The sequence below is a fragment of the Rutilus rutilus genome, assembly GCF_951802725.1.
Source record: "Rutilus rutilus genome assembly, chromosome: 8".
Taxonomy (NCBI): Eukaryota; Metazoa; Chordata; class Actinopteri; order Cypriniformes; family Leuciscidae; genus Rutilus; species Rutilus rutilus.
Window position 1 is genome coordinate 21,256,685 of NC_140222.1, and position 68,114 is coordinate 21,324,798.

The following is a 68,114-nucleotide window of genomic DNA, read 5'->3' on the forward strand; positions in this document are numbered from 1 at the left end:
TTTTCGGCTTAAATGATGGTGGATAAGCTGTAGTTTTTTTAATGTTTTTTATGCTTACTTTATTGGTTCTGTAATATGATATATTTTTATTTGACGTTTTTGCCTGTTATGTTTACTTTATTGGTTCTGTAATAAAATATATTTGTATCAATTTTTTTTGCCTGTTATGTTTACTTTATTGGGCAATAAAGACAGATTTTTGTTAACAAAGAAAGTGTTTCTGAACATCAGTGACATTCAAAACAGTGATAACTGAAACATATACAAAACACCATGCAGTGTGTATAAAAAATATTTATTGCAAACAGACAAAATTACACAGATCAGAACATCATATCCAACACCAAAGTGAACAAAAGTATAAAATATATAAATGCATATGACACTGTTGTCATGTTCAACAACTGCAGGAAGTGAAAAGCAAGAAACAGCTTCAAACAGATACAGATTTAGAAAGAACAATATTTTTCAACCGTAACAGTTTTATCATTTTACAATAATGTTTTGGTAAGAACAGTTTTTGACACAAAAGGATTTGCAAAAAAAAACATGGGAATGAACCCTAATGTTCAGGCTTGCACATTGCCTGAAACTAGGACAGCCAGTCTGTTTCGTGTGTCATTCCCAGAGGTTTCGTTGTTTGCCATGGGTTCACGAGGTGGTTGGGGGTCATGCCTATCACTTAAGATGTCTTCATCTGGAACCAGTGTGTCACCATTGTCCATACACACATTGTGCAAAAAGGCACATGAAGCAATGACCTGGGGTGCAAACGTGGGCTTCACCTCCAAAGCTCTGAAGAGTGTTGACCTCCACCTGGTCTTCATCATGCCGAACGCCCTTTCGATTATGCTGCGCCCCCTTGACTGAAAGTAGTTAAAGCGTTGCTGTACTCTTCCATGCACTGGCTCCTTGAATGGGGTGATGAGGCAAATTGGCGTTTCCAAACAAGGATACCCACCATCACCCAGAAGGATGTAGCCTGTTGGTGGATACCGTTTTGCAGTATAAAAACTGCTGTTCTTCATTATGCGCGTGTCATGGACAGATCCCGGGTACCCCACATAAATGTCCAGAAACCTGCCATTTGAGTCACAGATTGCCTGCATGCTGAGTAAAATCCTTTATAATTCAGATAGTCCAATCTGTGACACTGTGGTGGTTTTATTCAGATGTGGCTGCCATCAATTGCTCCAACCACATTGTGGAATGCAGGGGTTCCTGAAACGTTGACGAATCCCTGACCAACTGCAGGCAGGTCCACTGTTAAAGGGAAGCAGATTGCTCTCCTCAGATTGTCCCATATATTCTGGGCCACTCTGTGGATGATGCGGTGAACTGTAGCCTTTGGGACATTAAAGACACTGGACACCACCCGATAAGAGAGTCCATGTGCCAGCCAGTAGGTATATATGAGTACCTCAAGCTCATTACCCCAGCCATGGTCCTACTCCCTTTGCAAAAGCCTTTGTAAGCTTTGCATTGCTGTTCTGGTGAGACGGAAATCCTGCCTCAGCTCAGTTTCAGCATCGAACCACATGCGCAGTATAGGCATGTTGGGGTTTATGGCACAGTATCTAGTTGCAGTACCAGTCTGGAAAAAAAACCCATTTCACACCATTAATGAGCTTGGGGTAATGAGCTTGTGGAACCCACTTTTCAACAGGCACAAAAAAAAAACTTTTACTATATTCGAATTTTGTCAAGAATTATAAAAAATCCGCAATAAGCTCATAATTTGTGCTAAAATGTTTAGTTTTAAAAACAATTTAAAAAATCTGGTTATGTCTATGTCTATTTTGATGTTTCTGCGCAAGTTCAGCAGACAGAGGTTCGGTATGGGTTTGTTCCGATCAGATCATGTGAGCGGAGAGCGCATTTCTGAATATTCCGCTCCGCACTCAAGCGCACGACCGCACGCATCTAAGCTTGCCACAAAGAACTGGTTAAAGTAATTTGGGGTCAGTAAGATTTTTTTAAGAAATTAAGAAAAGTAATAGGCAAGGATACATTCAATTGATCAAAAGTGACAGTTTAGACATTTATAACGTTACAAAAGCTTTCTATTTCAGAAAACTCTGAAACTTTATTCAGCAAAGAATAAAAAAAAACAGTTTTCTACATTGATAATAATCAGAAATGTTTATTGAGCAGTAAATCAGCGTATTATTCCCTCAGGTAGGTTGCATGTTTTCTTGCGTGGGTGGATTTTGGAATCAATAATCACGTTGTTTGCATTCACCAGAAACTGATTTGCCGAAATCAAAATGCTGACATTGACATTGAAAGTCCCGCTCGGAGCGGTAAATCAAACAATGATTTGTCCTTAATATTATTGATAGGATGATAACAGGTGTCATGATCATTCTCACGTTTCGTGATCAGTACTGCTGCTGTATCAGTCAGTGGTTAGATCAGCTTTCCAGTCAAAACAATAGGACAAGGGAAATATACGTAACCAAGTGGCGTCTCATTTCATAGGGGTATGTTTTCACCCCTAGCGCTTACCACTCGGTTTCGAGGGACAAGGGCTAGGGGTAAGACGAAGGGGTAGGGGTAGGGGAAGGGGTAAGACAGAGAATTGGGATTCAGTGTACCTTCTGTAAGTCATACGTTCGTAAGGTTGGTCTGGAGCGCTCTTAGCTATACCTTATCGCTGCTGACGGTTCATACCGCTAGTGGCCACCACTACGCAAAAAGCTTTTTTACATCGCAGTTTAATTACACATAGAAAATTTTATATGAACATTTAATATAAAATCTGATTTAGTATTAAAATTACATTTTTACTTTACTTTAAAATTTTACACATAAAATACTTAAGTTGTTATAGCACACCCAGTGTATGGAAGTGTTTTCATTAATAAAGTTTCCATACACTAATGGTTGTTAGCTTTTTTAATTACTATCCTAAGGCACATCAGCTGGCGAACCATTTGACAGAAAAGGCTTTGGAGTCTATATAAAGAAAGATGAGTTTACACAAATTTATAGCTATATGGCAGCGAGACAGCGACCCAGCTGGCACACAACATCATATGACGTTGATATTCGGTTGAATTTTGGTTGCGACGTCGGATGAATAGAATCCAACATCACCTCAACGTCTAATGTCAACGTTAAGCTGACGTCCAATACCGACGTCAGCTGAAGTTGATATTTTGTTGTTTTTAGGTTGTGTTGTAAAGTTACCAAAATCCAACGTCTCTATGACGTCACAATGGTAACGTCCACACAACGTCAAAGTCTAACATCATTAGACGTAGAAGTTGTGTTGGTTTTAGGTTGTGGTATTTACTAACCAAAATACTACGTTAGCCAACGTCTCCTGACAACGTCATATTTCCGTCAAACACTGACATTTAGTCTGAGGTATGGTGACCAAACCCCAACGTCATCTTAACGTCGTAATGGCAACGTCCACACAACATCACATTCTAACACCATTAGACGTTGATATTTTGTTGGTTTTAGGTTGTGGTATTAACTAACCAAAATACAACGTCAAGCCAACGTCTCCTGACAACGTCATATTTCCGTCAAACACTGACATTCAGTCTGAGGTATGGTGACCAAACCCCAACGTCATCTTAACGTCGTAATGGCAACGTCCAGACAACATCAAATTCTAACATCATTAGACGTTGATATTTTGTTGGTTTTAGGTTGTGGTATTAACTAACCAAAATACTACGTCAAGCCAACGTCTCCTGACAACGTCAGATTTGCGTCAAACACTGACATTCAGTCTGAGGTATGGTGACCAAACCCCAACGTCATCTTAACGTCATAATGGCAACGTCCACACAACATCACATTCTAACATCATTAGACGTTGATATTTTGTTGGTTTTAGGTTGTGGTATTAACTAACCAAAATACTACGTCAAGCCAACGTCTCCTGACAACGTCATATTTCCGTCAAACACTGACATTGAGTCGTGAGGTATGGTGACCAAACCCCAACGTCATCTTAACGTCGTAATGGCAACGTCCAGACAACATCAAATTCTAACATCATTAGACGTTGATATTTTGTTGGTTTTAGGTTGTGGTATTAACTAACCAAAATACTACGTCAAGCCAACGTCTCCTGACAACGTCATATTTCCGTCAAACACTGACATTGAGTCTGAGGTATGGTGACCAAACCCCAACGTCATCTTAACGTCGTAATGGCAACGTCCAGACAACATCAAATTCTAACATCATTAGACGTTGATATTTTGTTGGTTTTAGGTTGTGGTATTAACTAACCAAAATACTACGTCAAGCCAACATCTCCTGACAACGTCATATTTCCGTCAAACACTGACATTGAGTCGTGAGGTATGGTGACCAAACCCCAACGCCATCTTAACGTCGTAATGGCAACGTCCAGACAACATCACATTCTAACATCATTAGACGTTGATATTTTGTTGGTTTTAAGTTGTGGTATTAACTTACCAAAATACTACGTCAAGCCAACGTCTCCTGACAACGTCAGATTTCCGTCAAACACTGACATTCAGTCATGAGGTATGGTGACCAAACCCCAACGTCATCTTAACGTCGTAATGGCAACGTCCAGACAACATCACATTCTAACATCATTAGACGTTGATATTTTGTTGGTTTTAGGTTGTGGTATTAACTAACCAAAATACTACGTCAAGCCAACATCTCCTGACAACGTCATATTTCCGTCAAACACTGACATTGAGTCGTGAGGTATGGTGACCAAACCCCAACGTCATCTTAACGTCGTAATGGCAACGTCCAGACAACATCACATTCTAACATCATTAGACGTTGATATTTTGTTGGTTTTAGGTTGTGGTATTAACTAACCAAAATACAACGTCAAGCCAACGTCTCCTGACAACGTCATATTTCCGTCAAACACTGACATTGAGTCGTGAGGTATGGTGACCAAACCCCAACGTCATCTTAACGTCGTAATGGCAACGTCCAGACAACATCACATTCTAACATCATTAGACATTGATATTTTGTTGGTTTTAGGTTGTGGTATTAACTAACCAAAATACAACGTCAAGCCAACGTCTCCTGACAATGTCATATTTCCGTCAAACACTGACATTCAGTCATGAGGTATGGTGACCAAACCCCAACGTCATCTTAACGTCGTAATGGCAACGTCCAGACAACATCACATTCTAACATCATTAGACGTTGATATTTTGTTGGTTTTAGGTTGTGGTATTAACTAACCAAAATACAACGTCAAGCCAACGTCTCCTGACAATGTCATATTTCCGTCAAACACTGACATTCAGTCATGAGGTATGGTGACCAAACCCCAACGTCATCTTAACGTCGTAATGGCAACGTCCAGACAACATCACATTCTAACATCATTAGACGTTGATATTTTGTTGGTTTTAGGTTGTGGTATTAACTAACCAAAATTCAACGTCAAGCCAACGTCTCCTGACAACGTCATATTTCCGTCAAACACTGACATTTAGTCGTGAGGTATGGTGACCAAACCCCAACGTCATCTTAACGTCGTAATGGCAACGTCCACACAACATTAAATTCTAACATCATTAGACGTTGATATTTTGTTGGTTTTAGTTTGTGGTATGAACTAACCAAAATACAACGTCAAGCCAACGTCTCCTGACAACGTCATATTTCCATCAAACACTGACATTGAGTCGTGAGGTATGGTGACCAAACCCCAACGTCATCTTAATGTCGTAATGGCAACGTCCACACAACATCAAATTTTAACATCATTAGACGTTGATATTTTGTTGGTTTTAGTTTGTGGTATGAACTAACCAAAATACAACGTCAAGCCAACGTCTCCTGACAACGTCATATTTCCGTCAAACACTGACATTCAGTCATGAGGTATGGTGACCAAACCCCAACGTCACATTGACGTCATAATGTTGACGTCCGCACAACGTCAAATTCTAACATCAATAGACGTTGATATTTTGTTGATTTTAGGTTGGGGGATTTTCTAACCAAAATTCAACGTCAAGCCAATTGTTCCAAGACAACGTCAGATTGACGTAAAAAACACTGGAATTTAGTTGTGAGGTTTGGTGTAGAGGTCTTCTTGGATCCTAAAATCTGTACCCGACCCAAATCACTTCTTACCCGAACCTGACGTGCATAAATAATTTTATTTATTATTTGGCCAGCATCCTGGCCAAATTTGCCCCTTGGCCCCTGTCCATCATGGCCTCCTAATCATCCCCATATACTGATTGGCTTCATCACTGTCTCCTCTCCACCAGTAAGCTGGTGTGTGGTGGGCGTTCTGGCGCAATATGGCTGCCGTCGCATCATCCAAGTGGATGCTGCACATTGGTGGTGGTTGAGGAGATTCCCCCCTTCTATGTAAAGCGCTTTGAGGTCTCAGAAAAAGCACTATAAAAATGTAACGAATTATTATTATTATTATTATTATTATTTAAAGAAAAACACAACCTGAGTCAGATCCGAGTCCGACCCAACCCGACAGCATTTCTTTCCTAACCTGACTGGACCCAAACATAAATGGCACTGACGTGTACACAGCAAAGTCTGTCAAGAAGAATCCCAGTGTCTTGCTGACTTATTTGGCCGCTGCTCCATTATTCATATATTTATTTGAATCCCTACATGAACACGCAGTGTAATGAAGCGAGTGCCTTTGCCTGATGGATCTCATAGTTACAATGGATTTCTGTGTTCAAGGTTACAAACATTTGTTCCTTTTCTATACACATTTCTCAAAATTGCACTTGACATGAACGCACAAGTACGTGCAAAGTGCTGAAATGTCAATTATTCATCACTGTAACTTCAGTACATCCTATAACTTAATTGTATCTTATACCTGACCTTATGATGATCGTTGGAACGGTAGGCAAAAAAGTGGAGCAACGTCTAAATGCGCAAGCAACCTTACGTAGAGTCCATTGCATGTAGAAGTGCGGATTCAGAACTTAATAACGCTGTAATAGAATTGTTTTAAATAGCTAATAAAGTTTTGTTAAATGCCTGACAGTTTAAAAGGATTCGGGTCTTCTCAGGTCCATATTGAAAAAGCACATTTAGATGCCAGAGACCCGAGGCCACTAATACCGAACCCGACCTGTGTCCAAGGCACTCGTTTAAGTTTTAGACCCAAACTCGAGTTTTCGAATCAAAGTGCACCCGTGAAGACCTCTAGCATGGTAACCAAAACCCAACGTCTCCTTAACGTTGTAATGGTAATGTCCACACAAGGTCAAATTCGAACATCATTAGACGTTGAAGTTTTGTTGGTTTTAGGTTGTGATATTAACTAATCAAAATCCAACAGATATCCAAAATCCTCAAGATAACGTCCTACTGACGTCAAAAACTGACAGTTAGTCATGAGGTATATGATGACCAAAACCCAAGGTCTCCTTAACATCATATTGACATCAAATACTGACATGTAGTCGTAAGGTATGTTGACCAAACCGCGACGCCTTCTTGATGTCATTATGGTAACATCCACACAGCATCAAATTCTAACATTATTAGATGTGACATTTTACAATTTACTTGTGACATTAACTTACCAAAATCAAACGTCAAGCCAACGTCATATTCACATCAAACACTGAAATTTCGTCATGAGGTATGGTGACCAAAACCCAACGTCACCTAAACAACAATGTTAACATCCACACAACATGAAATTCTGACATCATTAGACACTGATATTTTTGGGGTTTTTAAGTTGTGTTGTAAAGTAACATATATTCAACATCTTTCCAACATCAACATCTGCTACATACACCTAGATATTTTCTTGGTTTTAAGTTGTGTTGTAAAATACAACACAGTGCCAACGTCTCAAGCTAACGTCATATTTATGTCAAACACTAAATGTGAATGAATGTGTTGTTGGGTCACAATCTCACTTCTAAATTGTTGTGAGGTGTGGTGGTCTAAACCCAGCTATGTCACAATGTTAACATCTAGACAAACAACATTCCATTATTATATGTTGTTGTTTTGTTGACTGCACATCATGGTTACTAACCAAAACAAAAACGTCAGCATGCTAATGTATATACATCTAAAATAGGATACAGGCAACATTAGACATATTTGATATGATTTCAGTTGTGGTGTTGGGTAAGATAAATCTCATACTTATGTATAATACAGACTGAAGTCTTTGTGACCTAGTAAACGTCAAACTTCCTGTAAGCATGGCTCTTTATTTTATTTAAGGTGATAGTTCAGATTATCCATAGATTTTCTGGTCCATGCAAGTGTAATAGATCAAGTTGACCCAGTGTGTTCCCTGTCAGAAGAACAAGCTCGACTTCACCAGGAGTGTGCTGATCTAAAACGAATCAACTATCTGCAAGCAAGCAACTAAAAGACTGTTGTGCGCACAACAACACACATTTGGGTTTTATTAATGGTTTATACTTATTTCTACAATTATTTAATGAATCCTAAACCACCTTGGTTGTTTTGCATTTTTTTAATATAAATATATCAGCTGGGTTGCTGCTCAAAATTATGTTGTTTCCAGGTGTATATTCATTTTGGAGCAGCACATTCCCAGTAAGGTGTTCTCACAAGAGAAAATACTTTATGGTTCAAATTGGGATGATCTACATTATGGAACAGCAAAAACATTGTGTGGGTGAAATGTGAACTACCTCTTGTGCCTTTGGGTAATGATCAAAATCTCCTAAGTCACAATACAGCAGTTTGTCAGCGACTAATGAATAGTGACAGCATAACAGTAATCAACATCAGCACATTGATGTTAGAATTGTATATGCTTCATAACAGTGCAGCTGTCAGACAAACGCAGTAATTATTATTAGTATACAATAATGATGATAATATGAACAACAATAATAATAAAATCAATTTAGCCTAGTGACCTGTGTAAAAAAAAATTGCAGGCAACCCAAGAAATTTGAAATGAATTCCTAACCAATCACAGTTAGGCATCAATTTGAAATTAATTCCTAACCAATCACAGTTATAGGCATCAATTTGAAATTAATTCCTAACCAATCACAGTTAGGCATCAAACCTCACGTTTCCTCTCCAGCTGTTGTACTGCGCGGGCTGGGCAGTGGGCACTGCATAGTGCACACATTTCAACATCCTGACACACCTTCTGTGGACGATGAGTGAACACAGGTAAGGAAAATATAAATAGATTGGTGTTTATTAGTTTTTTGTTGATTTTTTTCTCGTTTTTTTTTTCTTTCTGTTGGGCAGCAATGGATTTTTGTGAACTGGCACGATTTTCCACCTAGCCTACTATTTAACTACCAGAGTACCTTTAATAATGTAGTTAAAAGTGACTTAAATATAATAACTATATAGTACAAGTAGTGAGGAATGTCGCCTCAGCGCACATTTTTTCTGACTGAACTGCACGTGTGCCGGCTGTCCGGTTAGGCCGCTGTTGTTGGGGGAGTCGGGGAAACGTGACTAGCACGTGAAATAAATGCATTCATTTATATCAATTTTACGGAGCCCTCCACATGACACGCATAATAGTGGCCATACGTGTCCTTTGCCGTGGATTCTAGATCACTTTATTGTGTAAAATGTGCTAGTCACTAGTGGGTCAATTTAAAGGGTCAAAAGATTTTCGACATGCCAATTTTAAAATACAAAAAATAATAATATCTATTACAATTGTTCTAACATTAAGACTGTTGTGTACATATAAATACTGAGTGTTTATTCATATAGATGAATTGGTCCTTAAAAATGTCATGTGGTGCGAACGTGATAATCTTATTTTATTTCCTTAACATGTTTAATAATTTATTTTTTTACAAGTTCTGGTAACACTTTACAATACGGGTGCACTAAGAGGCATTAATTCATTCTTAACTAATGCACAGATAATCATGAGTTAATGTATGACACAATTATTAGTGCATCAGCAACTAATAGTCTAAATAATTAATAGATGAATTAATATAATAGTAATTAATTAAAACTGGCATAATGTATTCATTCCATAATAATATATTTGATTAACTAATAGTGTCAATTAATGTGTTCATTACCACAGGTCAAAGCTAATGATTTGCAAAGATATCATTATGTGTCCATTAACTAATTGTTAAGCAATATGGCATAGTAAAATCCATAGTGTGGATGTCAAAACCAAAATGACATATTACAATTAGTTAATCATTTGTCTTAAGCTGTAAATTTACTCTCTGATTCTTGTAGCCCCCCGGCAAATTCAGGAGCTCATCTCAGAAAAGCAGACCAGACCACCTTCTCAGGGAGGACCATCTCTCCAAACAAAACAAAGTCGAAGATCAGGTTCACCTGTTGATCAGCAATCTACGCAAAGTCAACCAACACATGGGAAACATTCCCCGTACCCAATCCCAGAAGCAAGTAAGTATATAGTAGTAGTTGTGTGTGTGTGTGTGTGTGTGTGTGTGTGTGTGTGTAGAAATGTCAAATCATTTGAATGGGTTAGTGTTAAAAACTTAGACCCACTTAAGGGCCCATGTCATCCTCAGTTATAAAATAAGGGAAAAATATGATTTGTGCATTTTACTTTTGCTTTCAAATTGGCAGCAATTGCTTGAATGGTGGGTTCATTATTGATCTTAATGTAAAACAAAACAATACAGTACAATGAAAAACTTGCTTAAATAGGCACTTTTACATTTCGTTTTCAAACCTAGATCTTCCGCCATCATCTCGTCAGTCAGCTCCTCACTAACGCTGCATTGAGCAGACAATTTCAGGTTTTAAGTGTAGCGTCTGTTCTCTAACTTTTTCAACCTTTTAGGACCCACTCTAAAACGTTGTGTTTTTGCTCACCCCCGAAAGTGTCAATTTTAACATGTTATAAAACCAGTGTGACATCAAGATATGACAAACCTACTAAACTATAACAACCGCTTCATAATGTGTTGTATATAATTAATTATTTGGACATTTAAATCCTCTTTCTTTTGTATCCACAGGATGATGACAAATGAGGTAATGGCCAGTTTCAATATGAAGTGTGGGAAGGGGAAGCTTGCCTTCACCAAGCTCCATCTTTACAATGTTATCACAGGTAAAAAAAAACAAAAACAGTAACCTCATAGTACCTTTATGTTTGATATGTTTAATTTTTCAGAACTCTAATGTAGGGGTGGGCAATCTGACAATTTTATATCGTGATCGATCTTGAAGTCGTCCACGTTCTACTTTTCAAGCGAGTCTTAGAGATCGCAAACTTGTCCTCATAACAGCAGGACTTTTATTTTGACGATAATGTGTCCCCAGTGAAGCTGACATTTATTTTTACGGGCAACCCTGAGCACACAGCGCTCCTATTCTTCGTCTTCATTAGTTTATGGTCTCTGTTTAACAGTTTTGTCTAATACTTGGACCCCAGGAAGACTAGCTGTCGTCTCGGCGTCAGCTAATGGGGATCCTTTTAAATAAACAAATAAGCGTTACTGGATAGAACCTGTTGTTGGATAGAACAAAAAGTAAACTGTATACGAAAAAGTATTATAGTGTATGCTTTTATATTATTTGTAACAGAAATGCAAACACTATTAATACTTTCTCATTTACCATGAGCATTCAGCAAATATACGCATTTATATCATTTAAACAAATCTTTGAATATTTAAAAAACATTTAATTTCACAATCCTTGCAGACTTAGTCGAATCCAGCTGTCAAATATTCTGAAGTGTGCATAGACGGTCAGTCCGTGTGAATTAGTTCAGCTTCACTGGGGACTCATGATCGACAAACTTTAAACCCTTGATTTCAAACTATGCTGGGGCTATATTCAGTTTCCCTCTGTCATATTCATGTCATTTACACTGTGTGCTAAATATAAAATGAGTGTCACCATGTCTTTATTTGAAAAAATATGATTCCTAGTGCGCACAAACTTACTTGAGTGCCCAGTTAAAGGACAAGTTCGGTATTTTACACTTAAAGCCCTGTTTTCAGATCGTTTCTGATGAAATAGAACGGTTAGGATTGAAATTTGGACACATACTGCTGGCCCGAGAATTTTCGGTGTCTGTGGTAGCACACCCCCACCTCCACAATGGCTGCATAGGTGCACTGGAACAATCCTTCCTAAAATGCATTAAACCTTCGTTTACAAAGATGTGAAACTCACCGAGTGGTCAGGGGTGTTCACTGATATGCTCACACAAAAATCGCTGCAAAAGATGCTTTCCAACAGGTTTTATAGTAGTTTTTGTCCAACTCCATTGACTTGTTTTGGATGTGCTGTGAGGTACGGTATTACTCCACTGGGCTGGAGTGTCTATTAGTCAAGCTCTCAACGGAAGAATGTACGGGTATGAGGCGTTTGGAAAAATAGGTCCACAGCTTTACAACGAATGGTAAAACACCTGTTGGAAAGCATCTTTTGTAGCGATTTTTGTGTGAGCATATCAGTGAACACCCCTGACCACTCGGTGAGTTTCACGTCTTTGTAAATTAAAGTTTAATGCGTTTTAGGAAGGATTGTTCTGTGCACCTATGCAGCCATTGTGTGTGTGTGGGGTGGGGGGGGGGGCTACCACAGAAACCGAAAATTCTTGGGCCAGCAGCATGTGTCCAAATTTCAATCTTAGTCGTTCTATTTCATCAGAAACGATCTGAAAACAGAACTTGTCCTTTAATTACACTCTTTATTCACATTTTTTTAAAGCAATTTCTTTTATATGTGAAAAATTCGGTAATAGCCTATAATTACAGAATCAAGAATTATGATCATTGATTATGATCATGGATCGTGATTGTTTCTTATAAGATCGTGATATGAAATTTTTGTAAGATCCCCCACCCCTACTCTAACTGCTGTTTTTACTTTCCTTCTGATGTTCATTCAGCTTAAGACACTCTGCAAAAACACTTAGGCTTTGCACCTGTGCATTCACATCTTTCTGTGAACAGCATCAAAAGTTAAAATTTCTCTCTTTTGATGAGTTACAGCATGAATGCAAGAATGTTACATGTGTATGGCCCTTAAAGCTAGGGTATATATATATAGGATGTCCTACCGTTTGTCAATATATACATTTGCATACCTCTACGCAACTTGTTTGCAAAAACAAACATGTCATCAGCGTGTTCATTGTGCAGAGAAAGTGAGAATAGATGCCAAATTCATTTTCATTATTCACATTCATTATTATTGTTATGTCTCACCAGTGAATAAGACATGAGGTAATCTAAAAGCGTTTATTCCTCCACCAACTCTGTCTCTCCTCCTGGCTCTTTGCAGAGGAGGCATGGCTTTGGAGACACTCTGAAGGGAGGGTGGGATCGTATGCTTTCAAAGCTAGCTTGCTATTGCTAGCCTCTGTGAAATTTCCCACCCTAGCTTTAAGACTGTTTGCAATATTTATTGTTTTAATGCTTACTGTAGTGCATCATATCCTATATTCCCCATACATTTTATTTTTCTAATATTTCTTACAGAGAGTGTCCAGAGGACTTCAAAGGAGATGGAGGCAAACATTGGAGCGGTTGTCGCCTTATGTTTAAAATATGCCCCAGACAGGGTGGGCGGAGGAGGCAGGAAAAATAATTGGACGATTTTAGAAGGATAATGTTAAATATAAATGGTTATTGTTGAAATCCTGTTAAAATAATGTAAATAAAATAAAATAAAAGGTTATTTTATAATCCATTTAATTTCTTTGTCATTTATCTAATAAACAACATTTGTGGATTCCAGTTTCACTACGATTTTTAAGTTACTTTTCTGTTTGCTCTTGTCTTAAGATAAATACTTTTGGGTTGTCTTGACCTTAAAAATCTTGACCTCTGTTCGATCTTGTTGTTACATCGAAGTTTCTTTGTATGTTGATTTTTATTTTACAACGAAAACCTGGCTTTGCTAAAAGTTCGATGTCATGCCAACAAAATAACCATATATTTCTTTAAGTTGGAATTTGACAGCTGATGTTGTGTTTTGAATGATATCTGGCCCAACATGTGAGTTTGGATGTCTAGCTTAACATTGGGTTCTGACGTCAAACTGATTTCCATTTTCAACCAAAATGCAACATCCAACATGGGAGGTTTACCCAACATTGAGTTGACGTTATAATCCAACGTCAGACTGACGTTTACTTTCAATGTTGGACAGACATTGCATTTTGGTTGAAAATGATAATCGGCTTGACATCATAACCCAACGTTAGATTGACGTCTACATCAAACGTTGGATAGACGTTGCATTTTGGTTGAAAATGATAATCGGCTTGACATCATAACCCAACGTTAGATTGACGTCTAAATCAAACGTTGGACAGACGTTGCATTTTGGTTGAAAATGAAAATCGGGTTGACGTCATAACCAAACGTCAGAATGACGTCAATATCCAATATAGGATAGACGTTGCATTTTAGTTGGATATGAAAATCGGGTTGACGTCGTAACCAAACGTCAGAATGACGTCAATATCCAACGTAGGAAAGACGTTGCATTTTAGTTGGATATGAAAATCGGGTTGACGTCATAACCAAACGTCAGAATGACGTCAATATCCAACGTAGGAAAGACGTTGCATTTTAGTTGGATATGAAAATCGGGTTGACGTCATAACCAAACGTCAGAATGACGTCAATATCCAATATAGGATAGACGTTGCATTTTAGTTGGATATGAAAATCGGGTTGACGTCGTAACCAAACGTCAGAATGACGTCAATATCCAACGTAGGAAAGACGTTGCATTTTAGTTGGATATGAAAATCGGGTTGACGTCATAACCAAACGTCAGAATGACGTCAATATCCAACGTAGGAAAGACGTTGCATTTTAGTTGGATATGAAAATCGGGTTGACGTCATAACCAAACGTCAGAATGACGTCAATATCCAACGTAGGAAAGACGTTGCATTTTAGTTGGATATGAAAATCGGGTTGACGTCGTAACCAAACGTCAGAATGACGTCAACTTCCAACGTTGGACAGATGTTGGATATTGACTTTAGACTGACGTTGGGTTTTGACGTCAACCCGATTTTCATATCCAACTAAAATCAAACGTCTGTCCAACGTTGGAGTCCAACGTCAAAATGATGTTGAACTGACGTCCGGTGCCAGCTGGGGAGTAGGCCTAGGCTACTTGTTTTAAATCAAAGACGGCGCCGTCCGCGGAGCCAGTTAGTGTATGTCAACTACTTTATAAGAGAACACTTTAGTCCACTGACTACCATGTCAGAAGAGACCATTGTAAAAAAAATTACTCAGCATACGTTGTGGAGAACATTAACACACTTATGGCCGTGAGGGTTTGGGATTGCACACTTGCTAAATTATAAAAACATACTCATATTTATTTCTGCATGTACATATTTCAATGAGCCCCCCAGTAGCAGTTAAAGAACATTGTTTTCTCAATACTTTACCTATACCGCTGTGAAGGAAAGAGCGCACAATCGATCATCGAGGCATCGATATCAACCTATTCAGCACCTCCACCATGGACAGCACCTGCTAAGGTCGAACTTAAGAAGGTTTACCTTAAGCAACATCCTAAGGTATAGTTCGGAGAACACACGTAGGAAATGTATACCTGTAGTTAAGGTGTACCTTTTGAGTCTTCGTAGCGCGCTAAGAGACAACGTTATCGGAGAACGCAGCCCTGGAAATTTGCCAGGGACAATACAATGGAATTTCTGATTAAAGGGATAGTTCACCCAAAAATGAAAATTCTGTCATCATTTACTCACCCTCAAGTTGTTCCAAACCTGTATGAGTTTCTTTGTTCTGCTGAACACAAAGGAAGATATTTGGAAGAACGTTTGTAATCAACAGATCTCGGTCCCCATTGACTTCCATAGTAGGAAAAAAAATATACTATGGTAGTCAATGGGGACCGAGATCTATTTGGTTACAAACATTCTTCCAAATATCTTCCTTTGTGTTCAGCAGAACAAAGAAACTCATACAGGTTTGGAACAACTTGAGGGTGAGTAAATGATGACAGAATTTTGGCTGAACTATCCCTTTAAAGGCAACACAGGTTCGTTCACAGCAAAGTGGCAGGAGACGTGGATCCAAAAATATATACATTTTATTAAAGATAAATACTTTATATAAAAAAAACACAATTAATAGACACCACAATATCACTATTCAACAAGACACACACACACAGCGACCTGAGAAGTCAGCGAAAAAGGAGCCGAGGCAGAGCAGGGGATAAAGGGCACATCAACTAAGACATCAATAGTGATTCTTCTGAATGTCCTTCATCATCATCATAGCTGCCAACTTTTGATGGAAAAAACAGCAAGGGTCAGCTTCAAGAGAGAGACAAAGACATCTATTATGTAGCTTATCACATACGAGTTTAAAACATTTAAATAAACATAAGTAGTAATGAATGTATGTGAATCTTAGTTGATTATTATAGGCTATTCACTAGTTCACACTTACAAATAAGTCAGATAGAATAAATGCGTATTTGGCGTGCTGTCCGAGGAGAGGGCTCCGGGCTCGGTATTCGGCCCGAACCCAGAGTACTCCCCCCGTATTCCTGGCTGTGAAAGAACAAGCCAAGGGTGAGGAGTCGGGGTGGTGGAGGGATGCTGAAACTGTCAAGGAAGTTAGGTGAGTTGACAGAGTGAATATATATATATATATGCTTCCTCTCATGCTGATAGGGTAGACATGGTAATTGTTTGATGAGATGATTGATAGATTGGTTGATTGATTGATTATTTGAACGTGCTCCTCCCGAACTTTGTTTATAAAACATCATTTAGAGCTGGTTTGGTTGCTGAGAGACGGAGACGCGCAGAGACGGCAATACGCGCTGTTTGATCTGTGATCGTGCTGTGCTTATTCCATTCATTCGAGTATCATATTGTTTAATATACGATAGGCCTACAATCACAATACGATATCATATCGTAGAACATGTATATAATGTAGTAGCCTATATCATATTTCTTCTGACGCCCATGAGTCACTTGCTCGTGTGTTATAATGAAACAAACAGCTGTCACACCTCACATCACACATAGGTATGTGTATGTGAAATACCGTATGTGTTAAAGCTTTTACATTTTACTCATTCCACCAAACAGCCTTTACAAGAAATGCACCTTTTCCGAGCACAACGAATCTTAAAGGGTCACAACTCTTTTTCATTCATTTTGTGTTTACTACTTGTAACAAATGGTAAGTAGTTTATTTTTTTATATTTCGGACAGTTTTCATTTTGTGTTTTAGTAAAGCAGGTTTTGCATTTGTTAATATTTTCTGGTGTTTATTTTCATATAGCCAACAAATATCTTTTTTTCCTTTTTACGGTTTCATCTTAAAGATATGCTGCAGTAGGCTAGTAACGATAGCCAGGCCTATTTAGATTTATTAGAGTTTCGTTATATTGATATATTACATTGCCGCCCTCGTTTTTCACATGATGCCACCATCATCAGTTTAGTAGGCATATATTTATGCACCTGATAGACGATTTTATACAAATTATAAAGCATTCAGGGTCAATGCAGTAGAAGATTTTGAAGGTATGCTGCGATTTGGTTGTAGTCTATCATGAATATTTATTTTCCATGGAGAATGTCTTTTTGTATGACTGGAGAATCTTTCAGTATAGGCTATCAGAGACTGGATCATCATGTGCATAATGCAGTTGCGCGGTTATTATAGACAGGACATTTTTTAATGATTATTATTGAGCTCCTGAAAATAATATTATCGCTAATGGATACACTATTAGAATACAACATTCTGGCCCAAGGTGACAGATACTTCTTACCATCCGATTATTATTTCAGATCACTCGCCTTTAACCTTGGAAATTCAGTTCTCCTCTGAATCTCGTTACTCCACCCACTGGAGATTTAGCATATCTCTTTTGTCTGATGATAAATTTCATAAATTTATCATAAGTACAATTGAGGATTTTATCTCTCTCAACCAATCTGAATCAGAACCCATTTCTAATACGCTCCTGTGGGAATCTTTAAAGGCCTATTTAAGGGGACAGGGCCCGGTTTCCCAAAGCGTTCTTATCTCTAAGTAGTTCTTAACCTAGTACTTAAGTTCTTTCTTAACCTTAATGCACGGTTCCCGACATGTTCGTACGCTAAGTATATCTTCTGTAAGTCACACTTTCGTAAGGTTGGTCCAGACCATTCGTAAGCTCTCTCTTAGCGTTGTTTGCAAGTCAAACTATGGTATGTTGACAATGTTGTGGCTCAACAATGATTTTATGCTATATATAATGATATATATACTAATAAAAAAAATGTCCGCAATGGATACAGGACTATTTATGAAGTTGACTTTATTTGTTATTAGAACTAAAATGGTGCTAATTAGCCTTGGCTATTTTCTAATGTCATTAAAGCATTAATGAATGTCAATCTATAATTGGCATTCACTTTTGATAATTATAATCTGGCAAACAATTTGCCTCTAATTGCTACACTACTACACTATAACACTACACTACACTACATTACACTACATTACACTACACTACACTACATTACACTACACTACACTACATTACACCACATTACACTACATTACACTACACTACATTACACTACATTACACTACATTACACTACACTACATTACACTACACTACACTACATTACACTACATTACACTACAAGTTAAAGAAAAACCTTTATCCTATTCAATATCTGTAGAGAACAGGCCTCAAAACATAAGAATATCTGTGAGTGATCAGCCCTGTTAAATACCCTTATATGGGCAATGTATCCCCCAGGATACAGACATTCAATGCCTGATAATCAAAGTTGTGAGAAGATTATTTAAAAAATATCCACAAGAACATGTAAAACTATCCTTAAAAAACTATTTTCTAAAACAAAATCACTCTAAAATATCATAATCGTGAAAAATATAAAAACACTTCCCTCATAGCCAGTGTCTTTGTCCACGTATGCTGCCATTTTGGATTTTGATACAAATATTTGGAATGTTGGCATAAAGTCACATGACCTGATTACATGACAACCCATCAGTGTTTCTCATCAACTGCAACCACATAATGCCCCTCCCCCCATGGTCCTTCCCCCCACAGCCTGTTAAATGACTGTATCCCCCAAGATACAGAAACTCTTTAAGGGTTAATGTTGACAAAGGAGCGTACACGTTAGAATTTCTGCATCAAAAATTGACATATGCCCAAATGACCACGTCTCATAGCTGATTCATCTTCTTTCATTTATAGGGCATTGAACGCAGGTCACATGGTTGTCAGAGGATTCCCTTTCCACTGCTTTGCCTCATGCATAGCTTTACGTCAAACACACAGATAATGTACATTACAAACTAATGTCTTTACGCAGCCTCTTCAAATTAGACTTTATATCTGAATGTGCACTTAGAATGACACTGTTTAATTTCCTTCTGGATAAATAAGGTATCTCATAGATAGAGCATAATTACATAATTTTTAGAAGTCGTTAAACCCATGTAAAGAAGCTGCACAAGTGGCACAACGGGATAAGGAGGGTGGATGATTAGCGAGGGATACCCAGTTCGTCTACCCGTCACAACATATTGTGTGAACATATTACTGACAATTTAACCATTTACAGTTTTTCTCGATTGTTTACACACATTTTCTGAAAGCATGCCTCATATTCTCAGAACTCTACACACAAATCCAAAAACACACACACAATGGGCAAAACCCCTCAATTCTCCTGCAAAATGAAACTTTACATTCAAAACAATGTTATTTCTTCTCAAAATGGTATTTTGTTTTCAAATGACACACACAAACCATCATATGAATAGACATTTATAAGAACCAGTTGAACACTGATGTGCTCAATGTAAAACACTGTGATGAATGGAAAACACTTCTCCATTCATCATAATGACTTAGGCCTTTTTTTGTTCAGTGTTACACTTACTACAGACAGTACATACATAAGTGTGTTGTAAAATATTTGAGAATATTGTTTTTATACTCAGAACACACAAATACACGGTAACAAATATATTTTATTTTTCCCACAAAAACAATGTACACAGTGTACATCCCAACCAACACAAAGTTGTACATACAGTGAGGAAAATAAGTATTTGAACACCCTGCTATTTTGCAAGTTCTCCCACTTAGAAATCATGGAGGGGTCTGAAATTGTCATCGTAGGTGCATGTCCACTGTGAGAGACATAATCAAAAAAAAAAATCCAGAAATCACAATGTATGATTTTTTTAACTATTTACAGTATTTGTATGATACAGCTGCAAATAAGTATTTGAACACCTGAGAAAATCAATGTTAATATTTGGTACAGTAGCCTTTGTTTGCAATTACAGAGGTCAAACGTTTCCTGTAGTTTTTCACCAGGTTTGCACACACTGCAGGAGGGATTTTGGCCCACTCCTCCACACAGATCTTCTCTAGATCAGTCAGGTTTCTGGGCTGTCGCTGAGAAACACGGAGTTTGAGCTCCCTCCAAAGATTCTCTATTGGGTTTAGATCTGGAGACTGGCTAGGCCACGCCAGAACCTTGATATGCTTCTTACAGAGCCACTCCTTGGTTATCCTGGCTGTGTGCTTCGGGTCATTGTCATGTTGGAAGACCCAGCCTCGACCCATCTTCAATGCTCTAACTGAGGGAAGGAGGTTGTTCCCCAAAATCTCGCAATACATGGCCCCGGTCATCCTCTCCTTAATACAGTGCAGTCGCCCTGTCCCATGTGCAGAAAAACACCCCCAAAGCATGATGCTACCACCCCCATGCTTCACAGTAGGGATAGTGTTCTTGGGATGGTACTCATCATTCTTCTTCCTCCAAACACGTTTAGTGGAATTATGACCAAAAAGTTCTATTTTGGTCTCATCTGACCACATGACTTTCTCCCATGACTCCTCTGGATCATCCAAATGGTCATTGGCAAACTTAAGACGGGCCTTGACATGTGCTGGTTTAAGCAGGGGAACCTTCCGTGCCATGCATGATTTCAAACCATGACGTCTTAGTGTATTACCAACAGTAACCTTGGAAACGGTGGTCCCAGCTCTTTTCAGGTCATTGACCAGCTCCTCCCGTGTAGTTCTGGGCTGATTTCTCACCTTTCTTAGGATCATTGAGACCCCACGAGGTGAGATCTTGCATGGAGCCCCAGTCCAAGGAAGATTGACAGTCATGTTTAGCTTCTTCCATTTTCTAATGATTGCTCCAACAGTGGACCTTTTTTCACCAAGCTGCTTGGCAATTTCCCCGTAGCCCTTTCCAGCCTTGTGGAGGTGTACAATTTTGTCTCTAGTGTCTTTGGACAGCTCTTTGGTCTTGGCCATGTTAGTAGTTGGATTCTTACTGATTGTATGGGCAGGTGTCTTTATGCAGCTAACGACCTCAAACAGGTGCATCTAATTTAGGATAATACAGTTTTTCTCGATTGTTTACACACATTTTCTGAAAGCATGCCTCATATTCTCAGAACTCTACACACAAATCCAAAAACACACACACAATGGGCAAAACCCCTCAATTCTCCTGCAAAATGAAACTTTACATTCAAAACAATGTTATTTCTTCTCAAAATGGTATTTTGTTTTCAAATGACACACACAAACCATCATATGAATAGACATTTATAAGAACCAGTTGAACACTGATGTGCTCAATGTAAAACACTATGATGAATGCAAAACACTTCTTCTCCATTCATCATAATGACTTAGGCCTTTTTTTGTTCATTGTTACACTTTCTACAGACAGTACATACATAAGTGTGTTGTAAAATATTTGAGAATATTGTTTTTATACTCAGAACACACAATACAAAGTAGGCTAACAAATATATTTTATTTTTCCCACAAAATAATGTACACTGTGTTGGTTGGGAGGTACACTAAGTTGTACATACAGTGGTCTACATACAAAACAACAGAAGAATTGACTGTATACAGTTACAGTAAAAAAAAAAAAAAAAAATCCAATGTTGGCATCCATTGCTCCATTGAAGAGCTCACCTGTTGCCCTTTTATGCTAAAGCTCTGATTGCTAATTGTAAAACTGTGTGACGGGTGTTTGCCCATGTGATGAGTCAGTGTGCATATCTGAATGGCAGTGTGTTCCTTGTGAAAACAAGAGATTTACTGCATGAAAATTGTGGCAAAAGCAGAGAATTGTGTGTAGTGTTTTGAAAAAAGTGTGTTTTAGAACTGCAGTTTGAGTGTAAAGCAGGAATTGTGCTTGTAGTTTAGCAGAATTGGTTCAGGGGGTTGGTGAATGAGTTACATGTTGTGGTCATTGTGTCTCAAGTACCAGAAATTGTGTGTAAACAATCGAGAAAAACTGTAAATGGAGTGGAGGTGGACATTTTAAAGGCAGACTAACAGGTCTTTGAGGGTCAGAATTCTAGCTGATAGACAGGTGTTCAAATACTTATTTGCAGCTGTATCATACAAATAAATAGTTAAAAAATCATATATTGTGATTTCTGGATTTTTTTTTTTAGATTATGTCTCTCACAGTGGACATGCACCTACGATGACAATTTCAGACCCCTCCATGATTTCCAAGTGGGAGAACTTGCAAAATAGCAGGGTGTTCAAATACTTATTTTCCTCACTGTATACAGTGGTCTACATACAAAACAACAGAAGAATTTACTGCATACAGTTACAGTAAAAAAAAAAAAAAAATCCAATGTTGGCATCCATTGCTCCATTGAAGAGCTCACCTGTTGCTCTTTTATGCTAAAGCTCTGATTGCTGATTGTAAAACTGTGTGACAGGTGTTTGCCCATGTGATGAGTCAGTGTGCATATCTGAATGGCAGTGTGTTCCTTGTGAAAACAAGAGATTTTCTGCATGAAAATTGTGCCAAAAGCAGAGAATTGTGTGTAGTGTTTTGAAAAAGGTGTGTTTTAGAACTGCAATTTGAGTGTAAAGCAGGAATTGTGCTTGTAGTTTAGCAGAATTGGTTCAGGGGGTTGGTGAATGAGTTACATGTTGTGGTCATTGTGTCTCAAGTACCAGAAAATGTGTGTAAACAATCGAGAAAAACTGTAATTAATAGGCTATATTTTACTGATAACTTACACTATGTTAAAATAAAAGTTACTGGAATAATTTGAGGAATGTTTCATTTGGATAGAACGTGTTGTCTTTCTTAACGCTGTAATGCACCGTGTGAAGTGTAAAATCGATTCCTGAGCAATCGATGCCAACTAATTCAGCACCTTCACTTGGGACAGCGCCTTTGTTAAGTTGACCTTAAGCGGCAGCGATTTAAGAAGCTTCCAAGAGACACTTCGGGGAACACACTTAAAAACATAAACTACTTTGGTAAGATATATCTTTCGAGTCTTCTTAGCAGGCTAAGAGTGAGCGTTATCGGGAAACCGGGCCCAGATTATTTCATATTCCGCTCACTTGAAGAAATTAAGAACATCAACCATTAAAAAATTATCAGCCGATCTGGAATCTGTGGATCAACAGCTTGCCACATCCACGTCTCCTGATTTATTAAGGCGGCGTGTGGTATTAAAAACTGAATTAGACTTGATCACAACTAATGAAGCAGAGCGATTACTTCTACATTCTCGGGCCAAATACTACGAGTATGGAGACAAATCTGGAAGATTGCTAGCTCACCGACTGCGTCGACAAGCAGCCTCACGTTTAATACCCCGTGTCAGAGATGAATCTGGCATGTTGGTAGAGGAACCTGACCTTATAAATTCAGTATTTTCATCCTTTTATAAATCTTTGTTCAGAATTTCCATCGGACTTGAGTGATATGGATACGTTTTTGCAAGACCTAGATTTTCCGGATATGAACATAGATGCAATTGATAAGTTGGACTCTTCACTGACTATGCAAGAACTTACATTGGCTCTACAAAATATGCAAAATAATAAGTCTCCTGGGCCAGACGGGTTCCCGGTTGAATTTTTCAAGGCATTCCATAATCAATTCATTCCGCTATTACATTCTGTTTATGTAGAATCTCTGTCAAATGGCTCTCTCCCTTTCACTTTGAGACAGGCTTCTATTAGCGTTCTTCTGAAAAAGGGCAAGGATCCCGAACTCTGTACTTCTTATCGACCTATCTTTTTGATGAATGTCGATACAAAAGTTCTTGCAAAAGCTTTGGCATGTCGTGTATCTCAGGAGAAGACTGGCTTCATAAAAGGACGTCAGCTTTTTTATAATGTCCGTACCTTATTAAATGTTATCTATTCGAAGGGAACCGCTGCCATTCCAGAAGTTGTAATTTCTGTTGACGCAGAAAAGGCGTTTGACAGAATGGAGTTACTTGTTTTGACGAAATTTGGTTTTGGTAATGTTTTTATATCATGGATACGCCTTCTTTATACATCACCTTGCGTCAGTATCACAACTAATAACGTTCAATCTAGTTATTTTCCCTTAAATCGTGGCTGTAGACAAGGTCCTCTGTCTCCCCTCCTCTTTGCTCTTGCAATAGAACCTCTGTCCATTTATTTGAGGCCTTTCCCCATTTTTAACGGCATTACGCGTTCCCGGGTCGAATTCAAACTTTCTTTATACGCTGACGATCTGTTATTGTATATCACAAATCCTGTAGGGGCGTGCCCTGTTATTCTTTCTTTTTTTCATAGATTTGGTTCGTTTTCGGGGTACAAGATCAATGTCTCAAAGAAAGAGTGAATGTTACCCGGTCAATGACCCAGCAATGCAGCTCTCTCAATCTGATATTCCCTTCAAACTGAGTCCTTCGGGATTTAAGTATCTGGGGGTTCATGTGGCCAGGTCCTACAAAACTCTTTATGATGTAAACTTTTCTCCCCTATTAACTGAGATTAAGGCTGATTTCCAAACATGGGGTTCCCTCCCCCTTTCCCTGATTGGTAGAATTAATGTGGTTAAAATGAATGTCCTCCCAAAATTCTTGTTTCTGTTCCAGTGCCTACCTATATTTTTATCTAAAAGTTTTTTCAAAAATATTGATTCAGTTATATCTAATTTTCTGTGGAATGGTAAGACACCTAGAGTTAGGCTAAAATTTCTTCAGAATTGCAAATTTGATGGTGGCCTCTCTCTACCAAATTTCTAAGTTTATTATTGGGCTACGAATAACTAAAACTTTATTTTGGCTAAAATTGGTCAATATACCTTGGTGTCAGTTGGAAATACAATCATGTCCCTCATCCTCTTTACTGGCTATACTGTCTGGTGTGGCTTCAGTCAACCCATCTGGCTTTACTAGCAACCCAGTGGTCATTTCCACATTAAAGATATGGTTTAAATTTAGAAAGCATTTTAAATTTCTTACTCCCACCATATCAAGTCCACTGTTGAGGAATTATGCATTCAAACCTGCATTTACTGATTCCATTTTCACTTTATGGCATGATAAGGGTCTGAAATGTTTTCACATCTTTTTAGGTATTTTCAAATTAGGAACTGTGTAAAATGTTTATTTCCTAATTTTCCGCAAATTCCTCCTGAGCAGACATGGGACAGTCTTTTACAGTTGAATTTTTCACAAAGATCTTTAATTTCTAAAGTCTATGGTACTATCCAGTCCTATGATGATCATTTAATCACTAGGACGAAGGAGGCTTGGGAGAAAGAGTTGGGTTTAGCCTTTGATGTTGACTGGTGGGACTCTGTTTTAAACGGTATTCATAAAGCCTCAATCTGTGCCCGCTTGACCTTAATACAATTTAAAGTAGTGTTCAGATGTCACTATTCTAAAACCCGACTATCGCAAATTTTCCCTAATACAATTGATGTCTGTGACAGATGCTCTGGTTCGCCCTGTAATCTTGCACATATGTTTTTCTTTTGCCCAACCCTAGGAAATATTTGGCAAACTTATTTTGACACCATGTAGACATGTAAGTGTCTTACACTAAAGTACTCCTCAAGACCATTGATATTTCTCCGCATGTAGCCATTTTTGGTACTCCTCAAGAATACCACTGTTTTTCATCAGCGCAGTTAGAGGTCCTGGCTTTCACTTCCTTGATAGTGAGATGCCATCTTCTTCTTAATTGGAAAGCAACAAATGCCCCATCCAGTACACTTTGGACGACTGATGTCATGTCTTTTCTAAGACTGGAAAAAATAAGATATTCTAAGAAGGGTAGTCTCGCCAAATTTTATAATAAGTGGCAACCATTTATGCAATTTTTCCAGGCTAACTAGGCCTAACTCTAACACGCACTCCCCCTTTTATTTTATTTTATTTTATTTTTTTATTTTTTTTTATTGTAATAAATGAATAAATATATTTAGTATTTTTTATTTTATTTATTTTTTATTTAAAAAAAAAGACAATTTGAAAAAAAAAAGTTGTATACAAATATGTTTGTTATTGTTATCCAAGTGCCTTTACTTTGTTTTTGTGTGCAAATCAATAAATATATGAAACAGAGAATACAACATTCTGAGTCCTATATAGTTAGTTATTAACTGTCGACGTTTTAGTCAAGGATCTCTAAAAGCTCCCCCAGATAGCATGTAATCATTGAATCAATGTTGAGTCAGTGTTGATGCGTCAAGGTCATTTTGAATGTTTGAATGTTTACTTTACAACTCTCATGCCCCTCCACCACTACCGCCACCACTACCACCGCGCACCCTCCCATCAAGTTCCCATCAAGTTCGTGCTCGTGCTCGAAGTCGACATATCATGTAGACTGTAGCACATATAGCCCATCACATATAATTCAATGCGCACACTACATTTGTATTGCAATTATGAATGACTGTTTCTCTGTCTTAAGGTGTATTTGATGCTGTGACTGATGAAGTGAAGTCAGTGTCAGTGATGGAGGGAGATTCTGTCACTCTAAACACTGATGTTACTGAACTACAGAGAGATGATTTGATACTGTGGATGTTTAAACTTAACAATTCAGACACTTGTATTGCTGAAATCCACAAACTCATCATTTCTATATTTGATAATGATGGGAGATTCAGAGACAGACTCCAGATGGACAATCAAACTGGATCTCTGACCATCAGAAACATCAGATCTGAACACACTGGACTTTATAAAGTACAGGTCAGAGTCAGAGGAGGGGTCACATACAGGAGTTTCACTGTTAGTGTTCATGGTGAGTAAAAATGAGTAAATCATGCCATTGTAATCTCATCAGTCTGTGAATGAAAATCTTCACATTCACAGATCTTTTTATTTTTGCATTTTCTCTCTTTTTTGGGTCTCTTTTCTTAGCTCATCTACCGATTCCTATAATCAATAGTGATTCTTCTGAATGTCCTTCATCATCATCATCATCATCATCATCATCAGAGTCAAATTGTTCACTGGTGTGTTCAGTGTTGAATGTGAGTGATGTGACTCTCTCCTGGTACAAAGGAATCAGTGTATTGTCCAGCATCAGTGTGTCTGATCTCAACAACATCTCTCTACCTCTGGAGGTGGAATATCAGGATAAAAACACTTACAGCTGTGTGATCTACAATCCCATCAGAAACCAGACCACACATCTGGACATCAAGCAACTCTGTCACACACGTGAAGGTATGTGATATTAGAGTTTATGCACTGATATAGACTGCATTTCCCAAAAGAATCATAAGCCTAATTAGATTGTAGAGGCCAATGGAGGCAATGGTTTCTACAGTCTACTTTGGATCACGATGTGTAAGGCCTGCCCAATCGGTCCAACAACAGTTTCTGATAAGCGGGTGACGGTTTCCTGCGTGTTCTGTCTTTAATTTAATTCCGATTAAACTTTTATCTGACTACATTTTATCGAGACCTCGAATTTAGGTTAGAATGCCAACTGATTATTGGTCATTTGTGGTAGTTTAGCGACGCATGCGATTATTCTATTTAACTCTTGATTGAAATTACACCCGTTCATCCGAATTCCTTTAACACTTTGAGTCTCGCACCGGCCGGGTATACGATCTCATAAACACAAACTTGTCAGTCTTGGTCATAAGACTGAGGGAGTTGAGTAATATTCTAGATGGCCATACTCTACTTGCTCATTCTAGAATATATTATTTAGTCCACTTAGATCTGAACACACTTAATTAAGGTAAGATAATATCTAACCAGAGGTCATGACCATTACCATAGAACCAAGTTGACCAACTTAACTTCATCTAATGGCAACTTCTGCTAATGGAGGGGGCACCCCAGCTAACAATTTTTGGTTCCCATAACGTTAGTTTTTGGTACCCAGAACATTCTCAGAATGTTAGTTTATGGTTCCCAGAACGTTATTTTTTATGGTAACCACCCAGCAACGTTCTGGGAACGTTATTTTATTGTTACATAAAAATAAAACCAAAAAAGAACGTTCCCCTAACGTAAGTATTTGGTTCCCAAAAAAATAACCAAAAAATAACATTAGGGGAACGTTCTGTGTTAACTGGGACCCCAAACTTTGAGAACCACTCATAAAGAATAAGGTAAATGAGTAGTCTCACCTCTCAGATAACACATACAGGTTGCTTTGGAAATTCATATATCTCTCTGAATTCTTCTACAGTCAATTACAACCATGAATGTTTTCTGTCTTTTACAGAACCGCATAATTTATATATCATCATAATATCAGTTTTTGTAGCTGTGATTCTGGCTGGAGCTATAGCTGTAGGTCTGAAATGCTGTTACAACAAGGCCATACAAGCTGGACACGAAGGCAAGTATCTAATATGAAAAACAACATTCAAGAGATATTATATAACTTTTAAATTGAGGTTTTACTGCTTTGAACAATAAAGAAATTATTTTTTAAGCAGTTCGGACTGATGATGAAGATATTCATTATGAAGAAATAACATTTTGTGCACAAAGTGTTCACATGGTAAGACACCACTTCTGTGTACAGTAACAACAAAAATCTGTCTGCGGAAACCTTCAGCTGTTACCGCAGGAGTCTGTTCGCTTACACATGTGATCGAGCAGGAGATTTGTCACATGTTTTTTCCAGAAATCACACAACGTTGCAATAAAGGCACTGTATTTCTTAGTTTCTGATTTATGTTTGGCCACAAACAACAGGAAATGGAATTAAAACTCTAAAAACGTAAAGACTTTTTTTCTTTCTTTTTTTTTTATTGGGGTTATACGAATTTCAGTTCATTTTAATTCCAAATCTTTACATTCAAATTTCAATTCTGTTTACTCTTTGCTACTTTGAGTCACATTCTATTCAAATTCAGGAATTTAACTCAAATTTAAAAAGCATCCTTAATAAAGTTATGCATGCAGCACATCTATATATCTATATTTAATATATTTTGCTGTTGTTATAGTATTCATCAAGATAGAGAGGTTTCTTGTATTATTTCCATTAAATATTTCGTTCCATTTTCTTTTCTCTGAACTCAACACTTTTTCTCTGTTTGCTTCATGTCTGTTTTCTTGTAGATACCTGGTGGAGAAGATCACACTATGTCCTCAAGAGTTGTTATTGGTTGATGTGTCCCCTACAGCTCAAATAATAATAATTTACATTGATCAGTTTTGAAAATAAATATTTATTTTTTCCCTAAGTGTTGTCTAATGTAAATTTGGAGTTTTGGGTTTTCCTGGACTTTACTAAAACTATATACTAACAATGCTCAGGTACCCACAGCAGTTCGTACTGTGTTCAGGTGCTTTAACACTGAACATATAATAGACTGCAATTTGATCCAGAATGATTTCACTGAACCTTTCCAAGATGCTTTTATCTGTAAATGCATTTCCCGTTGGGGAGGATGTTTCCACAAGTGATTCAAGGTTGAAATCTTCCAGTCCGTAGCATAATATAATCATGAACAGTGGCGATCTTTCCATTATAAAGAAAAATAGTTTGCATTGGAGATCCTGTCAAAGTTTTTGCTCCAGTTCTCTGTCTCTACTGTCGCAAACAACTTTTGTTCATATCTTTGAAACTTTTAGTATTTATTCAAACGGAATCTTTAACAGTCTAATTAGACTGTATAATTACTCTTAAAAAAAGTATTGCATTACTTATTACTTTCTTTGAACAATAGACATGAAACTGATTCTTTCAAATAAATAATATAAAATTGCATAAATTATTAACCAGAAACTCTGGAGCTGATTTGTAATAGGCTATTTAAAGGGAGAAAGTTACATTAAAGACTTACATCTTTATATTAGACATTGATGTTAAATTAGGTATTGTTTTATATAGAATTGTTCTATAGTCTTTACAGCAGGTTATAATGCAAATGCATCATAAGTAACTGTAATTAAATTAAAGAAAAATTAAGAGTGATCACTTACATACTTTACACCCAGCAATGAAGGAATTGCCAGAAATTTCTGAGACTGCAGATAGAAAGTTCAAATGATTTTCACTGTTCAAAGGTTTCTCAAGCAAATTTCAGGAGAACTGAAATAATTAAATGTTAAATTTGGAGTGTCTCAAATAAAATGAAATATCATAAGCACAGCTAGCCGTTTCATTTTAAGCATTCTTGCAATATTATGTTTTGGTTAGGCTATAATACAGTTTTTTTGTTTGTTTTTTTTTATCTATAGCCTATAAGCTATTTTCTATTCCCTGTGTTAGTTTGCCTATTTCAGTTTTTAATATTATTATTAAAAACTAGTATAAGCCTATATTATAATTTCAATAAACGGACCGGTTTACTTTTCGTTAAAAAATAATAACACTGCTCATGATTTTTTTTTTTTTTTTACGTTTTACTAATGCACTTAAAAGGCAAACATGAAGTAAGACTCGACATGTGGTAGGCTATAGTTTCGTGACTGGGGTTAAAAATTTGCGATTGCAGCAGATCCTTACTGGCATAGACTAACTCATTACAAAACACTTTTCACTTTCATTTTAATGCGATTAGCTATTTCTTTTTCTGACCGCGGCTGTACGTGTTGAACGGTCCGTAGCCTTAATTACATTTTTGAGAAAACACGGTAGGTTATCACAAGGCTACATGAATCAGGCTAATATAATTTGTAATGAAAGATTAACCGCTTCATCGCATTTAGAAAATGTTAATTTTCATTTTCACATTTATTCGTTTAAGAGATTTGACTTTGTTTTTCTTATTTGCAGGCATAGGCTATAGCAAACATGGAGCGCTCGATCCTTTTGATCTTATGGCTTTTATGTGGTAAGTTTTTATTGTGTGTTGTATTAAACTGTTGTAAACTATTAGCAGATGTCTAATATGATCCCATCTCTTTCAGGTGCAGAGTCAGATGAAATGACAGGAGATATCTACACTAATTTACCTGTAAACTTTTTAACTAAATTTACTTTAGTTGGCTTCTGTAAAAATGTCAAAGTGGTTTGATCAGTTTTTCTTTATTTTAGTTTTTAGAGGCCCATTAATGTTTTGTTCTTAATGGGTTTCTTGTGGTTTGCAGCTCCCAATTCCTATGATTACCAGAGATTATTACGAATGTCCTTCATCAGTGACCAAATGTAGGGTGGTGTGTTCAGTGTCGAATGTGAGTCACGTGACTCTCTCCTGGTACAAAGGAAACAGTTTACACTCCAACGTCAGTGTGTCTGATCTCAGCAGCAGAATCTTTCTACACCTGGAGGTGGAATATCCACAGGATAAAAACACCTACAGCTGTGTGCTCAACAATCCTATCAGCCAACAGACTCAACATCTCAACATCGCGCAAATCTGTCGGGCATGTGAAGGTATGTCAGCACATGAGTTGATAGGCATGGGGAAATATATTTTTAGCTGTATGAATCTAAAGCACTGTTTCAATATTTATAATTTAAACAGCTATTAGAAGGTTAATTTAGTCAGAATCTACTGTCAATATAATCAGGTTTAAAAAACGCTTGTCAATGTCAAAATGTTTGAACTAGCCAGTCAAATAGAAGGAGCAGGCACGGATTAACGCACGGGCCTACTGGGCACTTGCCCAGGGCACTGGGCCAGCAGGGGGCCCTGTCAAATTTACTGTGTCTATTCTTTTCAAATAATTATTTTAATTGTAATTTTATTTTTTTGCAGTTGCAAAGTATTAACTAATAAATAATAAATAAATCAAATAAATAATTTTAATGTATTTTTGAGAGGGACATCTAGAGGCGAGTGAAAAGCATTGCGTAATATAAAAGTCACGTGTAGAAGACGGTTACTCAAAAACCAAAACAAAAATGAGTTTAAAACAACAACCAAGTTTCAAAACTAGAATTTTTCTAGTCGACATGTAGTCATTCAAGCAGTTAGTCGACTAATCTCACGTTAATATTAATTTCTGCTTAAATACTGAGTGCATGGAGGCATAGCCTATTCCGCGCTCAAGCGCATGCATAAATCTTGCCGCAAAGCACTGGCAAAAGCAGGCTGATGATAATATGTCTGAAAAAAAAAAAAGAAACTAGGCATTTTTATTGTTTAATAATAAAAATATATATATTCCTAAATCAGTGTCGGCTGCAAACATATCTATATCTCCGCTGTAAAGTGGATGCGCCTTTAGAGAGAAACGCACCTTTCATATCATATCAGCCTAATCAGCTGGTATTTGCTTTCGATTCGAATTTTTTCGTTTAAAAGTGAACATTTCAAGCTTTATATAGAAATATTCATGTCTGTGAGGCTATACACTGTTTCAGTTCACTGAGACGCGTTTCAGTTCACGCCACGGAGACCATGAAAGCGCGTCCTGTTTGGTTTGTTTTATTTTATTTTACAAAAGCACAACGTTTTCTTGTTATTGTGAGTTTACAAAAATAAAAGTAGCTACTTGCGACTGATGCATTATTCTTTTCTGTATATGACCAGAAAAGATTGAGTATTTCAAATTGTTTCCACTGTTGATAGGAAAATGCAAGTGTTCGCGCCGACGCCTGCCATGCAGTGCACGCTGCACACTCCGCACAAACACTTTGGATATGCATTTATCTAGGTTAAAGTTAGAGCGAGCTGCCATGCCAGACGGATAAGTCCTTTTCATGTTTAACAAATCAAATCATGCATTTTCTACCTACCGCGAGTAAGCACTGCACCAGTTTGAAAAAGGTAAAAGCATAACGAGCGTAACGAGAGAGGGGCCCCACTAAGGGGGATGCAGAGATGTTGCTGCGTCTTTATATTAACATTTCTGATTGTTTAAATGATCAGCCCTCGGGGGCCCCCTTAAAATGCCTGGCTTGCCTGCCCTATTGCGGTGCTTGTGCATACAGGTGCAACACTGTTGTCCAAAAAATTGGTGAAGGGGGCCTTTGAGACATCCATGCCCAGGGCACATCATCGCCATAATCCGTCCCTGAGAAGGAGGTGGGGTTTACTGTTCACAAAAGCTAAGCAGTGCTGGTTTTGCTGTATCTATAGGTTACCTGTCTTTACCTACTTGCTTAAAGGGATAGTTCGCCCAAAAAAGAAAATACTAACCCTCAAGTAACCATCTAACCATCCTAGGTGTATATGAAATTCTTCTTTCAGACGAATACAATCGAAGTTATATTAAAAAATGACCTGGCTCTTCCAAGCTTTATAATGGTAGTGAATGGCTGTTTCTGTTTTGAAGTCCATAAAAGTGCATCCATCCATCATAAAAGTGCTCCATACGGCTCTAGGGGGTTAATAAAGGCCTTCTGAAATGAAGCGATACGTTTGTGTAAGAAAAATATTCATATTTAACACATTACAAAGTAAAATTCTAACTTCTGGCCAAACAGCCATATGCAGTACTTGCGCCTAAGGCGAAACTTACGCAACTTGTGATGTTAGAAGTAGCGTAGTGCGTCATGGTGTAGCGTAAATATCAGCAGTAAGTCGCATTACTCGCATAAGTTGCGCTTTACACTTAAATGGAATCCGTATGTTCGTTTGTCCGAAGCTAGTTATTTTACTTTATAAAGATTTAAATATGGATATTTGTCTTACACAAACGCATCGTTTCGCTTCAGAAGGCCTTTATTAACCCCCCGAGGTCGTGTGGAGCACTTTTATCATGGATAGATGCACTTTGATTAACAGAAACAGCTTTTTACTGCCATTATAAAGCTTGGAAGAGCCGGGACATTTTTTTTATATAACCTCGATTGTATTCATCTGAAAGAAGAATGTCATATACACCTGGCTTGAGGGTGAGTAAATCATGGGCTAATTTTCATTTTTGGGTGAACTATCCCTTTAAATGTGAAGATGTAACCAACTGAACATGAAGAGACAATAGGCATTTTGTAATATTTGCCAACTGTTTACGATAAAAATGTCAAACGCCCAACATTAATTTCCAAGGATATAAACTACTACTGGCCTTTAACAATAACATAGCAGTTTTTAGCCTATCAGACATAAGATAAGAGTGAATGTTTGTGTATGAATATTTCCAAGCTTTCTTAAATAATTTCACTTGTCTAATAAAACTCAAAATATCATTCTCAGACACTAAAAATTGCTGCCTTTCACTCTTTAACTGTCCTGAAAAGTGTCATGAGCTATTTTAAAATAAATATATAATTCGTTAATAAGTTCATAAGCATGATTTTATACATAGTCTAGACTCCAGGCCTATGTGCACACGTCAAAAGTTTGGTTATAATTAAGTTTTTATATCTTTTTGAAAGAAAGTGGATGAATTTCTATTACATTTCAGTAAAGAGTATAATGCTTATAATTTTATTTATTGACTAAATAATATCGTTCCGTTATTGAATGTATTTGTCTAACCCTAACCCTTAACATTTTGCACAACATTTCAATAACACTGGATCTGTATCAGATGATTCAGCCGGAAACAACAATTTATTTTTATTTTTTTACCTTTTGTAGTTTCAAAAGAAAGTTGTAAGAATAATGTATATAGAGAATTTGAAGCTATACGTCACACCGTGTTGCATTCTGGGGTGCTGTCTTAAGAGGATGGCCGCCTGCAACAGATACTACCGATCCTTGCACCTTTTGTTTTGTTTTTCCATTTTCTCACACAGCGTCATCCATTTATCCTGCGTCATAGGCAAACTAATGCTAAAAGTGAACCGATGCTCACAAAAGCTTAAATATACACACAAATTCACTCATACGTCTTTTAATTATCACAATAAACCCTGAATAGTAGACATAAAACAATAAACGTGTTTGGAGAAAAATAAAATGAGCGCAGAAAAAAAATTAAATCCCATAATGTAATTCCTCTACAGTATGATACTCTATTTCGAATTAAACTGAAAACAGAAAACTGCTGTATATTTACAGACATTCTGTGGTAAAAGATACTGCATGTTACTGTTTTATGAAAATACAGTATAATACTAGAAATTAACTGTAAAGTTTTACAGTATGACAACTTAAACTGTGTCTGAAAAACTGTATATGATTTTTCTATTTTGATTATGAGACAGATATAAAACAATCAGCGATGCCAGTGAAGGAGGGAGATGACGTCACTCTACACGCTAATTTAGCCACACAGAAGATGGATCAGTTATTGTGGTTTTTTCAAGGGAAGCTCATTGCTGAATTAAATAATGACGGTAAACATCTTTATAATGATGAGAGATTCAATGGAAGACTCGTACTCTACAGTGACACTGGAAATCTCACCATCACAAACACCAGAAAACCACACAATGGGTTCTATAAACTACAGATCAACAGTAAACCTTCCAAATGTTGGGGTTTCAATGTTACTGTTTATGGTGAGTTTACCGAATAAATAATTTCAGTTTTAGTCTGAATTTAGGGAGAAATAGACTGAAACAAAATGAAAGATAATGAATAGACAAATAGTCTATACCATCAATCTGATTGATGTACAAATCTTGATATCGATGAACACTGAAAACTAATAAAGTTGTATTGTGTTTATAAAATTTTTGATCCTGAGACATTTCTTTTCTCATGTTTTCCAGCTCATCTGCCTGTTCCGGTCATTACCAGAGACTCTTCACAATGTTCTTCATCATCTAAACGATCAGTGTCCAATTGTTCACTGGTGTGTTCAGTGTTGAATGTGAGTCATGTGACTCTCTCCTGGTACAAAGGAATCAGTGTATTGTCCAGCATCAGTGTGTCTGATCTCAGCATCAGTCTCTCTCTACCTCTGGAGGTGGAATATCAGGATAAAAACACTTACAGTTGTGTGATCAACAATCCCATCAGAAACCAGACCACACATCTGGACATGAGTCGACTCTGTTCAGGTTTGCATATTTTATATTAGTGCTTATTTGAGGAGCTAATCTATGGCTGCATTTTTCAGGAATGCCATTAAGCTTTGTTTTCTCTTGATCTCTCAGCATCTCTTGAATATTGTAAGATACAATTCACTATACTGGTCAGAAGTTTGAACGTACCAATTCATTCTTTATTATCATCACAACATCATCAAACTTATGAATGTAGTGACGAAAAATGTGAAACAAATCAATCTAATTTAAACATTTAAACAGTTAAAACAGTTTTCCTATTCTATGTAATCTCTGATCTTGCCTAAATTGTGATCAGATAATCTTGAGAATATATTGGTTAAACTAATTTAAAGGTTTTTGGTATTCCAACCCATTCAATAAAGGATTCAATAAACCTTTATTTGAAACTGTATATTTGCTTTTGCATATATTGAAATTAAATTGATCTTATGACCTGAGGGTTAGCTGTAAAGTTTAAGGACAGCATGACTGGGTAAAAGTTGTAAATAAATGGTTAAATGTTCTAATTCTATCTGTGGATATATGCTGTTGCTTTTGTGCCTTGCTTAAAATTGGAGTCATTTTTACACTAATTACAGTTTTCTATTTGTTCAGAGCCAGATGGTCAGAGCCAGAAGCCACTATTGATATCTGGTTGGGTTGTTGCTGGTGTTTTAATGGTTGTCCTGGTTATCGGATGTGTGATCTGGAATTATAGACGAGAAATTCGAATGGGTAAGTACCTGCAGCTGATAGATGAGCCTTTTGTAATTACTATTTATACTTGCATATAGCCAGAGGAATAACATTTAGCCTTTTTTGCCTTCATGATTTTATCACCTGTGGTCATCACAGGCTATTACAAAACACATTGATAAAAAATGACTAGATTGTTAAGAGAATTAAAAAATACAGAAATTGATATACATGGAGGAATAAATACTGAATAAACCATGAAATCAAATGTTAGGATTAAAAAATAAATTTTTGCTAAATGAAACCCCTTTTAGATCTCATGGTCCTTCTGATGAATTTGTGTGTTCAGGGTACAATACCTGTCATAGATCTCCAACCACAGGTTGGACAAGAAAATTACAGTTTATGCTTCATATTATCACTGTACACTCAATACAAGTCCCCCTGCAGTCAATAATTGTATCCCTTAAAACTCATCTTTGATCACCAAAATATTTTTGTTTTTTCCTGTTAAAAATGTAATTACATATTTATTACATTTAATACATATGTAAATTAGCCCCGCCTCCACTCAATCACACCAGCTCAGATCGCTGAACATCGTCTGACTGCAGTGAGCACCACTTGGCTCAACTTTACTGTAGTAAACTCTGCACAGTAGCAAGTGGAAATACTGGTTTATTTCAGCCATATATCTTTTAAACCAGTAACTGATTCAGAAGAAGTGGAAGAGTGAATTATGCAGGCTCATCTACAAGTCAATGTATCAGAATGATAATGCATTTTAAGCATGGCTCTCTTTACAATGTCGGACACATAATGGTAATTAAGATTACCCTTTTGCTTGACTACACTATCAAACCGCTAATAATGTGTTGCTAATGTCACACAAACCATGTTCCTGTTCACCATCTCAGTCTGCCTTCTAAAAATCTGTATCCTTAGAAACGCTATTAAACAACTTAGAACGTCAATGGATAAAGGCATTAGTTCATCATAACATCGTAATATACACCACATAATTTACACGCTATATTGCTAAATGTACACGATTTTTCATATCAACAGAAAAATAAAGACTTCGAGACTTCGCTGCTTCACAGCAGTTAATGATATGCTAAAGCCCGCCGGCACTCTGACATGATTGGTTACAAGATAGTTTGTGACATCAGAAACACAAGCGATTTCAAACCGTGTTTTTGAGACTGTCTTTGGTTCACTGCAGTTTTAAGGAGAAAATACTTAGCAATGGTGTTGACTTATGAATTTATACATGGTTTGTCTTAAAGCATATTAAACACCACATAGACATATAAACAATATTAAACACTTGATTTTCACCACAGGGGGGCTTTAAAATTACATTATCATAACAGTTTGTTTTTTTCCTAACAGCAGCATCCAGAGGTGACACACCAGAAAGCAACCTTTCTGAAGAGCTTAATGATGGTTCGAATTCCAGGTCTTTCTCCAGACAGACATCACAGGAATCCATCAATTTATCTGCTTCATCCCGGAGATAGTTGCAGAGACCTTTCTCTCATGCCATTTCTGACACATCTAGATTGAGGGTTTGTAAGGACCACGCATTGGCCCAACAACGGAAATCTAATGGCCTGGGCGAAGGGATACCGCGTGTATGTCTTTTCAGCGCTCCAGTGAAGTTCACTTAATTTATTGTAATTTAGTTTCAATATTACTTTAGCTCTACGCTTAATCTGACCAATTTCAAATGATAATCAAATTTAGATTGTGTTACTTATTAAATATTGATTATGAAGTAATTTAGATCTTTGATTACTTTGGGTATCCCATAATTTCAAATATCCGTTCATTAAGGACCCGGTGTCGCTTTGAGACGTCACGTCGTGAATGTGCGTTCACGATCACAAACTAGCCAGTCCTGAAATAGTCAGAAGGAAAAGTGCAACTATTTAACCCTAAGCGGCCGCTCACTTCTGACTCATAACAAAGGTGTAATTTTTTTAATAGTTGCAAGCTTGCAACGTGCTAAGTCAGTGATAGTCAGAAATCCCAAAGTCTCCATAATGATGTGCTCCATGCTCTATTTATAGTGCCTTCGGTTTGATCTATCCTGGACAGAGATTTGCGGAAACACCAGACTACACTTTAATCTACTAGTAATATTGATTTCTGAAAAATGCCGAATAAATCAAGATGTAACATTTATTTGTCAGGTAAAATGTATCATGCCATTTACACAAGTGATTACAATTTTAATAAAAAAAATGTTAAGTGATTAAAAAAGCCAATTCAGAAATAATAAATGCATGACATCAATTACTCAAAGATGACTCTAAAAGTAAGCAATGCATTCCTGACAGAGACACACAGTGGTGTGTCAGGGCTTTCCAACAGGAAAACATGGGGATGATCCTGGTTAAAGGGTCCCAAAGATTGCTCTGTCACCTACCCTTAAATACCCAGACCAGAACAAAAGGGTTGTACCAATATTTTGGGGTCAATTCATGTACCCCAGTGGGTAGTATCTTGAAGAGACATCACCCAGAGAGGAGAACAGGATTCTCCTAAGTTCTCAATCTTTCTCATTAAACCAATGACTGCAATGAAATTAAGAAAAAATTTCCAATCGCACTGAGACACTTAAAATGATACCAAACATGAAAAGGAAAAACAATAGATTCACAAGATACATCGTATGTGATATATAGACATTCTTTTGGTGAACGTTTGGTGACTTGAGTCAGGGTGGAGGGAGAGGGAGATGCAGAGATAAGGAAGGAGAAAAGTTTAGACAGGACAATGTTCTGTGCTCTGTCTTTGCTATCTTCTGTCCAGGGTGCGTTTTATGGCTATATTGCAGGGTGAGTTTTGTCTTAGCAGGAAAATCAGTCCTTACAGGTTCAAGTAATTAACTCAACTTAAATCACAAGTAGGGCTGTCATTAATTTTTTTTTTTTTTTTTTTTTTTTTTTTTTGTTTAACACGTGTAATAGCAAATTTCAATTTTCAATGAGAAACACAGCATCAACAGGCGTAAGAAGCATTAAGAGGCAAAATTGTAATAATGAGAAAAGGTGTTTATTCTTTGAGGAATCTTTTCACAACTGCAGCCACCCAATTGTGAAACAAAAAACCCACTGGACTCAATAAACATAGACATTTTATACAGGTTTCTGACATTCTTGACTCCTCCTTTCCCAGTTTCTGTAAATTTCCTTAAAGACATCTTATATCTCAAGCTAGTATGGACTGGTTCTACCCCCCCTGGGCAGGTCATGCTGTTCTTTGTCCCTGAGAAGCCAAAAGGCCTTCATTTACAATCTAAATGACCTCCTGCTTCCCTCAGGAGGGGGCCTGGGACCCTACTATACGACACCCTGTATTCCTTGACTAAAACTCTTTCTCGTGCCCCAGGTGTCTGTTTGTTCTTTCATGTCCCTTCAGCTGTTAGAAACCCCCACAGAAACACATGACTAAATGAGATTAACAGTTTTGGAAAACAAAATACATATAAGAAATAATGAATTTCCACCACGTGTCTGACGTACAACCCAGAAGCGCTACGCAGTTATAGTACGTGAACTAACTCGAGGCCCAGAGAGAAGGAAATGAATAAAGTCGTTATTTTTGTTGTTTTTTGCGCACAAAAAGTATTCTCGACGCTTTATAAACTTAAGATTGAGCCACTGTAGTCACTTGGACTACTTTGATGATGTCTTTATTAGCTTTCTGGACATGGACAGTATACCGTACATACATTTTCAATGGAGGGACAGAAAGCTTTTGGACTAAATCTAAAATATCTTAAACTGTGTTCCGAAGATGAACGGAGGTCTTACGGGCTTGGAACGACATGAGGGTGAGTCATTAATGACATCATTTTCATTTTTGGGTGAACTAACCCTTTAATGTTTTGTGAGTGTTATAGCATTTTGCAAACAAAATGAGTCATTTTGGCCATTGAACTTAAGTTTTAGCCTGTGTGTTAACTGTTTTGAAAATGTGATGTCAGAGTGGACAAATGTGTTTAAACAATCAAGAAAAACATAATGACAGAAGTGTGTTCTATGACTATTGTTTTGAGGTAATTTCTGAAAAGTACCAACTGCAAAATCAGTCTTTCTTGAGGAAAAATAAAAAAATACAGTATTTCAAGTTAAATTAGCCTACAAACTTGTAAAAAATGTTACCTAAATGTTATATTTCAAGTGTTGAAGAACTCAAGAGAGAACAGTCATCAGGTTATCTATAGCTCAGCATTAATTGTCTTTTTTTTTTTTTTTGCTATTGGAGCAAATTGAGCAAATATTTACTGTTGTCTCCAGCTCAACACAGAGGAAGTTTACAGTAACTGCTATAATACCTGTAAAGTCATTGTTGTTTCTTGGTATTAGTGTGTGTGTGTGTGTGTGTGTGTGTGTGTGTGTGTGTGTGTGTGTGTGTGTGTGTGTGTGTGTGTGTGTGTGTGTGTGTGTGTGTGTGTGTGTGTGTGTGTGGCTGCTGTTAAGTGCAACTGAGCAGTCTAAAGCACTCATTGAAATTTCCTGTTTGAAAACCACTTTTTCCATTTTAATTAGCTTTCACTGAAGCACTTTTTGTCATTTGTTTCATTGTTTTTCATTATATTATTAACTGTTTACTTTATTTAAAACACTTTTTTAAATGATTTAGAAATAATTTTGCTTATAATATACAATTTTAAGCAGTAAAAGTTGTGCTAATAGTGCTCAATCTCTAACTTTTGTATAGAGTGGTTCGCAACTGCTGGGTCACATCTGAAATATGGGTAACATGTCTGTTTGAGAAGTATTGGGTACCTAGACTGCTAATGCCATTTTATCTCTGTTATAATATGTGGCGACTGTGTTTAGCTCGTTTGAAAATATAAGGATGTTCTCCACAACAGGTTTTCCTTTCATCAGGTTCTTGACTGAAGTCAAGTCATGAACTTTTTGTTCATTTAGCCTACATTTATTTAGCATAGCTAATCTATTTGTAATAAACACTTTAAGTGGGCTAAGTGTTAGGCCTATTTTTATGTTAAATTATGTTTTTTAAACATACGCGCAGAGTGTGACGTAATGTTGTGTATAAAGAATTCGCCCACAGAAGCTAAAGAACAAACAAAAAAATCGTCCTCAGCCGCTCTACCTGAGCGCAACTCCACCGTCAGTGTTGTGTAAGGTAGCCACTTGGCAGGTTTTTTGTGTTCATTTCTATTTCCTGCCGCTGTGCAGGCTCTGTGTAGGCTATATGACAGTGCAAACAGCCCAATAACCCTTATATTTAAAGGCTTAATTTATGTCCCGTAGTAGGTCCGTTGCATTACGATTAAAAGCATTATCAATAATGTCAAAAATGTGATGTGCAGTCAAGTTAGGATGTGTGTATGCTGTTTAAACGTGTGTTCTCACCGATATGCTTGTTGTGATTCGCGGAGTTTTGACGAGTTTTATAGACTTGATATTGTTTCTTTCAAAAGAGGTGACAGTCACCCCCAAAAAAGAAATACAGCATCCCCAAACTAACACATCTGGGTAAGCCTGCCTCATGAACTGTCATCTAGACATTAAAGTGTTTGATTCTACATTGTAAATGTCCATATGACAAATGGCCTATAGTTCTTGCAGTGTCCTTACTTCCACTAAAAATGGCAAAAACACACAGCTAGGCTACTGTATAAAGAAATAAATGTAACTGTAAAAATTCTAACTGTTTTCAAGATAATGGACCTTGTATTAATTGTAAACCTCTGGCAATGGGCTGATGATAGGATTACATTTTAGAAAATGTTACAATTATTTTATATTAATGATTAAACGTTGAGTTTTCCATCTTGTATTGCTTGAAATCAATAAATAAGGTTTAGTGGGTCCATCCATCCATCCATCTTCTTCCGCTTATCCGGGGCCGGGTCGCGGGGGCAGCAGTCTAAGCAGAGATGCCCAGACTTCCCTCTCCCCGGACACTTCCTCCAGCTCTTCCGGGGGGACACCGAGGCGTTCCCAGGCCAGCCGGGAGACATAGTCTCTCCAGTGTGTCCTAGGTCTTCCCCGGGGTCTCCTCCCAGTGGGACGCGCCCGGAACACCTTCCCGGGAAGGCGTCCAGGAGGCATCCGGAAAAGATGCCCGAGCCACCTCAGCTGACCCCTCTCTGTGGAGGAGCAGCGGCTCTACTCTGAGCTCCTCCCGAGTGACCGAGCTTCTCACCCTATCTCTAAGGGATCGCCCAGCCACCCTGCGGAGAAAGCTCATTTCGGCCGCCTGTATTCCGGGATCTTGTCCTTTCGATCATGACCCAAAGCTCATGACCATAGGTGAGAGTAGGAACGTAGATTGACCGGTAAATCGAGAGCTTCGCCTTGCGGCTCAGCTCTTTCTTCACCACGACAGACCGCATACATCGACCGCATTACTGCAGAAGCTGCACCGATCCGTCTGTCAATCTCCCGTTCCATCCTTCCCTCACTCGTGAACAAAACCCCAAGATACTTAAACTCCTCCACTTGAGGCAGGAACTCTCCACCGGTTTAGTGGGTTATTTTTGATAAACAATATCTAAGTCGATCTTTGATCTTAACTGTGATCTCAAACACAAAACAAATACACAGGTGGTACTCATCAAAAGTAGGTCATAGCTAAAAAAAAGTGTATTGTTTACAGGATGTGACTGTGGGTGCATCGTGCTAATTCAACATCACAAAAGTTGTAAAATGTTAGTTAATAAAAGAAAAACACATTAGTTGTATCATTTGCTTACATTTGCAAAAAGAAACCCAGCCCTGATTACATAGGCATATCAATTTACTCTTATAAAACAGAAAGTGTTTGGTGTAAACTGCTGTGGTTTTTGTGTGAACGTCTGCTGCATTATAATATATCCATCCTTGCATTGCTGACGCAGAAGCTGTACTGCTCGTCACAGTTGTTTTGTTTCCAACTCAAGCGAGCCATTTCTTTCTTTTGAAGAATATGAAACCCCTGCTGTTTATTTTTTGGCTCTTCGGAGGTAAATTCTATATTTATTCATTTTCAGTGTTTGTATTTTTGCTCAAAAAGCTACGAATTTTATACAAATTTGAAAAAAAAATGATGTAATTGTTGGACTACAAACTTCATTAACGTTTGCTCTGTGTGATGTTTCGTTGTTGTAGCACACCTAATCAAATTACTGGATGCAGAGTGTCAGAAGCAGTTTTCTCTGTACATAATTTCAGTCTATGTCCCAGTTGTGTGGTACGCTAAAGCTGATGGCGATCGGTGATGGATAAAGATCCCAACACCCATAAAACTGATGTAATAGCTTGTCTTTATTTTCTTATTTTTCAGATGAAATTCTTGTTTTTAATGATTTTAATTATTCTCTTCATGATTTCCAGCTTCAAACTCCTAAAATTATCAGAGAATATAAACCATGTTCTTCAAAAGGATCAAGTTCAAACTGAACTAATGTTTGATGTGGAGGAGCAGCGGCTCTACTCTGAGCTCCTCCCGAGTGACCGGCTTTGCTGTGTTCTGTGGCAAATGCTCCAAATGCAACTCTAACCATGTATAACGGAAGCACTGTATTATCCGTGAACAAATATGCTGATCTTAACATCGACCTCAGTTTATGTCTGGAGGTGGAAAATCAGGATAACAGCACCTACAGCTGTGTGATCAACAATCCCATCAGCAACAAAACGAATCATCTGAACATTAGTCAACTCTGTCAGGAATGTAAAGGTAAGTCAGCATTCATTCACTGAGCTGATCTCCATTGGTCATGTTCGGGTATGTGAAGTAGTGCGAGTTGATTTATGAGCAGATCTATAGCCCCGATAATTCTATTAGACATTTTCTTTTGTCAAGTTTCCATTTTTTTCTAGTTTTTATAGAAAAAGCACTCATTCAGAAACGTTTCTGTATATTTTTGTTGACCCAGAATGAATGTAGATCCAGAAGTGTTACCAGATTTGTATTCATGATTTAAACAGACAAATTATAGAGGGCGTGTAATTCATTTTGGTGATCTGATTCAGCTGTCAATCCTCTTTAGACGACTGAGACGAATATTTATAAGACTGAAAACAGTAAACTGATAAACCGTTTTATATGACCCTGTGATTTTGTGTTTGATGCTGAGACAGATATATCACAGACACCAGTGTCAGTGATGGAGGGAGATTCTGTCACTCTACACACTAATACACAAGTACAGGTGAATGATCAGTTAGTGTGGATGTTTGGATGTCTTTATTCTCAACTTGCCGTCATTGCTGAAATCCTTAATAATGCTGCGACAGTATCTGACTGTGATAATTTGAGATCCAGAGACAGACTGCAGCTTGACAGTCTAACTGGAGATCTCACCATCAAAAACACCAGCAAAGAAGACTCTGGAGTCTATAAACTACTGATCAACCGTGCAGATTCTATATGCTGGAGTTACAATGTGTCCGTCCATGGTGAGTAAACTAAATAAATCATGTCACAGATGTAAGTTGACTGATTTACATTCTAGTCTGAACTCAGTGTATAAGTGTGTGCAGTGAGTGAGGAGAGATAGTGGATGAATAATATAACTGATAATAGGGCATTAGTGATCAGATTGCAATCTATAGCAGAGTTTTTCAGTGAATCTGCGAACAATGGAAATGAATCTAGACTTTTGTTCAACAAACTTCTGTTCCCCAGCTCATCTGCCTGTTCCTGTCATCACCAATAACTCTTTACAATGTTCATCATCATCAGTGTTCACTGCTGTGTTATGCTTTAAATGTGAGTCATGTGACTCTCTCCTGGTACAAAGGAATCAGTGTATTGTCCAGCATCAGTGTGTGTGATCACAACCACAGCATCTCTTTATGTCTGGAGGTGGAATATCAGGATAACAACACTTACAGCTGTGTGATCAACAATCCCATCAGCAACCAGACCACACATCTGGACATCAGTCAGTTAATTAGATGTTACATTTAATTTGGTTGTAAACATAAAGTGTTACACATTTTAGTGGTGCAGTGACTTCAGAGATTATGTGTTGTTTGTAAAACGTTTGAAAGTGAAGCATCACAATCATCCACTGGTGTGTCCCACTGAGTAAACAAAAATCTAAAGACACTTTGCTGTCTTCACACCCACTTGAACACTGTGTGAGGATTGGGACAGGCTCTTTGTGTCCTTTACAAGACAGCACCATCTACTGGTCAACAATGGTTAAATGTATTTACTGTCATGTTTATTTGCCTGCTGAAGCTGCAGATGGTGTATTCTTGGCTCCTATAAATGCTGCTGTATTTATTCTAGTATTGATGTTGCTTTTGTATCTCGATTGAAGTCAGTATGGCAGGATTAATTTACTCTAATTACTCTAATTTTCTTTTTGTTCATTCCAGTTCCGAGCAATGATCACACATGGGAGTATGTTGGTGTTGGTGTTAGTGTTGGTGTTGCTGTTGTTCTCATCGGAGCAATTGTCATATTCTGTTTCTGCAAGCGTAATCAAGCAAGACAACAGGGCAAGTATTACTACAGCTGATATATGAGTCTTCTCTGCAGAAATATCTCTTGTATTCACCAGTTTAATTTCCAATTTTTTGGAGGGGTCTTATTTTTGACTTTTGTGATTTTAGTTTTAAGATGTAGCATCATTACATTTCAACATCATAAAAGATACACACAGAAAAAAGGTGAAAAAAATTTATCAGTGGGGCAGTACCCTTTAAAGGGCATATTTGTACTCCTAAAAGGTGTATATTAGTACCTTAGTGTACAAATATGTACCTAAAGGTAAGAAACTTTTTGTGGTAAAAGTGTACAAAGATGTAATTTTAAGGGTACTGCCCCAGTGACAAGCTGTTGTACCCCTAAAGGTAAAAATTGTTCAACTTTTTTCTCTGTGTACAATTTTTTTTTAAAGTACTAGATGGTGACGACAAAAAATGCAGTTTATGCATCGATGCAAATTATTGTTTTTTTTTAATGCAACAGGTGGCCCACCTGAGAGGGACCCTGTTGTCAATGATGCTTTGATTCCAGGTTCATCCTCCACCAATTCATCCTCCATAAATACACCGGAATCTGTCTGTTTAAATCATTTGTGCTGTAAATAGTTACAGAGACTTTTCTCCCATGCCATTTCTCAAGAAAACATCAGGATTTATAAAACAAAATTATTTCAACAGATATTTTTGTGCTATATTTCCAAATTAAATGGCACCCTCTTGTTGTCACGATCTCCACTCACCAGTCCACTCACCTCAACACACTACGTTTCCCAGAATCCATCCGGGCTCACCCTCAGCTATCACCACACCTGTCTGCCATCAGCCTCATGAGTTCTTTTTTTTTTCTGAGGTCAATAGCAAAGGTAAAACTGTTTCTGTCATCTAGAAACTTGGAGAAGATTGTAAATTCATTTATTTCTTTAAAGCAGCACTCAGTAGCTTCGGGATTTCTTCGCTGTATTCTCGCTTTTTGCTGGCAGGTTTCTCTCTAGAGCTCCCCCCACAGCTTCGGAATAGATATTTGACAACACTGTTGTAAAAACTCTTTGGTGATTCTCAGACACCAGAGGCTAGCAGATCAACGACATCAAAGCAGATGGGACATTCTTTAAAACGTCTTCTTCATTCAGGTTCGGACAGCGTGAGGGAGCGCAATAATGACAGCATTTTATCAGATTTCTTTTGGCCGTAAAGCAGTTGTTTACATCGCGAGACCTGATATCACGCGATACTTCCTGCCGCGGCGGCCGGCGGCCCGCCGTCTCAAAGTTGCAAGTGCGTATTTTCCGCTCACGGGCACCAGGGGGGTGCGAAACGACCACCATTCAACCCGAAATAAGTATTATAACCATTCCAATGACTCCGAAGCTGTTCAGTTAAGGTAAAAAAGTTACTTAGTTCACCTTTAAGACTGGAACATTGTAATTCCTTGTATGCGGGTGTGAGCCGATCACTATTAAACGCTTACAATTAAAGGGTTAGTTCACCCAAAAATTTTAAAAAAATTTGTGATTATATGAGGGTGTTGTCAGAATTTCGTTTATCTTCGGAACACAAATTAAAATATATTTTTGATTTAAATCTGAGAGCTGGCTCACTCCTCCATAGGCTGCAAGTAATTGATATCTGCCAGCCCAGAAAAGTTAGTAAAGACATAGTTAAAATAGTCCAAGTGATTACAGTGGCTCAACCTTAAGTTTTTCAAATGTCAAGAATACTTTTTGTGCGAAAAAAAAAAAGACTTTATTCAACTATTCATTTTTTTCCGTGTGATCCTCAAAGTGAGTTTGCATACTGTAACAGTGCAGTGCTTCTGTGTTGTATGTCAGAACATAGGCTCACTTTTGTCTACGTTCTGAATTTGTCACTTCGATCTTGGGTGACCAATAGAAAAGGGCCTTCCATCCTGCTTGGTAGATACCGCCCACTGGGACACAGCTTCATTCACAAGCAAAACCTTTTAACTCGCAAGCAAAAGATTTAGACCCGCAAAAAAGACAGCAGAAAAGAGAGCGAAATGTGTGCGTTTGTGATGAAAAATAAAGGTTTTCAAAGATTTACATGCACTGCAAATGGTTTTGTTATCAACTTCTTTATTTTTGTGTCTTAAGGAGCCTTAAAAAGTGCCTTTTTGCAATCTTTGCAAAATAATTCGTTTTACTCTCAAACACAGTACGTTTGATTGAATAAAAAAGACACAAAGGAAACTCCATACACCACGTGTGTGACGTCATAAACCAACATGGTTGAACGATCACTTTGCGACAATATGGTTTCGGGAAACAGTCGTGAATGCACAAAGAAGCAGCGAGTTACTTCGTTGTACAGGAAACACACCCCAGATGATTTTAGATGTTCCAAGAACTAGATTAAAACTGAGTGCTAACCGTGCATTTGCAGTGCTGGATTTTACACATTGGAATGTCTTACCTTTCTTAGATTATCACCTTCGTTGGGCTCTTTTAAAAGAAAATTTGTTACGCTTACGATTAGCATTTGGCTCATCAGACTAATGTAACAAAGAGGCTCTTGTCTTTTAATATTTGTATTTTTGTTTTTCTGTGAGATGTTGGTAAGCATGCATTTTTGGTTATTGTTATTTCATTACATGCATGATTGTACAGCATGGTCAACGTTCAATGTTTTAATTGTGCTCTATAAATAAACAAAACAATGTAAGTAACTTTTCCGAAATGCTGTTTTTTTTCTCTCTTGTTATTTTCTAGAGCCTGTTTAACTTGCAAAAATCCTGTAACTCCTGTAATAATACACAATCCTGTTATTTAAAATGCACACTGTAAGAAATAAAACCGTTAAATACATTTATTCATTTTGCAGATGCTTTTGTCCAAAGCGACTTACAAATGAGGAATACAGCGAGCGATTCATCGTGAAGAGGCAAATAAACACTGGAAGTGCTCAAAATACAAAGTTTCAGACAAGAGTAGCATAATCTAGAATAGGAAGGGATTAAAGAAAAGTGAAAGCATAGATTTTTTTTTTTTTTTTTTTTTTTGATGATGATGGTGTGTAAAGTGCTTACGAGATCAGTTTTCCATTGTCTTTTGAATGTTGTCATGGGATTTTGCATTCCGGATGAAGGCGGGGAGATCATTCCACCGGCAAGGAACCATGATTTATTTTTTTTATTTTTTTTGCCTCTCTGTGATGGTTCCACCAGCCGCCTAATAAGATCGCAGATCCAGATCGTAGGCTTCTGGTAGGGATGTTGACTCATAATGGTGAGTAGAAGTAGGAGGGAGCTGAGCCTGTGATAGATCTGTAAGCAAGCGTCAATGCCTTGAACTTGATGCGAGTGGTAGCCAGTGCAGAGAGATGAACAGAGGAGTGACGTGGCCCATTTTGGGCTCGTTAAAGACAAGACGAGCTGCAGCATTCTGAATCATTTGTAGAGGTTTAGTTGCACATGATGGAAGTCCAGCCAGAAGAGCATTGCAGTAGTCAAGCCTAGAAATGACCAGGGCCTGGACGAGAAGTTGTGTTGCATGCTCAGTTAGGAAAGGCCTGATCTTCCTGATGCTGAATGATTGAGCTGTCTTTGAAATGTGGTCTGTGAAGGTCAGCTGGTCATCAAATATTACTCCAAGATTTCTGACCGACCTTGATGGGGTGATTGATGATGAGTCTAGCCAGATGTTGAAATCTTGCTGACGGATTGGCAGGGAGGACGAGAAGCTCAGTCTTTGCAGGTTGAGCTGCAGGTGATGTTCCTTCATCCATGCATAGATGTCCTCCAGACAGCTTGAGATCCGTGCAGCTACTGTCAGATCATCTGGTTGAAATGAAAGGTAGAGCTCTGTCTCATCAGCATAGCAATGGTAGGAGAAACCATATGCCTGTATGTCCTACATAGTTCCTCAGTTTCGGCTTATTGTTGAATTTTTCTTTATTTCTGCGTTGTCCCAAATTCAAGCCGACCAAAAGAGTTTCATTGTTTCAGACGTTTGGGCGAGGATTAGCTACTCATTAGCTCGGTAATTACCTTCATTATTTCACCTTTTGCAGTGTTTGAAGAATCTTTAAATGTGAATTTTCAAAATGTTTTAGAATTCCAACTTTCCTTAAAGTTATTTATTTTTTCTTGTTTGTAATTACATTTACATTTCTGCATTTGGCAGACGCTTTTATCCAAAGCGACTTACCGGTACATTGCATTTCAAGGTACACATTTACAATATTATCAGTTCTTGCTTTTCCTGGGAATCGAATCCAAGCGTTGCAAGTGCCAACGCTCTACTGTTTAAGCTACAGGAAAGCTTCACAATAAAACCACGCTTATAGCCTATTGTTTGTTGTTTCGATATTTTGCAACAGTTTGGCTCTGTTCATCTGTCGTTCCTGTCTGTTTAAGGTGTTGATACAAATGTAATAAAGTCAGTATTCACAAAGGAAGAAGAATGCGTCTCTGGTGTCACTGAAATAAATCATCACATAATATGGACGTATGGATCAAAACATGCAAACATTGCAAACATGTTGTTTAAATAGAAAATGTGTGCGCCCATGCGTGTGCTGGTCTGAAAACGAGGTGTGTTCAGGCGCACTGTTGGCACATTTCTATTTTGAGGCAACACCATTAACCTAGATCGTTAAAATAGGGCCGTAATGTTGATGTGGAACGTGACAATTGCTAAGGAATAAAAAACAACAGTTTGCTATAATTTGGGAACCCTTCATAAGGTATTTAGGTGGAGGAGACTTGGAGGAAAGAGATGTTGACTCAATCTGAGTTGGACATAAGACCACTCCAATGTTGGTTGCTGTTTTATTTTTTGTTTGATTGTTTTTTAAGTAGGCCTACTCCTCTCCATGCAGTGCGTATCAGGCGGATGAGGAAAGAAGGGTGGGTGTTCTAGTTTTGTCTTAAGAGTTTCTGTATATATTCTATATTCTGTTGGAATATATGCATAACCTATACATGTACATGCCACCTACACACAAACATATTATGTTTGTGTGTAGGTGGCATGTACATGTATAGGCATGTTAGTGAATATGTATACAAATGTATATATAAATATGAATATATATAATTAACAACTGCAGAAGGAACTATAATATCCTGTTAGATTTTTGTATGCATAAGTAAAAGACGGAGGATCTTCAGATTTAATTTGTGTGAAGCCTATCTGTACTCTTTATATTTCTCCAATAAAAAATAAATAAAGAAAAAAAGTTCAGTAAATAAACTCGACTGCATTAAGGCTGTTTTAATAGTTTTACTATTAATATTTGCAGGACATCATTTCATAGGCTACTTGATACAACATCAAAAACATCAATTTTAAATATACTTCATTGGAGATTTATTACGGTACTAATTTTATGTTCAACTCTAGAATTATCAATATTACCAACTCTGCTTGCAAGCTGTTCTGCCCCCTACCTTCAGTTAAGATGCACTGCACTGTCAATGTACAAACTGGGTACACTTTATATTACGACCCGCAAACTACTGCGTAAGTAAACCGAAATGATGGTGTACGTTTCTGTAATTATAGTGTACTTCCGTGTAGGTATAAGGGAACAGTAATTAAGTTTTGGGTAATAAAGGGGTAACAAGCATGTTATATAACCTGCAAAGAACTTAGTAAGTAAACCGAAATTACGGTGTACGTTTCTGTAATTATAGTGTACCTCCGTGTAGGTATAAGGGAACAATATGTTAGGTTTTGGGTAATAAAGGGGTACAACCAGATATGCAAGCAAATTATGTATAATGCAATTATTTAAAAACTAACAGGTACCTATTCTGTTAATATATTCCAGGCAAAAATTGTACATCTGTTGTATATAAAAGTTTTTATCACATTTCTGGCAAAATATGTTCTTCTGGCAAAAAATACTTTTCTACAGTATACTCAAACAACAAAGTAACACATACTCTGAAGTTGAGGAGTTGATGGAGTCCCATTGGTCTTGCTGCACTGCAAAAATATGAATATATATACACATGCTCTTAGCAAGCTACACCTTCAATTTTAAGTTGTCGAACAATCCTCCACTCTAAAATTTAAGCTTATATTACTGTAGTAACTGTAAATTTGAAGAAAACACATTTTGCACCCTGACATTTAAGTGTCATTGCAATACAATGTGATAAGGTAAGTACTAAGTATGGTACGTTCTAAATTAAAATCATAGCAGAAACTAATTTTTTTGGCTTAACGTTAAGTAGTTTAGTAAGAAAAGCCAATAAATAGCATTGCCAATGTTTTTCGAAATCAGCTGTTTATAAAATTGTTTCAGATTCAATTTTTATCATACTGTGCTTACATACAGCCATATATATATATATATATATATATATATATATATATATATATATATATATATATATATATATATATATATATACGTTTAATTTACAACCCACAGATGTCAAAATTACCCTGTAACTACATTGCACAAGAACATATTTTGCCAGAAATGTGATAAAAAACTTTTATATACAACAGACATACAATTTTTGCCTGGAATATATTAACAGAATAGGTACCTGTTAGTTTTAAAATAATTGCATTATAAATAATTTGCTTGTATATCTGGTTGTACCCCTTTATTACCCAAAACTTAACATATTGTTCCCTTATACCTACACGGAGGTACACTATAATTACAGAAATGTACACCGTAATTTCGGTTTACTTACGAAGTTCTTTGCAGGTTATATAACTGCTTGTTACCCCTTTATTACCCAACACTTAATTATTGTTCCCTTATATACACGGAAGTACACTATAATTACAGAAACGTACACCGTCATTTCGTTTTACTTACGCAGTAGTTTGCGGGTCGTAATATAAAGTGTTACCAAAAAGTATTATCTGAAATTCTAAGACTTGAAAACGCCATATTTATTGTCTGTGTACGTGTGCCCAGTGTCAATTTCCGTTTTTTAAGATTTGATTTAATTTCTAATTCCAAACGTTGTAGCCTACTATCTTGTTTCAAATAGATTAAATATTATAATTTTTTTATTAGGAAAAAATTATCAATACATTTTTTTATTAAAAGAACAAAATTTAAATAATAATAATAATTAACATCTGTAGCCTATAAGAATTTGAGGATGTAGCCTATCCTACTTGTTTAAACTTGCTTTATTTCAATAAACGAAGCCGTTTTAGTTTTTGTGAACATGCATCACTGCCCACAGTTCAAGCGTTATTCCCTTTTGAACACAAGTACGGAAAATGTGGTATTGCTTCTTGACTGGGGTTACAATTTTGCGGATCAAATACTGGCATAACTTTTGTGACAAACCAAAAAGATTTTTCACTTTCGTTTCAAAACGACTGGGGCTTTTTTTCTTTGTGTTAGATTGGTTGTTGAAAATCAGTTATATATTTCCAGACGAACTAACGTCACTTAATTCGCTCTCACTTCACGAATAACATGGATTCCCACTTTACCGCATTTATGAAGTTTTGAGGATTATTGTTTTTATTTCGGTTTCACTGAGAGATTCAACTCTATTGCTTTTTCTTTACAGGCGAACATGGATCGCTCGGTTATTTTGCTCTTTTTATGGCTTTCCTGTGGTAAAATGCATGTTTTGTTTTAAATGGTTTAGTTTTTGCTGTGTTAACCACAAAATAGATTAATTCGTCAAATATTTCTTTTTAAAACTGTTGTAAACATGAGTAGTTTTGTTAACTGTTCTTGTGTGTTTCAGGTGCTTTAGATGCAGAGGCAAATGAAACGAAGAAGGGAGATTTCAACACAAATGTATTATTTAATATAATGGAACGTTTCTGCGAATATTCATATGTCAATTTGCAATTTTTTTTATGAGATTCTTTCATAATTTTCAGCTCACAACTCCTACAATTATCAGAAAATATCTACCAGGTTCTCCAGTATCAAGTTCAAAATGTCGTTTGGAGTGTTCAGCGAGTAATGCTCCAAATGCGTCTCTAACCTGGTATAAAGGAAGCAGTTTATTCTCCGTCATCAAAATCTCTGATCTCAACATGATTCTCTCTCTACTTCTGGTGGTGGAATATCATGATAAAAACAACTACAGCTGTGTGATCAACAATAACTTCAGTAACAAGACCACACATCTGGACATCAATGAACTCTGTCAGCCATGTTCAGGTGGTGATAACATTTATTTACCGAACTTTTCTATTGCCTTGTTTCACCAAACTAATTTGTTTCCTGACATTTCTTTTTATTTATTCTTTTCTATTTATTTATTCATCAGACAAAGAATAGAAGATGTTTAATCAATTCTGATGAATCTGTCAGAATATAATCAACTGATGTAAATCTTTATTATGGTCTTGTAATGTTTTGTAACAGCTACAAGACAGACACATGTGTCAGTGAAGGAGGGAGATTCTGTCACTCTGCACAGTAATTTTACAAACATACAGATTAAGGATCAAATTCTATGGATGTTTGGACATCATGACATTCTCATTGCTGAAATCCTTAAATTACATGTCTACATTTTTGGCTATGGTAATGGGATATTCATAGAGAGACTCCTGCTGGACAGTCAAACTGGAGATCTCACCATCAAAAACACCAGCAAAGAAATCTCTGGAGTCTATAAACTATGGATTATCAATAAATCTTCCACCTGCTCGAGTTTCAGTGTTACTTTCAGTGGTGAGTAAACGGAACAAATCCTGTCACGTGGGTTTGTTGTCTTACAATTCCTTAATATCGCAGAGTGAATGTCACCTTAGTGGAGTCCAGTCCACATATTTTATCTATGGAAAAGTCAGCGTGCAAATATATTCATTGTATCCATCAAACTTTTTGTATTTATTGGTATTATGTTAACACTTATGTGTTATTCACTGTTCTTTTAGTATTAGAATAACAACGTGAATGTGAGGGTTAATTCAAAGTCTTCAAGTGAGTCAGGTCACTTGGCAGCCATCTTGTGAACGCGCTCCCCTTACAAAAAAAAGACGTTTATTCACGTGTGCTATTAGTATACTTCTTTTAAACAATTTTTTTTATACTTTCAGTCTACTTTTCTTGTAGCCTAATTCTCAGAAATATATTTAAAATTACACTTAAGTTTTCTAGTATAGCCTATACATTACTTATACTGACAGAAAAGTCTGTATATTTGCCCTGCACTCGGTCTTCAAGATATCCTTAAAAGTATAATGAAGTATTCTAAGTAAACTTGGCTTGTAGTTGTGTTTGCTCTTTTGATTGAGTTGCCTATTAAATCATTTTTCACATAGTTTTACATAAGCCTATACTGTTGTCACGTGTCAGTCTTTGTTTGTATTTTCATTAGTCACATGTCTTCCTTTGTTCTGTTTTCCCGCCACTCATTTGTTTCCATGGTAACCTTCATTAGTTCATCTGTCTCACCTGTGTCCTGATTAGTCTTGTCTGCTGTGTCTCGTTTCCCTGATCTGTTTCCCCATGTATTTAAGCCCTGTGTTTTGTCTTGTTCATTGTTTGATCTCTGTCGTATTTAGTGTGTGTGAAACGTCGGTCGGTCGGTCATGTATTTATATTGTGAGTAAAAGTTTGCATTGGAACTTTTGATTCTCCTTTGTCTTCTTCTGCCTGCACCACACTGTGACAACTGTCCTATAAACTTACAATGTTTGAAAATATTGATTTAAAAATAAGACAGATATGTAATTATTTCTGAGGATTTCTGGGGCTAGTCCATTGGTAGTGTACATTGGAATTTACTTCAAATCTACTTAACTCTTTCCTCGCCATTGACTGAATTTTCCGACCATCCATGTGTTCACTGTTATACGGTAGGGGGCGCTATGACATCTTCTACAGAATCTCCATATCAGGACACAGAAATAAGAGATATGCTGCGTGTTCCAATTTGCCTACTTATACTACGCCTTAAAAGTATGTACTCTTTTTGTGAAGAAAAAGTACATACTTTTGAGTGTGTAGCAAAAGGCTTTGGGACATACTATTTCGTCATCTTTAAGCACTTGTCTGTAGTTTATTAAGACTTTTTACTCGTGTTTCGAACACGATTCGTAATCGAATCCTCGTCCAACGCTTAATTGGTTGTGTGCAATATTAGTCGTAAGAGTGTGCACAGATCGGCAATTCTTACTGGAAAAAGTAGACCATCCCTTTGGAGAACTCATTTTATATGATTTCGGACATACTAATTCTATTTTGAATACTATTTAGGACGGCTAGTAGGCTATGCGAATTGCGACGCACCGATGCTTAGCCTAGCTACACATGTAAAATAATGCGATCATCAAACACCAAACAGCATAAAATCAAAACTACGTTACCAAATGAAATGTCGACCCAAGAAGAGGTACAGGACTGCAAAATTTGAGGGAGTTTATAAATGTTATCTACTCAATCCCTGTTTTTGAATCTGATCTGGACGTAGACTGACAAAAAATTAAATTTTTCTTAGCTTTTTGCATGAAAATGACCCACATTCAAGTGTTGATTAAAAAAAAGAATGCATGAAGCTGATTTTTAGCATTGGTTCTTGTTTTTTCTTTGATATAGGCCTATTGTATTTTCAGATATTCATACAATAAAATATTGTCGAGGTCATGAAAGTTTTGTGAAAATAATCAGAAATGCTGGCGCTGGCTGGCAACTTAAAGAAAAAAAGAATGCTAGCGGGAAATAGTTAAAGGACTAGTAAACTATCAATATACCTACTTTCACTTGTAGTTTAGTTGCAGTACAAATAAAAATGAAGTCGTAAACTAGTGGTGTATTTACAAAATTATAGTTAAAATATGCTCATAAGTGTACAGTATACTTAATAAAATTAACTTAAAGTAAACTTTTTTGAGGGTCCCAAATTATCAGTCATTCCAGTGCAGCTTCTATACTTAAATAATCTCAATAATAATCTCAAATTTACTTGTTAGACTTTATCTAATAACAAATTTCAAATCAGCAGTGAAGTCTGGCATGGACTGTCTTATAAAAAAAATCCTACACTCAAATAATAGCCTTCTAAAAATACCGTATATTGAAGTTGGTCCAGCCGTTGTGCTTGTGTACTGTAGATCAAATGCTGAGCGCAAGTTTCACGTGCAGACCATCAGGCGGAGACTTTACAGATTGCCTATAGCTAAATTGCATCCCAATTTCTCCCAATCATTGTAAAACCAGTGGCCCATCTCTCAATACTGGTGAACATTGATAATAACGAGAAATGTTTCTTGAGCATATATATATGCTCATTATCATTATATATATATATATATATATATATATATATATATATAATGATATAACAGAAAGTGCAGTATGCTAGTATGCGGTTCTGAATTTAGGAAGTGTTTTGAGTAACTAAGTGAACATGGTGCAACTATACTTTGCCCTCTAGTGGTATAAGAAGTGGCATTTGGGCTGCTTTATTAGGCTACCATAAACCATCTTGAAAAAGTCTACACAGTTTTTATTTACGTATGTTGTACATCAACATTTTACAGCTCATTTATTCATTGATGGTTCATGAGATCAAACATTTCGTTTTTTCCTCTCTTATGTTCCCCAGAACCTCTGCCCAGTCCTCAAATTTCCAATCACTCTAATCATTGTCCGTCATCAGGCACTGAATGTGTGTTGGAGTGTTCAGTGGAGAATGTGACTAAGGGAAATCTCTCCTGGTACAAAGAAAACCATTTATTGTCCAGCATCAGTGTGTCTGATCTCAACTATTTATGTCTGGATCTGGATTATAAGGATAATGGCAACTACAGCTGTGTGGTCTCCAATTCATTCATCAGTGAGACTAAATATCTAATCATCAGTGAACTTTGTTCAGGTATGCTAGCATTTGTCCTGACTTGATCTCTCAGGATGCCTTTTTATATGATTTTACAATACAGTCATAGGTTTGGAAACAACCCTTGAAGATCGAGAGAAACAAATTCAGTCAAGTGTTATCAAACTTATGTGAAGTCTGACATTTTACATTTGCATTTATGAATCCTATTCCATCCTATATAGTTTTTAGTTATATTTTATCTGATTTTTACCTCATTTCAGTCAGATAATCTTGAGATGTTGATGATAAATGCTTAATTGTGTTAATTTTCATGCTTATTTTGGGTGCTAAAGTTGCCACTGATGCCTTTTTGGTCAAATAATTCCTGCTGTATTTAATGAAGATATGCTGTTGCTTTTGTATCTTGAAATGAGTTTGGCAGGATCACTGTCTTACACTAATTACTGTTTTCTTTTTGTTCATTCCAGTTCAGAGCAACAATCGCATTCTGATAATATGTGTGTCTTTTGTTGTTGTTGGTGTCATCGCTTTAATTCTGGGATTCTGTTTCTACAAGCGTAAACAAGCAAGACAATTGGGCAAGTATAACTACAGCTGATATAAAAATAACTTGACCACTATGACAATGTGTAACATAGTTCCTATGTTCACTATATATATATAATTTATTTTTTATTATTATTATTTTTTTTGGTGTAGCATCATTTAGCAGCTTTGGACATCACATAATTACACCATTCAAAGAATACTAGATTTTGATGAGAAAGTACAGAATTGGATATATAGAATAAATGATGAAATTAAAGCCTGCCAGTCACTCAATGGAAGATCTCATGATCATTCTGATGTATTTGTGTGTTTAACAGAGGCTGCGAGTCAAACTACACGCAGTCAAATTTCCCCTCCAGGTTAGACAAGGAAATTGCAGTTTTTATACAAACTTTTCACAATATAAAAAAAACAAAAAAACATTTTATACAAGTATAAATTATAATGGTACATTTGAATTGTTAATTTTTTTAACAGAGGCATCCAGTAACGCCACAGACCGCAACGCTGAAAATGAGCAGCAACCTTTGATTGGCAGTTCATCCTCCACAGATTCATCACAATCCATCCCTTTGTGCTGCAGATAGACATTTCTCCCGTGCCATTTCCAAAGCACATGTCAGAATTTATTTTAAAAAAATATACATTTGCGGTTATTAAAATTCATAATCCTTTTACTTTTTTATTTTTACTATTGAGCACAAATTTTAAATAGAAATGTCTCTTGTAAGATGTTAAGCATTCAAATAACAAGTAATCATCATTCCAGGTGATAAAAATCATTTATTTTGTGCACATTTTTTTTTTAAATTACTTTGATTCTGCCTCTTACTAGTTTTTACATGCTCACTTGGTGACAGCAAAGTCAAAGTTAAACAATCCTGTTTATTTTGATATTCTGCAACAATTACTTTTTAAAAACTTAAAAATACTAATATATATATATAGAGAGGCTATATTTAACCTGCACTAAATACAGAATTGTTAAATAGCTGAATTTTTATAATTGTGAGACTGTTTCTAAGTCATAATGAGCCTGCATTTGCTGATATGGACCAAGCATCGGCTATAAGGAATTAAAGACGTAAATTACACGAATCACTATGATAAAGCAGCATCACACTCACAGAAGTGCTGTTGCACTGATAGACACAAGTTATTATATTTACAAAAGTCTGATATTTACTCTTTATTTACTTAATTCTCCTCAGCTGCAGTAAAAATCTGATTTAGTAGAGTATTACTTAATGTTGAAATTTCCTATTGGGAGATTTCTGTTCTGATCATCCTAAGAAATAACATTTAACGAACACAATTGGGTGCGGCTGATTAACTTACAATTTAGGCCAAATTTAGCTATAGGCCTACAGTAGTATTTACTCTTTCTTTCTCTCTGCCAATGAAAATAGTTCATTATAGCATCAACTGACAAAACCCTACCCTAGGCAGCCATTATAATAATGGTTGAACAAAAATCAAGTAAAAAAAATGTCGAATTTACTTATTATTAATCATGAAAAAGGTTTTTATTCATTAACAAATAAATATCATTATTTGTTTTACGTTATTCAGATTTCTGTCCTGGGGCCCGTTCTTCGTACGTCGCTAACTCAGTTAGCTGGATTTGATTGTTGACGATTTGGCATGATCTTGGATTGTTTGATTCTTCGAAGCTCATCCTGGACTTGCTGTCATAGCAACAGGTGCGCAAGCTTAAACCTGCTCGGGAGCAGGCTTATTTCATGTAAACAGGATTAGATCGCGGCTTTATAAGCGGAGCTGATACGGGAAGTCCAGCGCAGCGCGGTAGTGCACTTTCTGAGATGTATATTTTTTCTCGTGACTCGTGAGAATGTCGTTTACATTATTAAATTGTTGGAAACGCACTTTTATTTTCGACTTGTCGGAGTCTGGCTTTAACTACAGCACAAACTGTTTGCATTGCCCTAAGATTATTTGCGAGTGGCTCTTTCCTTTACACTGGAGATGCGGAGAACTTGATGGAAAGTGCTGTCTGTCGTATCATTCGGAGTTTACCTGGCGCTTTTAGGTTTAAAGAACAGTTTTAGTTTTTTTTGTGGCATTTCCAAGCCACTTTAGACCCAATGTTGTAAAGCAGTTTTTTTTAAAGCAGTTTTTTTTTTTTTTTTTTGGCTATCATAATTTTTTATGAAGATCATGCAATCATGACCATGCCGATTACAGTATGTGTCACTCAGGCTTCACTAACGTGATTGGTACCATAGACTATAGGCTACCATAGACTGCCATCAAGGCCTCAATGAAGGGGATTATGTGAACAGAAAGGGGGTTCACAGTGTAAATGTGCAGCCCAGTTACTATTGTGATTCTTAATATTCCAGATTAATAATATTATATCAAATAAATAAAAAAAGGCAGTTGACTAAAATCTTCCATATCACAAATGTGAAAGCAAAATGGCCAGGATCTGTGCATGACTTAAGAATTTTCAGAGATTCACATTTATGCACATTATTTGAAAGTGGTAAGGAAAGTTCCACAATCAAATATCAAGCTCACTGTATTACATACACTTATGCTGATCCTAACAGAACTGCATTTTTTCATAGGTGATTATGACATGTTCCTGCCTGCAGACAGGTGTTTTATGACCCCATTCCCTGACCCAAACCAGTTACAATGCAGCTCCAGGACAAGGGCACACAATGAAATGAACTTTGGCTAACTAAAGGGAAGATTTCAGTGTCTGAAAAGTTTGAGGGGTTGCACACCTGACAGGGCCTGTGACATTGTTGCATGTGCCATATTACACAACATTGCCCCCCAAAAAAACACTTTTCATTAAATGTTTAATAAAAGACAAATACGCTTAGTTCCTTGAGTTTTATTTCAATTGTTCTTTGTAAAGAAAAGCCAGTGGTCAAGTGATATTAGACACATGCCTCATGCAACAAATAAAAAGGAAAAGTTGGCTATACACTGCCCACCTGTAGGCCTATGTCTCCTCTGTCTGTGCAGACTCTTCTGTAGGCCTTTCTGTAGATGTGGAATCCTGCAACTTATATTGCAGCCATAAAGCATACAAGTATAAATTAAGTAATTTATGTAAAAGTTATTTATGCACTTGCAGGCTAGTTCCTCCATATGACAGTTATCTGAGAGGGTGTATTCACTGTCCAGTGCAATGGAAACAAATGGACATTACAAAGTCTTATACTTTCTTTCCTTTGGAAAGTTAGAAAATGTCCACTTACTGCACATATTTTAGCCACCACTTTCTTGGGAACAGATACAAGTGTTGGTGTATTATGTAAAAGTGCACAAAAGAGGAAAACACAATGTCATTACAATGAACTACACTGGGGAAAAATGTGATCAATAACTCATGGCAAAATATTTTTACATTAACATAAATTTATCAGTTTTCACTTTCACAAGTCAAAGCAATTCATCATTACTCAAGATTTAACAGTTGAAATGACTATACGGCCTTAATTTAATGCAGCAAAAAATATTTTACAGTGTAGGCTACTAAGATCTTTTCATTTTTTTTCAGCCTTTTTTTGGGGGGGTTGCTTTTAAACACACCCATTTATTTAACAGTACCTTTTATAGAAGAGACTATAATAGAACAAAAAATTACCATTATGTAGAATATTTTTGTACTCCACTTTTATTTGTTCCCATGTTCTAGTGTGGTGACTCTGGCATTACAATGAACAAAGTAATTATGCAATTATTAAAATACAAAAATATAGGCTAATAAGTGATAAAAACATCTAACATGGCCACCTCTAACGGATTTCAATTGTCTGCTACTTTTTGCCAGCCCTCTCTCCTGGCTTTTGCAGACTTTAAATTAAACATTAAAATTCCGAATAAACTTCGACTATTAGTTCTTGCTCTGCTGAGGAGAAAAACTGTTTTGCCACGCTGAGCAGCCAATAGCAGCGTTGCTGATCAATGTTTCTACTATCGATACATATCCCCTTTTAAACCAGCGCATGAACGCGCAGTTATCTCAGATAACTCAATCCAGCGATACTACAGTGTTCTTTGAACACACTTGCCGGATATGATTAGTATCGCTGGATTGAATTATCTGAGATAATTGCGCGTTCATGCGCTGGTTAAAAGGGGATATGTATCGATAGTAGAAACATTGATCAGCAACGCTGCTATTGGCTGCTCAGCGTGGCCAAAGAGCGCGCTCAGTTTTTCTCCTCAGCAGAGCAAGAACTAATAGTCGAAGTTTATTCGGAATTTTAATGTTTAATCAAAACGCCAGGGAACACCTCAAAGTCTGCAAAAGCCAGGAGAGAGGGCTGGCAAAAAGTAGCAGACAATTTAAATCCGTTAGAAGTGGCCATGTTAGGTGTTTTTATCACTTATTAGCCTATATTTTTGTATTTTAATAATTGCATAATTACTTTGTTCATTGTAATGTCAGTCACCACAACATGGGAACAAATAAAAGTGAAGTACAAAAATATTCTACATAGGCCTAATGGTAATTTTTAGTTATATTATAGTCTCTTTTATAAAAGGTACTGTTAAATAAATGGTGTTCTGTTTATAAAAGCAACCAAGAAAAAGGCTGAGAAAAAAAAATAGAAAAGATCTTAGTAGCCTACACTGTAAAATAATTTTTGCTGCATTAAATTAAGGCCGTATAGTCATTTCAGCTGTTAAATCTTGAGTAATGATGAATTGCTTTGACTTGTGAAAGTGAAAACTGATAAACTTATGTTAAGGTAAAAATATTTTGCCATGAGTTCTTGATCACATTTTTCCCCAGTGTAGTTCATTGTAATGACATTGTGTTTTCCTCTTTTTTGCACTTTTACATAATACACCAACACTTGTATCTGTTCCCAAGAAAGTGGTGGCTGAAATATGTGCGGCCTACAGAAGAGTCTGCACAGACAGAGGAGACATAGGCCTACAGGTGGGCAGTGTATAGCCAACTTTTCCTTTGTATTTGTTGCATGAGGCATGTGTCTAATATCTCTTGTTGCAGGCAATTGACCACTGGCTTTTCTTTACAAAGAACAATTGAAATAAAACTCAAGGAACTAAGCATATTTGTCTTTTATTAAACATTTAATGAAAAGTGTTTTTTTGGGGGGCAATGTTGTGTAATATGGCACATGCAACAATGTCACAGGCCCTGTCAGGTGTGCAACCCTCAGACTTTTCAGACACTGAAATCTTCCCTTTAGTTAGCCAAAGTTCATTTCATTGTGTGCCTTTTTCCTGGAGCTGCATTGTAACTGGTTTGGGTTAGGGAATGGGGTCATAAAACACCTGTCTGCAGGCAGGAACATGTCATAATCACCAATGAAAAAATGCAGTTCTGTTAGGATCAGCATAAGTGTATATGTAATACAGTGAGCTTGATATTTAATTGTGGAACTTTCCTTACCACTTTCAAATAATGTGGATAAATGTGAATCTCTGAAAATTGAATCTCTGAAAGTCATGCACAGATCCTGGCCATTTTGCTTTCACAGTTGTGATATGGAAGATTTTAGTCAACTGCCTTTTTTTTATTTGATATAATATTACTAATCTGGAATATTAAGAATCACAATAGTAACTGGGCGGCACATTTACATTGTGAATCCCCTTTCTGTTCACATAATCCCCTTCATTGAGGCCTTAATGGCAGTCTATAGTCTATGGAACCAATCACATTAGTGAAGCCTGAGTGACATATCTGTAATCGGCATGGTCATGAGTGTATCATCTTCATAAAAAATTATGATAGCCAAAAAAAAAAAAAATATTCTTTACAACATTGGGTCTTAAGTGGCTTGGAAATGCCATAAACCTAAAACTGTTTTTTAAACCTAACAGCGACAAAAAACGACAATCTCACGAATCACGAGAAAAAAATATATAACCTATATGGGCCATTCTACAGAATTGGTGCAAAGTCAGAGTTGGAAACATCTTGAATTTTTTTTGTTTTTTCCCACAAATTTTGCATGTATGCAAATTGTATAATATCCAAGGTACGCTTTTCTAGTAATTGTGCAGTTAATTCTCATATTGTATTTTCAGAAAATGCTGGAATATTTTCCTTCTCCCCAAATTTGTCACTACCGAAACACAATATTAAATAATTTATTAAGAAGGCTTATAATGACCTATTAAGATTTTGTTTACATCTACCTTATAAATATATTTTTTTCTATTTTTAAAAAATATTTTTACTGGTGAAATCAATAAAGATTATAATTTTAATAATATTTTAAGTGTGATTTATGAGATTTGTTGTATTTTGAACCCAATCTTTCTTTGTAGAAGGCATAAAGTTTATCGTACTGATTTCAAAGTTAAGGATTCATTAGTTTGAATATGCATTGAACCAAACACTATCATAACATCTTAGTTGATAATTCAATATACTTTATTTTTGACAAAACATCCCATGTTACGGTAGTGACTGCACATTTTTGGTAGTGACAGTAATGTTTTGGTAGTGACCACAATAATTAGTTTGCCATGGCTGAATCAGACTGTCCACATTTTATGTTAATATAAATAAATAACTATGATGCACATATGCAGTCAGTACATATAGCAGACACACATCTGACAGTAAATATCTTATAAGAACACCTAGAGCTATTCTATACTTTGGGTCTTGAGGTGCAAGTGAGAAGAGGTATGCTCATAGATTTTTCTTCCCAAAAAAACAACAACTTACAATGTAGACTCAGAACCACTTTGTTTTATTTGCACATTTTAAACATTTTGTTTATGAGTCATTCAGATAAATCTCCAGAACCACTGAACTGTGTGTGTGTGTGTGTGTGTGTGTGTGTGTGTGTGTGTGTGTGTGTGTGTGTGTGTGTGTGTGTGTGTGTGTGTGTGTGTGTACATAAAACATTAATTTCAGAATAATTTTCCTCATTCAGATAAATCTCCAGAACCACTGTAGTGTGTGTGTGTGTGTGTGTGTGTGTGTGTGTGTGTGTGTGTGTGTGTGTGTGTGTGTACTGATGTCTGATCACCCTCACTGGAAGTACTAGGTGGTGTGGAAGCCCTGCAAAATGTCTCCACCTCTTTTTGTCTTTTCACCATCATCCTGTGTCTTTTCCTCCATGCTTTTCTGACATCTCTTTGCACCCTGTCAGGTAATTCACTGATACTCTTCAACTTTCCTTCTTCCCTTCGTTTCTTATTTCTTTCTCTTTCTTTCCTTAAGTATTCCTCGTACTTCACTGGGTCTTCCCTCAACCTTTGTTTGTATTCTCTCTGTCTCTCTGTTGTAGTTTTTCTATTTTTTTTTAGGCATGTTGGTGTTTTATGTCATTCTCCCTGTCAAGTTAATCATATAAATTAACATTACTGACAACAACCTTACACCTAAGCTAGTATCATGGACTGCAACCTTAAGTAATTGTAACCTCATTACATTACAGAATTTTAACAGAATATTGCATACTAAAACACTACTAAAACATACTACAGTAGTAATTATTTGCATAACTGTACTAAAATGTAGTTTATTCCTCCAAATAAAGGATTATGTGTTCCCTTTTGTCACTACCAAAACAATGTCACAACCGAAACTTCAAGAAAATGTTTCGGTTGTGACTGTTTTGGTAGTGACAATTTTAGATACTTTTGAGCCTAGCTCGAAGATGCTAATCAGCACATGGTTAGCAATCACTGGTCAGAACAGTTGAAAACATATAACAACTAAATTTTATGGAATAACATCCCAAAAAAAATTCTCAATAGCAGAAAAAATGAGTTTGGTAGTGACATTCCTTAAAGTTACACACAGATTTTTAGACTTTAGAACACATTTACCTCAAAATGATGGGATCAATCTACTCACCATATAGCACATGAGAGAGAGGGACACAGGAATATTTCCTGATCAAAAATGTAGGAGTGTGGTTAAAATCAGTCTCAGCCAATGGACTACAACATTCACTGTTTTGGTAGTGACATGAAAATGCGGGACATGTTTTTTTTGATAAAGTTTCATGATTTAAAAATAAAATATAAAATAAATATTTTTTTTAACTTCATTTTTTTAAAAAAAACAAAAATATTTTTTTTTAAAACAAGAATGGAAAAATTTGCAAAAATTTTTTCAATATAATTTTCACAAGTTGAAATTTAGGGGTTAGGGTTTGGGACAGCCACCTCCTAATTGAAAGTAGCCCATAAATTATGATTTTATATATATAAAGCTTACTGATATCTTAAATATTATTGTGGGTTTCAATAGATAATTGAAGGATCTTAGTAAACATCTAAGATTTTAATAATTAAATGCTTTTCAAATGTGTTTTTTGGATGAGGGACAGCAGTTTGCACCAATTCTGTAGAATGGCCCATATCTCAGAAAGTGCACTATCGCGCTGCGCTGGACTTCCCGTATCAGCTCCACTTATGAAGCCGGGATCTAATCCTGTTACCATGAAATAAGCCTGCTCCCGAGCAGGTTTAAGTTTGCGCACATGTTGCTATGACAGCAAGTCCAGGATGAGCGTTGAAGAACCAAACAATCCAAGATCATGCCAAATCGCCAACAATCAAATACAGCTAAGTGAGTTAGCGACGTACGAAGAACGGGCCCCAGATCATCACTATGAATAAATAACATCTAACGAACACAAGGTGGCAGAACATTTATGTTAAGCCACTGCAGGCTTTTGACGCGGGGCGCACCAAAGAGATCGCGGGAGTGTTTACGACGGCGGCGGGAAAATAAAGAGCTTTTTCCCGGTTTTCAAGATTAGCGCAGCCCCTTAAGTCATCGTTCGAAACGCGAAAAATTACATGTAGGGGCCTATCCTCTTCTTTTCCTCTCTGCTACAAAAACCCAAAGCGAACTGAGGCCTCTGATCTGACTCAACCATCAGAGATCTCAATGATGTCTTTGTGATGTTCGCAGGGAAGAAAGACGCAGAAGTTCTCACAGCTCAGGCCTAAAAGTCCCCATCAGAGCAGAGCAGGAAAAAAAAAGTAGAGCTGTAATCAAACAGTTGATTGGTCCCTTTGACTTCCATAGTATAAAAAAAAAAAAAAAAAAAAGATCTGCCTCGCAGATCAAACCATTTTACAAAATAGGTAAGTCATGAAACTTAGGCTATGTGATGTAGAAGCTATTTACATGTACTTTTAAACGCTTCAGGTTCAGAGCAGAGCTGAAAACCGCACTGATCATTAGACTGTAACATGATTTATGATTTAGATTGTATCTTGCACTGAACGTCATGCTTTAGTCACAAACATGCATGAATTATGTATAAATGTTTTTGTTTTTTTAAATTGGCAAAAAAGTCAAAATATATAATCTAGAAGCAAATATATAATCTAGGTCAGGGTACTGTACCTATAAATTGTGTGCTAAACGTGTGGTTTGTACCAGTGGAATGTGCAAGTTGTGCACAACAATGAGTTTGAGAGATGGATGCGTTGGTGTGTGCATGTGTGGTACCAGTGTAGGTGGATGAGGTGCTTCTGATTGCCTGACCTTAATACTGCCATATATAAACTTTAAAAAAAAAGTATAACATTCTTAAGTCAAACTCATTTAAAGAAACA

The 68,114-nt window shown here is 36.8% G+C and overlaps 3 protein-coding genes and 1 long non-coding RNA gene across 4 annotated transcripts; all 4 read left to right on the forward strand.

Moving 5' to 3' along the window:
* The first annotated feature begins 8,916 nt into the window (after window positions 1-8,916).
* Window positions 8,917-13,555, forward strand: LOC311296065. The gene is made up of 4 exons (XR_014628476.1): window positions 8,917-9,156; window positions 10,213-10,386; window positions 10,968-11,062; window positions 13,449-13,555. It is a non-coding gene; the product is annotated as an uncharacterized lncRNA (long non-coding RNA).
* A 12,994-nt stretch (window positions 13,556-26,549) lies between these two features.
* LOC311294782 (uncharacterized protein) lies at window positions 26,550-28,651 on the forward strand (the record flags this gene model as incomplete). Its single annotated transcript, XM_084415811.1, has 4 exons — window positions 26,550-26,643; window positions 26,736-27,071; window positions 27,191-27,499; window positions 28,518-28,651. The coding sequence occupies 4 exons, from the start codon at window positions 26,550-26,552 to the stop codon at window positions 28,649-28,651; spliced, it is 873 nt and encodes a 290-aa protein (XP_084271937.1).
* Window positions 28,652-44,289: 15,638 nt separating this feature from the next.
* LOC311296008 (uncharacterized protein) lies at window positions 44,290-47,980 on the forward strand. Its single transcript, XM_084417638.1, has 4 exons — window positions 44,290-44,489; window positions 44,894-45,211; window positions 46,142-46,264; window positions 46,737-47,980. The coding sequence occupies exons 1-4, from the start codon at window positions 44,312-44,314 to the stop codon at window positions 46,856-46,858; spliced, it is 741 nt and encodes a 246-aa protein (XP_084273764.1). The 5' UTR covers window positions 44,290-44,311; the 3' UTR covers window positions 46,859-47,980.
* Window positions 47,981-52,900: 4,920 nt separating this feature from the next.
* Window positions 52,901-60,058, forward strand: LOC311295987 (uncharacterized protein). The gene is made up of 7 exons (XM_084417587.1): window positions 52,901-54,004; window positions 54,091-54,376; window positions 54,584-54,895; window positions 57,774-58,043; window positions 58,475-58,585; window positions 58,874-58,915; window positions 59,034-60,058. Exons 2-7 carry the CDS (start codon window positions 54,250-54,252, stop codon window positions 59,141-59,143), a joined length of 972 nt encoding a protein of 323 aa, XP_084273713.1. The 5' UTR covers window positions 52,901-54,004; window positions 54,091-54,249; the 3' UTR covers window positions 59,144-60,058.
* Window positions 60,059-68,114: the final 8,056 nt, after the last annotated feature.

Excerpts from the sequence above, each read along its gene's own strand:
- LOC311295987 (XM_084417587.1), top strand. The coding sequence starts at position 54,250 with ATGATTCTCTCTCTACTTCTGGTGGTGGAATATCATGATAAAAACAAC. Across the intron at positions 54,896-57,773 it reads TTTCAGTGTTACTTTCAGTG|AACCTCTGCCCAGTCCTCAA; the intron begins GTGAGTAAACGG and ends TATGTTCCCCAG. Across the intron at positions 58,586-58,873 it reads TAAACAAGCAAGACAATTGG|AGGCTGCGAGTCAAACTACA; the intron begins GCAAGTATAACT and ends TGTGTTTAACAG.
- LOC311296008 (XM_084417638.1), top strand. The coding sequence starts at position 44,312 with ATGTATAACGGAAGCACTGTATTATCCGTGAACAAATATGCTGATCTT. Across the intron at positions 45,212-46,141 it reads TTACAATGTGTCCGTCCATG|TTCCGAGCAATGATCACACA; the intron begins GTGAGTAAACTA and ends TGTTCATTCCAG. Across the intron at positions 46,265-46,736 it reads TAATCAAGCAAGACAACAGG|GTGGCCCACCTGAGAGGGAC; the intron begins GCAAGTATTACT and ends TTAATGCAACAG.